The sequence below is a fragment of the Vicia villosa genome, linkage group LG6 (assembly GCF_029867415.1).
Source record: "Vicia villosa cultivar HV-30 ecotype Madison, WI linkage group LG6, Vvil1.0, whole genome shotgun sequence".
NCBI classification, from domain to species: Eukaryota; Viridiplantae; Streptophyta; class Magnoliopsida; order Fabales; family Fabaceae; genus Vicia; species Vicia villosa.
In genome coordinates, this window is record NC_081185.1 from 24,904,068 (window position 1) to 24,976,156 (window position 72,089).

At 33.6% G+C, this 72,089-nt stretch overlaps 2 protein-coding genes and 1 non-coding gene across 3 annotated transcripts; 2 read left to right on the plus strand and 1 right to left on the minus strand.

Moving 5' to 3' along the window:
• Nucleotides 1-23,556: 23,556 nt before the first annotated feature.
• Nucleotides 23,557-32,472, plus strand: LOC131609028 (sulfate transporter 4.1, chloroplastic-like). The gene is made up of 17 exons (XM_058880659.1): nt 23,557-24,011; nt 24,159-24,207; nt 25,249-25,450; nt 25,820-25,988; nt 27,218-27,283; nt 27,374-27,481; nt 28,464-28,571; nt 28,671-28,736; nt 29,169-29,229; nt 29,395-29,522; nt 30,125-30,166; nt 30,814-30,930; nt 31,005-31,056; nt 31,176-31,314; nt 31,390-31,478; nt 31,719-31,795; nt 31,902-32,472. The coding sequence occupies exons 1-17, from the start codon at nt 23,700-23,702 to the stop codon at nt 32,238-32,240; spliced, it is 2,124 nt and encodes a 707-aa protein (XP_058736642.1). The 5' UTR covers nt 23,557-23,699; the 3' UTR covers nt 32,241-32,472.
• Nucleotides 32,473-34,473: 2,001 nt separating this feature from the next.
• Nucleotides 34,474-34,875, minus strand: LOC131613390 (secreted RxLR effector protein 161-like). Its single transcript, XM_058885065.1, has one exon. The coding sequence runs from the start codon at nt 34,873-34,875 to the stop codon at nt 34,474-34,476; it is 402 nt and encodes a 133-aa protein (XP_058741048.1).
• An 18,461-nt stretch (nt 34,876-53,336) lies between these two features.
• On the plus strand, nt 53,337-53,488 carry LOC131615266 (U12 minor spliceosomal RNA). The gene has a single exon (XR_009287693.1). It is a non-coding gene; the product is annotated as a U12 minor spliceosomal RNA (small nuclear RNA).
• The last annotated feature ends 18,601 nt before the right edge of the window (nt 53,489-72,089 follow it).

Below are 72,089 nucleotides of genomic sequence, written 5' to 3' on the forward strand. Positions count from 1 at the left end.
AAACGTTCCGCGAGCTTCGGGTAAGGGCGACGATGAACAGTAGATTGACGGTATGGTTTGAGTCGCAGCAAAACCCAATCTCCTACCTGAAAGGTAACTTCTCTGCGAGTCAGATTCGCTTGCTTCTCCATGATCATTCTGCTTTTTGTTAAATGTACTTTTAACTCCTGGATTATATCATGTTGTTGTTGTAGTGTCATCTCTAATGAACTATCCGTGACCGAATCCGGCAAATAATCCAGTAGGTGTGGTGGGTCGCGACCATATAAAGCTCTGAAGGGTGTCATTTGAATGGCAGAGTGAAAAGCAGTGTTATACCAGTATTCGGCCAGATGCAGAAACTTGTGCCATGAACGAGGGTGATCTCCTGCCAAACACCGTAAGTATGTTTCCACTGAGCGATTTACAACTTCTGTTTGTCCATCAGTCTGTGGGTGATACGCTGTGCTGTATTTCAGGGTCGTACCATGAGCTTTAAAAAATTCCTTCCAAAACTTGCTTAGAAACAGAGGATCCCTATCGGAGACTATGGATTTTGGACAACCATGGAGGCGGAATATTTCAACCGTGAACCGCTGTGCTAAATCCTTTGCTGTGAAGTGTTGAGGCAAGGCGATAAAGTGGACGAACTTGGTTAAACGGTCACAGAGAACCCAGATAACAGTGTGGCCGTATGAGTTAGGTAAATGAGTAATAAAATCCATTGTTATATCTTCCCATACTCTGTTTGGTATTGGTAATGGGTGCAACAGACCCTTTTTTTTCTGTGTATCGTATTTGTTATGTTGGCATACTGAACACTTCTTTACCATGTTTTTCACATCAAGGTATATCCCTGGCCAACAAAAAGCAGTTCGCAAGCGTGCTAAAGTCGCCTTAACTCCTGAGTGACCCGCAATAGGTGTCTGGTGATGTTCAAGAAGAATATTCTGGCGCAGTGAAGGTAAATCTGGTATAAAGATTCGGTCTTTGTAGTATAACAGTTCATTGGTGACTCTATAATCTTTGCTTGTGGCTTGCCCGTTTGCTAGTTGAAGTAAGTTCTGACCACCCATATCATTTTTGTAGAACTGCTTTAGTGTGCAAAAAAGATCAGGCAGGGGTGAAGAGATAGCAAACAGTGTGGCTGGTTCAGGTTCAAACTGGCGGCTGAGGGCGTCTGCAACCATATTTGACTTTCCAGGTTTGTAGAATATTTCAAAATCAAAACCCTGTAACTTAGATGTCCATTTCTGCTGTTCTGGAGTTTGAATCCTTTGTAGTAATAGGTCCTTTAAGCTCTTCTGGTCTGTGTATATGTGAAATCTTTGTCCGATCAAATACTGACGCCACTTCTTGACAGATTCTGTGATGGCATACATTTCGCGGACATAGACAGATGCTGCTTGCATTCGGGGACACATCTTCCTGCTGAAGAATGCTATCGGATGACCCTCTTGAGACAATACTGCTCCAATGGCGACTCCCGAAGCATCGGTGTCAATTGAAAAATGTTTTGTAAAGTTAGGTAAAGCTAAGACCGGCATGTCGGTCATCTTTTTCTTTAACTCTGTAAAGGCTGTAGCAGCCTCTGAACTCCATGTTAATTTATTGGAACGCAAAAGATCGGTGAGGGGAGCGGCGAGAGTGGCGTAGTTCTTCACAAAACGGCGGTAGAATCCGGTGAGCCCTAAAAATCCGCGGAGTGTCGAGAGAGAACGTGGTGTTGGCCAGTCAACGATGGCCTTCACTTTATCTGAATCTGGTGCCACACCATTAGCAGAAATCACATGACCAAGGTAATCAATTTCACTTGCTGCAAACACACACTTAGATAGTTTCACAAAAAATGACTGAGCTTGCAATAATTCAAACACCACCTGCAAATGAGTTAGATGATCCTGAAAATTGGAACTATAAATCAAAATATCATCAAAGAAAACAAGTACAAATCGCCGTAAATAGGGTCGTAACAAATCGTTCATTGCTGATTGAAATGTAGCGGGCCCATTAGTGAGGCCAAACGGCATTATGAGGAATTCGTAATGTCCGTCAAATGTTCGAAAAGCTGTTTTATACGTATCCTTATATGCAAGTCTGATCTGGTGGTATCCAGAACATAGGTCTATCTTGGTGAAAATTGTAGCTGAGCCTAATTCGTCGAGTAGTTCATCAATAGTGGGTATGGGAAATCTGTCTTTTATGGTAACTGCATTAAGGGCGCGATAATCGACGCAGAATCGCCATGTACCATCTTTTTTCTTAACAAGTAAAACGGGTGAGGAGAAAGGGCTAGTACTAGGAATAATTGTGCCTTCCGCCAGCATTTGTTGAATCATTGAGGTCATGGCATCTTTCTTTGAATGAGGGTAACGATATGGTTTAACGTTTATTGGTGGGGTGTTGGGTAATAGGTTAATATGGTGATCATGTGGTCTTTGTGGGGGCAGGCCTTTGGGTGGTTGGAATATGGATTGAAAAGTGGTTAAAAGCTGGGTAAGTTGGGGTGGCAAAGTGTGAGGTTCGTTCTGTTGGGATGTGGGTGTTGGATTTGGTTTGTCAATAGGCTGCATCAACAGTAAGTGAAAAGAGGAGACAGCATCTGTGTGAAGTAATTGTTTTAATTGGTGGAGGGAGGATGTAGTAGGTAGGGGTTTTGGGTCGCCGGTCAAAGTCATGGGCTTGTCTTTGTATTGAAAAGTTAGTTGAGGAACAGAAAAATCAGCTTGAATTGTTCCCAAAGTCCTCAACCAGGCCATGCCTAAAACCAAATCCGCCCCTTCAATTGGGAGTAGATAGAAAGGTAAAATGAACTGTTTATTTTGGATCACTATCTGCACCTTATCACAAAGTCCTTCACATTGTAAATGGGATCCATTTCCCACCATCACGGAGAATTGACTAGTAGGTTTAGTGATGAGATTAAGATGATGCGCAATGCGCGGCTGCATAATGTTGTGTGTACTGCCTGTGTCCACAAGGATCATCACTTCCATACCATTGATCAGCCCTTTGAATTTTAGTGTTTGGGGCGAAAACTGGCCCGTTAGTGCCTGTGTAGATAGTTGAAAATAGGTATCATTTAATTCTGAGTCATTTGTATCTTCCACTACTTCCTCATTTGCTGTTTGTTCGGTCAGAATGTCATCTTCCGAAAGAAGAATGAGGAAACGACCTGCTGCACACTTGTGTCCTGTAGTGAACTTTTCATCACAATTAAAACACAGTCCTTGTGCTCTCCTTTCCTGTAATTGGGCTTGGGTTAAACGACGAATTGGGAATTTTTGTTGGGCTGGGTTTGGGGCTTTCTGATTTGTTGCTGTTTGATTTGAATCGTGGGTTTTAAAACTGGTTGTTGGAGAGGGTGAGTGTTGGGCTTTTTGGTAGTTGTATGGAAAAGGTTTGGAAAATTTGGGTTTGGCTTCTTTAAGTTTAGATTCAATAAGCTTAGCAAGGCCAATAGCTTGGGATATATGGGTAGGGCGATGAACAGCCAATTCATGTTGAATTTCCACTTGCAAACCAGAAATGAAACAATTTAAAATTGCTTCCGCGGGTAATCCGATAACTTGGTTACCCAACTGCTCAAACTTAGTTTGATAATCCATAACTGAACCGGTTTGTTTTAATTTAAATAACGCAGCCTGATGATTCTCATAAGTGGAAGGACCAAATCGTAACTCTAAAGCTTTTGTAAATGAATACCAATCAGTTAACAAATGGTTACTATGCATCCACTTAAACCAGCCCAATGCATCACCCTTCATGTAAAAAGACACAAGAGATAAACGATTTTCAGGTGGAAGATTGTAAAAACCAAAAAATTGGTCAGCCTGAAATAACCATTCGAGTGGGTTGGACCCATCAAAAAGAGGCAATTCAAGTTTGGGGGTCCGTAATGGGGGTAAAGGGGGTATGTGGGGGTGTTGTAAGTAAGGGTCAGGATGGGGAATGTGTGAATGGAAATTCTGGGTTGGGATAAAAACAGATTGGGGGGTAAATTGGGGGTTTGGCGGAAAAGGGGGAGGTGGGGGGGAGGCGCTGAGGTGGATGGGTATAGGTATAGTGGTCTGGGTTGACAGATGTGAGTGAGGGGGTGTATGGGGTATGGGGGTGTGTGTAGGTGTAAGATTCTGGTTAGCAGCAGCTGAACCAAAAGAAATAGATGAAGGATTTGCATGTATACCTGAAGAACTAGCACCTGGGTTGGTAGCTGCTGCTGCTGTAACAGCAGATTGTAGGTCCTTATGCAGGGAAATTTTCTGTAGAGCAGCCATGAGTGATTCAAACCTTGAATCTTCCAAACTTTTATCGTTGTCTAGCCTTGTATGCAGCTGACCCACTTGTTTTGCTATATCATCATGGACTTGTGCAAACCTTGCATCCAATTGTTCTTGAGTTTCAGCCATGGCATTTGAGAGATGGAGTGAAGAAATTTGGACAGCCTCTTCCAAGATCTCTTTGGAAGAAGGGTTGTTGGGTTTTGGGGGAGCCATAGGTGGAAGGTGAGAAGCTCAATGAAAGCACCAATGATAGACTAATGTTAGGAACCCTAGATCTAGAAATGCATAAAAAGATAATAAGATAAAACAACTTTTCTTCTTAATCAATAAGGAGGCTGCATACAAAATATATATAGTAGGGTTTTCTATCCTACTTGGGCCATGGGCCAGCAAACATTAAAATAACTAGTTTTTAATAACTAATACAAACAGCAGCTAAATGAACCTCCTAATATTCAATAAAATCCTTCAGCATACTGGATCTCCTTTTAATTCTATTGGGCCTTTGTTTCTGCATAACATATTGTTTAAAGGAAATTAAACTTTGGTCCCTTGTAGCATTAGTGGACTCCTAAACCAAATGGAAAATGTTGAAGAATGTACAAACTGGCCTTTATATATTGATATATTGGCATACAAGTTTAAAGACACGAATAAAGGCACAATAGTTGGGGCGCTGGATGGATTACTCCATATTAAAATAGTGCGTGATTTGTTTCTCAAGCATAGAAAAAGAAAGATAAATCCCATCTGCTTGATATTTTTATCGTGCATGTAAAAAGAAGTGTTCATTTATTCACTACAAATATGGCCAAAAGAGGAAGGTGTAACAGCCCGAGCCTTCGGCATTCCCGGCACTGTCACCTCACGATCTTCTGTACCCCCTCACTAGTAGAGTTTTTTCCTTTCGTGGGAATCGAACCATGTACCCTGGGGTTCAAGTACATGTTCAATCCATTCCCACTACCAGTTGAGCTACCCCCCTCACTAGTAGAGTTTTTGCCTTTCGTGAGAATCGAACCCTGTACCCTGGGGTTCAAGTACATGTTAAATTCATTCCCACTAGCCCCTCTCACTAGTAGATTTTTTTGCCTTTCGTGGGAATCGAACCTTGTACCTTGGAGTTCAAGTACATGTTCAATCCATTCCCACTATCAATTTACATAAAAAGGTAAATTCCCACTACCGGTTGAGCTACCCCCCTCACTAGTAGAGTTTTTGCCTTTTGTGGGAATCGAACCTTGTACCCTAGGGTTCAAGTACATGTTCAATCCATTCTCACTACCAATTGAGCTACCCCCTCACTAGTAGAGTTTTTTTCTTTCGTGGGAATCGAACCCTGTGCCATGGGGTTCAAGTACATGTTCAATCCATTCCCACTACCAGTTGAGCTACCCCCTCACTAGTAGAGTTTTGCCTTTCGTGGGAATCGAACCCTGTTCCCTGGGGTTCAAGTACATGTTCAATCCATTCCCACTACCAATTTACGTAAAAAGGTAAATTCCCACTACCAGTTGAGCTACTCCCCCTCACTAGTAGAGTTTTTGCCTTTTTGTGGGAATCGAACCTTATACCCTGGGTTTCAAGTACATGTTCAATCCATTCCCACCACCAATTTACATAAAAATGCGTCTTTTTATGTAACATTTTTATGTAACAGCCCGAGCCTTCGACGTTCCCGGCACTGTCACCTCACGATCTTCTCTACCCCCCTCACTAGTAGAGTTTTTGCCTTTCGTGAGAATCGAACCATGTACCCTGGGGTTCAAGTACATGTTCAATCCATTCCCACTACCAGTTGAGCTAGTAAGAGAGAAAGAAGAAGCAAAAATAAAGAGTGAAGTGGCCTACCCTTATAAATACACATTTGAACTCAATTAGTAATACAAAAAGGATGGAGATCCAACAGTTGATAATTAAGGGATCCGTGAGGTGGTGAATGACCAACGATCGAGTACTACATCATCAAGATTGCATCGTCCAAAGCTCAAATCTATAATGACACATGGTTACCAAAGAATTTAAACACCATCTATATTATAATAGTCATTAAAAAGAATGAGGCTGCGTGAAATAAAAATGTATCTAAATATGTGTGTTTTCGGAGTACTTTTAAGGAATTTATTAGCTTTTTTGTTGGAAAAAACAATGATCATTCCATATTTGAAGCTACACCTCTTAGGGTCTGTTAGGTTCGAGGTAGAGCGAGGGAAGGGAAGGGGAGGTAATATTTATAATGAAATGTGTTTGGTTCAATTTTTAGGAGGGGAGCAAAAACCCTCCAAATGACACTTTTTACATTCCTCAGAATCGGGGAGATTCGGAGGGGAGGGGAGGGAATCCGAGTTTTATTTTAATATATTTACTAAAATATCCTCAGTTTTATTTTATTATTTTAAAATTATTATTTTCTTTTATGTTAGTGCTTTTCTTTTTGCGATTTTTTCTCTATTGCTTCGATCAAGTTATTATAATTATTCTTCTCCTTCAAATTATTTTTTATTTTTTATTTAATAAAAATTATATTTATTGTAATATTTTGTTTTTTACTATAATTTGTTTTATGTATTCAAAAGTTGTTATCAACGCATAATTTATTTTGTGTCGAGAGTTATAATACGAATCAAGATTACTCATTTTTTTAATGTTATGTGGTAAGTTATGGCTTTTTAATCACTCAATTATACAAATATTATTTCCAAAATAATATTTATGAAATTTTCATCTTTAAATATCATCTCACTTATATAAAATTACAAGGATAAAATTGTAAATTATTATTAAAATTCCTCCCCTCCCCTCGTGAACCAAACATATTTTTAAACGAAATCCCTCTCTTCCCCTCCCCTCCCCTCGTTTGAACCAAACAAATATATAATTACAAAAAATCCCTCCTCTCCCTCTCCTTCTCTTCCCTCTATTAAAATCCCTCCTCTCACCTCCTCCTCATTTGAACCAAACAGACCTTTAGAAATAAGAAGTTGTGGAAAATTTTAGGAATTATCAATTTCTAGAAAAAGCTTAATTATATACAATTTGATTTAGAAGACGATGGTTTAAGAATTTATAAGAAATGGTTTGGGTCTTGATCAATAGATGGATTTTGACTAAATTAAAGAAGCCCTAAGAACCCACTTATTCGTGCCACCAAACCCATTAAGATATACATTAATTCTGTATGTGAGTCAATTGATTGTATGCTAGCCCAAGATGTTGATGAAGATTTGAAATGGCAATGTATTATCTTAGCTTAATTTGAATGATGTTAAAACTAGAGACACCGATGCGTAGAAAATTTATTTTATTTTTATTTTATGTTTGTACCGAAATCAAATAATATTTGTTACCTATAGAATTTTTTTATATTGTGTAGAATTGATATTGTTAGATACTTACTCAATAAGTTTGTGTTACAACTTACAAGGTCGGATAATGAAATTAGTCATTAGACTCCATTATTTTTCATTGAAGTATCTTTCTCTTTACAGTGGCAATGGTCATTTTGGAAAACTTATTAGCACAACATCCTTGTGTAGAAATTCAATATCTATTATTTGAACTAAACCTTGTTGTCACAATTAAATAATTGGTTTTTATGTTCGACAAATATAGAATCTAGAAGAAAATTATGTTGAACAGATGACTCCAAACATAAAAGGGGATGAATTGTATAAGTTGAGAAACAATGACCTATTATAAAATATTAATTTATAAAAATGTTTATATTTATTTTATAATTTAAACAAGGAATAAATAGTGGAATAATAGAAATACAAAAAAAAATTGGAGAGATGGAGAGATGAAAATGCAGCTGAAAGAAATAAGAACTGAAATGTAGAGAGATAAGAGAAGAGAGAAATGCACCATTGATATATACACATTCCGTATAACCTCTTAGCCTACTCATATCCCTAAGAATTTCTTCTTGATATTTTCCATTATATGAGATGTGAGATTTTCACAAATTATGCTCGCAAACCTTCTTACAATTAATCATAAGATTTTACACAGGTTAATCTCTAAACCAAACGAGAGATTTTACACCAAGATAATCTCATAATCAAATAGGGCTTTTACATCAATCTAATCTCATGAACCAAACAAAATTTTTATAGCTAAACTTAATAACCGAACAAGGGATTTTAATGGACCGAGTTCACGAATCAAACAAAGATTCTACCTGACTAATCTCAAGAACTAAACATATATTTTAACTAGTTTAATTTAAAAACCAAACACTGGTATCTTTTTAAGATATTTTAAATTGTGTGTGTGCGTGTGAAAGTTTCCTTGGTAGTTTAAGAGTTTCTCTTATATCTTTACAATACACTTATCCTTTAGACACGGTCAAAGTGAGCTTTTTCACTTCCTCTCTTTCATAATCTTTGAAGTTTCAAGATATCTTGCTTAATTCATCATTGTTTCAACACTTTATCGAGTACTTAACTTCTTCTATTTGATGAGGCTTGATATAACTTTTTTGATAGGCATCATCATTTCTTGATCAGAGATCATCCCTGACTTCACTAAATATCATTTGGCCTTAGTTATTGTCCTTATGGAGAATAATTTTGATGTCTTGATCTCACACATGCATCTTATAGAACATCTTGATTAAAGCCTCTTATTGACAAATGAAGACTTCACATCATAAAGTTGTCATCACCAAAACCATGGTGAACAGCTGAGGGTTACAAATAGATGTACCTACAAGCACATAGATCCATATTCTAGAGTTTCTGTTATCATAACTAATCCATAAAGGAGAGTTTGAAACTTTGAGTGATACCTAGATCCTAAGTTTTTAAATAATCAAATTGAATACGATACTATAATTTTATAACTTAAGATAATGATAGGTGTGGTCAAATATTATGATAATTTACAAGCCATGGGTGATTCTAAATTAGTAGCCCGATTGATTATTGAGAATGTCAATGTTTGAACCAAAATCTCCGATGAAATGAATAAAAATATATGTCAATGTTTGAACCCAAATCTTCAATGAAATGGATAATAAACGATTATAAATTTTTATGGATGCTATAGTTTTACATTCACCTTGTGGGGAGAATGAGGAAGCTAGTGTCTTAGTTCAAAAAATCTGTGGGTATATGAAAATACGACATGAGCTCCATTGAAGTATTCTATGAAAGAATATGTGAAAGTGATTGATGTTTATATTATAGTATGTGTGTTGGGCCTAACTCATTCTTGCAAAATTGGCTTGTAAGATGAAACTGTCACTTTTATGTAACCCTTTCTAAGCTCTATCTCTTACTAATATGAGACTTTGGGATTTTACCATTACACCTTCTCACACTCAATACTATTGCATTTGGTGTGTGGATATTAACAATGAGCGGCCCATAGTTCGATTGATAGGCTTTGATACAATATTAGAGTATGTGAGTTAGGTTTAACTGTATGTAAGTTGATCTAACTCATCCTTACAAACTAACTAGTAAAGTGAGCGGTGTCACTCCATATAAATTATTTTTCAAGCTATATCTCTTACAAATGTGGGACTTTGGAATTTTATCTATAGTTTAATAAATTTTATCTATAGATGCATTAGCTATTTAAAAAAATTTTAAAAATATTTGTATACTTTCTCTTATCTTTTTATAAAAGAGAAAATTTATTTTTTTAAGATTTAATGAGTCAATAATTTGGTCTGTATATTAGTTCAGATACATTGATTATTCAATGAATATAACAAATAGATTTTCTCTTATAAATAAGACTAAAAAAGTAACACCATAAATATCACTTTTTATATTTAATTTAATGACAAAAATTGTATCACTTAAAAGCATATAAATTATAGAGAATTTCTTTACCCACCTCTCAACCTTCTAGATCACCTCTAGTGAAAAACCATATATACCCCTGACTTCAGAAATGCATTTCCGAAAAGCAAGAAAATGGTGTTTTGGGAGATGCATCTCCGAAAGCGCATTTTTTTTCAAAATTTGTCTTATTTCGGAAATGCATTTCCGAAAACACCATTTCGGAAGTGCATTTCCGAAATACTGCGAGTTTTGCAGATTTAGCAAAACAGCCCCCTTCCCTAATTCATTTACCCTAATCAACTTCAAACTCAACCCCAAAAGAGATTTTTTGCAAACCACTTCCAAGGCTACATCAAAGGCTACAATCACCTTGCTATACTACATTCAAAAGCCTCCAATCACCTTCAATCGGTAAGTTTTTCGATTTTTAGATCTATAATTCAAATCTCTATTAGGGTGTTTAGAAATTGCAAAAATTATATTGGGGTAGGTTGGTACTGCTATTTAGGTTGTTTAGTATGATTAAATGTAGTTTTGAAGTTTGTTTTTGGGGTCTGCCATGGAAGTTGCAGAAAACTTCTTCGCATGGGTGTTTCGGAAGTTCATTTCCGAAAACACCTCCATTCCCAGTTTCGGAAATGAACTTCCGAAGTGGTCCAGAATTTCATTTTTTTGTTTTTTCAATTGTTTCGCATTCTTATTGAATTCAATTGTTTTCAGGAACGTGGCAGACAACCCAGCACGCATCACACAAGGTAGAGAGACTCAGACTGCGTCGGCTAGACGCGAGCGAGCGGCGCAGCTGCCGTCGACGCAGGGACGGGGGCAGGGCCGGGGACGTGTGCGAGTTCCCGTGCAGATGGACGAGGGTACCTCTGCATCTGGATCGAGGAGTCGTCTGGATTGGGTATCTTCTTCCCGCCAGCGAGAGGAGGAGGTGGAGGAGGAGGCAATGACATACCACGAGGCGGAGGAGGTACCGAATGTTGACCCTCCACACGGAGAGGAGGAGGAGCAGGAGGAGGGTTACCCGGGAGGGCCCAGTGACACTACCTTGCTGATTACCTACCACGAGCACGTCGCTCGGCGTATCTGGGAGGGAGAGGTATTTTTTATAATTTGCACGACTATATTATTTAACCGTTTATAATTTAACCGTTTATAATTTAACCGTTTATAACTTAGCCGTTTATTCAATATTTTCTTAACGGTCTAATTAACATACTTTTTTATTTGTTTTTGTTGTAAAAGGAGAGAGAGACTTTTAAAATGGTGAACCACTCCCTGAAGGTTTTCAGTCTGTTTAAACCGAATGCTGAGTGGTTTAACAATGCGGTGAGAGCTTCAGGGATTAGTGGGTTGTGCATGACGGGGTATACCACCATCAGCCACCGCATGCAGGGTGCCTTTGTGGAGAGGTGGCACAAGGAGACGTCTTCTTTCCACTTACCGGTTGGGGAGATGACGATCACCTTGCATGATGTGCAGTGTCTTCTCCACTTGCCGATCAGGGGGATGCTGTTGGACCACTCCCGGATCCAGAGGATCGAAGCCAGTGAGTGGATGACGCTCTTTTTGGGTATGGAGCCCGAAGTTGCTGACTTTGAGTGCATGACAACAAATGGGCCTCATATCCGGTTCACCACACTGAGCGCGTATTTCGAGCACCACCTGGTGGCGGCGGCCGAATCTGAGGAGGCGGATAATGCCCTATTTGCGGAGTATCATCGTGCCTGCGCTATCCGGTGCTGGTACATGTTTGTGGTAGGCACTGCACTCTTTGTGGACAAGATTGCAAGGTACGTCGACGTGACCTACCTCCGCTATTTCATGAACTTGACTACCGTTCACCAGTGGAACTGAGGGTCAGCTGTTCTGGCATACCTATACCAGAAACTGAATGAGGCCTCCAACTGGAGTACCAGGCAATTGATCGGATCCTGCACACTACTTACGGTACGTTTCATTTTAATTGTTTCACATTTATTTATGGTTCGTATTTATTTTTAGCTGATTATCGTGTTTGTGTTTCAGAGCTGGATCATCTCCTACTTCCCCCGCATCCACGGCTTCCGCGTTGATTCTGCGTACGAGGACGCCATGCCTAGGGCCGCCCGATACGTTCTCAAGAGGGGGAACAATGCAGTGGGACCATACCGTGGGTACCTCGACCGCACGATGCACGATGACGTCTGTTGGAGGCCATTCAGCGACTACACTGATGTTGTCCCCTTTGACGGCATATCGTTATATTCTGGATGGTTGGCATGCGGGACCAACACCATGGTGCGGTATCTCCCTGAGCGGTGCATGCGGCAGTTTGGATATGTGCAGATGATACCCAGGTCACCTTTTGAGGCTGCTCCCGACACAGTGACCCGAGTGCAGCTCACTGACATATTTGAGGATTGGGAGCGTCATGTGGTCCCGGAGGAGTATCGTCGCATTTGGGTCACCCAGGACTGGCACAGTGTGGAGGGCTATGTAACATGGTTCTATCGGGTGTCACATCCTCGATGAGACCCGACGCTTCCGGCGCTCCTAGGCCAGCACACAAGGAGATCCTGGAGAACCAGCAGGCCGAGGATGACCACGTCATTGATCTCCTGCCGATCTGCCAGCGGATAGAGATGCTTGGGCGGGACGCGTTGGATCGAGGTATCGTTGATCAGGACGGTCCAGAGGCAGTCGCCGTTATGGAGAGGATCGTCACTGATGCGGGCCGTACGGCGGCATACAGGCGGCAGAGGAGGTCCCAGGGAGAGAAGGTTAGGCATACCCAGTAGGGGTCCGGGTTTATTTTTTTTGTATCGGATTATATATTTTGCACATTATGACTCGGTCTGTATATATTATTTGAATTTTATTTATTATATTTGTATTTTACGTTGATATGTCGTTTGTTTTGTTCGGTTTTTCTGTTTTGTATATATTATTCGTTTTGTATATCTTTCGTACGGGACAATTAGAAAAACCATAAAAAAATAAATACTTCTGCATAATTCGGAAATGAACTTCCGAATTACACTGAAATCTGAAAAAAAGGTGTTTTCGGAAATGCATCTCCGAAAACACCCCCATGAGGTGTTTTCGGAAGTGCACTTCCGAAGTTTGAGAAAAATTTTTAAAAAAAGAATACTTCGGAAATGCATTTCTGAAGCAGGGGTAAAGTGGGGTTTTCGCTGGGGGTGATCCCCATAGGGAGGTGGGTAAAGAAAAAACCAAATTATATATCTCATATTCAAACTTGCATACCCACCTAATTATCTTCTATTGATCTGGCACAATAAAAAACTATCTATTTTCTTTACTATCAACAAAAGATAATTTGAGGTATATTTAGATTATGTATAGATCTAATACATCTATTATCCAATAAATTTACTAATTATTTTTTGCTTATATTAAAAAAATAGAGAAAGTACTTACTAACGAGGTGCCAAACATAAATAATTATTAATTTAAATTGCATCAAACATCAAAATTATATTTTAATTGTAATCTAATTCAATTGATTAGTTACAAAATGATTATAGTGGACATTTTTGTATGGTAAATCGAGTAAAAAATAAGAGAGAGAGAGAGAGAGAGAGAGAGAGAGAGAGAGAGAGAGAGAGAGAGAGAGAGAGAGAGAGAGAAGAGAAGGAAGATGAAGAGAAAACAAGAAGCCGATGAAGGAAATGGAAGAATCACCATCATCACCATAATCTTCATCTTAATTTATCATCATCTTCTTGATTAAGGTGGGTTATTAGCTAGTTTTATCTTTGGGGAAAATTACATGAAAATTGGTGTTCAGGGTTTATGTAAAGTATTGTTATGCCTTATGTTGTTGTAAAACTATAATGTTATGATTGTGTTGATGTTGAAAGTTATGTTGTGTTGTTGTTTCTTGATGTTATGGCATGTGATCATATGAATTTGTGTTGTCATAGTTGGGAATTCACGAGGTTAAGAAATAATGAAGACGTAGTTATGGATATGTCCTTATAACATGTTAAATTCATGGTTTGAAGTACTTGACCATGTTAGTATATGGTTTGGAATGGTTTAGGATGAGTAAATATTGATAACTATGTGTTTAGAAGTGGAATTTTTGAAGAAAATACAAGGTACAATCGATTGTATAGCAGAAACACCCAGGAACAATCGATTGTCATCATTAATCTATGAAGAAATATAGAAATTTCCAGGTGACAATTGATTGTTACCCGACTACAATTTATTGTCATGTGGCTCCGGGTAAAAAATTTGGGGCAGAATGTTCAAAACAATCGATTATTTTCTAATCTATTGCTTCCATTTGTATTCACCATAAAATGAGTTTCGTAGCTCCATTTGAGGCGTGGTTAGATGCGTTGGAAATATAGTTTGATGCTTGTATACCAAATATAACTTGTTTGATGATTATAAGCTATCATGGATGCTCTATAACTTATAACATGATATGTATTCGTTGAATTAACAATAATTGATCGAATTCCATGATAATGAATACGATTAAACCTAGGATCATAGTTAGATAAGATTATTGGTAAAGATAAACTTTGGTTATGATAATAAATAAGGTTTTAGGTACCCCAGTGTGTACGCATGAGCGAGTTATGAGGGTGCCCGAATGACATGGATGGTGAATGATAATCTAAATGTGATCCTAATTGGATTTGTATGGAAAAATATTATGATATTATGATTGACGAGAATAATCATGTGGTGATTGATGAGTAAAATTACGCAGAGATTGATGAGTACGATCATGTAGTGATTGTTGAGAATAATCATGTTTTCAAGAATAACCCTTATTCATGGTTGTCTTGAGTTCAAGACTTATGAAGATTAGTAACCGACAAAGACGAATCATTGAGACGAATTATTGTAACTCCGTAAAGTGTATTCCACACACTTGAGGTCTGGACTCCATTGATAATATCTAGTGGATAATGAAATCTATATAGTGGATGTATGGTATCCATTGACCATATCTGGTGGAAAGGGATTTGGTGCATTCCATATTGTGGATATCTGGTATCCATTGACCATGTCTGATAGGGAGTGTAACCAATGCAGTGGAGGTCGGGTGTCCATTAACCATATCTGATAGATAGTGTGATCTATGTAGTGGAGGTATGAATTCGATTGACAATATTTGATGGATGGTGAAATCTATACAGTGAATGTCTAGTATCTATTGACCATATCTAGTAAATAGCATAGTTTGTGCAATAAAGGTATGGTACCCATCAACCATAACTGATAGAAGAATTAGTAGATCCTTGTGACCGATTTTGGGCTAATCACCTTTGAGTTTCATATCAAGTGTAGTCGTGAGTATGAAATACATGCATGTTGAGAAGCTAACAGAGCTTCGTTATTTTCTTTGTTTATCTAACACGTGAAGGAGGTACTAGTAGTGACCTATTAAGTTATATGGATACAAGTTCATATATTTCCATACGAAGCAGAAATCCCATTGATACCTAAGTTGCCATTCTACGGTGCGAATGACTTGAGTTAAGGTATTGTATAGTAACCCTTTAGAGCCGAGTGGACCCACTCATAATATAGAAGGACCCACTGAGATTATTATCTCACCCCATTATATTGTTAAATTTCAAGTAATTCAAAACAGGTCAAGGGAAAAAAACAAAGTTGCTTGAAGATGTCTGTAGATTTTACGATGTTACAAGTAGTTTATGTTGTTTATATGTATATCTAAGTATTTTGATTAGGCACTTTTATATGTCATGTACCATATAATGTACTTAAAATATCTTGGACATGTATATAAATGATGATGTTAGGCACTTATGTTGTATTAGTATCAATTAACAGTGTGTATGATATTATTCTAGATTTATATTACATGGGGTGTTACATGAAAACACAACATGAGGTCTATTGAAGTATTTTATAAAAGAATATGTGCAACTGGCTGATGTTTATACTAGAGTATGTGGGTTAAGCCTAACTCATTCATACAAAACTGAATTGTAAGCATGGGCGAATCCATATTGAGGCATAGTGTGGTTGTAGCCACACCAAAAAAAGTATGCAGAGAATAGTAAATGATTGAAGTTGCTGACTGTAGAGAGTACAGTCACCATCTTGAATAAGAGGAAGCTCTCCAAAAGGTTGCAGTCTGAGGAAATTAGGTTGTTTGTGCTATCACTTGACTTGAAAATACCGGTATAACCATCTTCAAAATAAACTTCATTTTCAACGAGACACATTAACACCCTTTTCGGAGAACCATGGTTAGACTGTAGACTTTTACCACCATTTTTTCTAGCTAAGAAGTTTCAAGAGTTTAACTTGTTTGTGAATTTGTGTGTGTCAAAGTTAGTTGTTTGTGAGTTTGTAGAAGTTATAATGGAGGGAGGTAAGTGGGGGAAAAGGAAAGTTCCAAGAATGACATTGTCAGTCCCTGGGATTCTTTCAAGTGGCAAATAAATTTTGGCGGTAGAAAATACTAGTATTTACCGACTCTTTCATTAATAAGAAATAAGAAAAGAAAATAATTTTTCATTTAAATAATTTCATTTTCTCCCTAAAATAAATACTTTATTATCTCCACTAAATTTTAGATAAATTCTTAGCTACTCAATAGTTTATTAGAGTATATATGCATATTTATGGAGTTCCTAAAAGTACATAAAAAGTAATATGTAAAAAACTTCGAGTGTTACACAACTATTATAATTTTTAAACTTGAATATATATATATATATATATATATATATATATATATATATATATATATATATATATATATATATATATATATATATGTATATATATATATATATATATATATATATATATATATATATATATATATATATATATATATATATATATATATATATATATATATGTATATGAGTCGAAATTTGTAGGAAAATATAAGTGCAACCTATTTGATAAGATTTATAAGTTTTTAAAGTTGACTTTAGTCTTGCTGAACGCAATTACAAGTCTGGGACACATTTTTCCAGTTACGAAGTTTGTGAAAAGTCACATATGTAACAAAATAAGTGATAAGTGATTAAAAGAACAAATTTAACTTTTATGAAAATATATCTTTTTGAAACGTTAAGAACGATGTTATTTTAACTCATATTTAAGAAATAGACGATTTTCACTTTAGATGTATTTCATGAAATAATATTATATATTATTTTTATTATAATTTAGTTTATAATTTCTTTTATGTTTAGCCCCACCAATATATAATGTCTGGATCCGTCCGTGATTGTAAGATGAGTGGTGTCACTTTATATAAACCCTTTACGATTTATCTTTTACCAATATGAGATTTTGATATTTTACTATTACACCTCCTCATACCTAATACTACTAGATTTCATGTGTGGATATTAACAGTGGGCAATCCATGCATGGGCGTCTTTAAGGGTGTGCAAGACGGATTACCGCACAAGTCCTCAAATTTATAACAATTAACCTTTGGTTAAATAGGGCCTCATAAAATGTTTATAATGGTTAAACTGTGGTTAGAAAGGGCCTCTATTTGTTTCTCCATGTTTAAACTACGACTAATCTACAAAGGGCCCCTGAAAAAATTGAGACAACTCTGAATCCATGGTAAGGTCGATTAACTCTGATACCATATTAAAGTATGTGGGCTGGGTATAACTGTATGTGGATTAGATCTAACCCATCTTAACAAAATAGATTTGTAAAGTGAGTGGTGTCCCTCCATATAAACCTTTGTCGAAGCTTTATATCTTAGCAACGTGAGACTTTGGAATTTTATAAATAGTTTAATAAATTGTAAAAGTCTATTGTACTTCTTTCGATTTCAAATATAAATCAATACTATTTTTTTTTATATTGTTTAAATAATTAATGTATTTAATCTCAAATATGAACAAGATACATCAACTATTTAATAAACGAAAAAGTTAACATGTGCTCTAAGGGCGCAGATTAATAAATTATTTATAAAAATATTTTCTTGAAACACGTACATTTAATGTGTCAAAATTTTAAATATAACTTTATTTCATTAAATTAAATAAATAAATTTACCGGTCTTATAAAATAAGAAAAAATTTACTTTTTACATTCATTGTATAATCAATATGTGAACTAATATATAAATTAAATTTATTAATCAAATTAAAAAAATCTCTTTTAAAAAAGACTAGAGAGAGTAAATTTTTATGTTTTTGAATTGACATCACAAATATTTATCTCGGATATCCATCCAACTATATATTGAATTGACATAACAAAATATTTTATTTATATTTTTTTTATTTATATTTTATTATGAACATTTTCTTATATAACTCACACCTGTGATGAAAGAGGTGGAGACAATTTGAATATTAATGATCATCAATGTGGATGTTTATCGGTAGTGTGATATAAAAACATCTTAAAAACACGATAGTGTCATACTTTAATTGCTTATAATTGCTTATATATACGTACATCTTCTTTTTTTTTTGAAAAGGCAAAATTAATAATTTAACACTATCGTATACTAACTTTCCACCCCATAATGAACTAAGTTAGTGCGAGGGTGAGATAACCACGTATTAAGCCATATTCCACAGACATATTCAATTTATAAATTTTTTATTTTTTATTTAATAAAAGATAAACAAAATACTTACACAAATGATTATAAATTTAAATTGCATCATCAACCATCAAAATTATATTATCTTTTCTCTGGTATTATTTATAGTAAATATTGTTTTTTAAAATTTATTTAATAAATAATACTACTATATTTAAATTATTTATATATCTGATCCTTTTTTATTTTAATAAATTTAAAAAATATTATTTTTACTAGCATTCAGACGGGCACTCTCGTGCCCGTCTGTCTGCTTTTTTTAATGCGCACAGCGGGAAAAAATAATTATGCATATATTTTTATGAGAATTTTATTATACACGACATTATTAAAAATAGAGTTATAACACACAATCCTATGTAACATTCAATTTAAATTTTTCTCTCTCTCTAATGTGTCCAGTTTGCTTTATTTTAATTTTTTACGGACTTTTGTGGGCATGGATTTTTTTACATAATTTTATACTATTTTTAGGCATAAATTTTAATTTTTTGTGGGGCAGACAAGATTTTAGACTTGCACTCTCAAATATACCCGTTCCATTCCGTCATGTTTTTTCGCGGACTTTTACGAACCGATCTAAATAACGGACATTCTCGTTTGCCACCTCTACATTTTTGTATTTAAGATTAAAAAAAAATTCGAAATCATATAATTTCTCCAAAACTATTAAATATGTACGTCAGCTAGCACAACTCAAAACATTTTTTTATCCCACCTATGACCCAAAAAAAAAACATTTTAAATCCGCAGCCGGTGTGATTGGATTCTCTCACACACCATCTTGTCTTGTGTTTTTATATTGTATCTATCCAAAATGGCATCCAGGTTCACGCAGTCCCCAGATTCAACACCTTTCCATTTCCATGATAAAAACATATATTGCCGTTTTTATTAGTAAGACAACAAGACATGATGACACCCTAATCAAGTCTTTGAATATTTAATTAATACAATATAAAAATGAATCCATTAAAATAATTCATCATTCCTAGTCAAAATATTACAAATTTTCAAGATGTTGTAAAGTTTAACAAGGAACTGTATTTTTCTAATCATGCTAAATGTATTGCATTATTCTTAGGAAAGGAAGTTATCAGCTAGCTTGTTTTTATTTTGTTGTAAGGATTGTTTTTATTATGTTATTGCAAATTTTTTGTTTTTAGGAAACTTCATAATAACGTGTTCTCAACAACTAAAATTTGCCTAAAAAAACAATTACTACTCTGTTGGTCAGTTCTCTAATAAAAATTGCTGGTGTTAAAAATAAAATAAAATTGTTATATATATATATATATATATATATATATATATATATATATATATATATATATATATATATATATATATAATATTAATTTTTTAGTACTTACTCTAAGAATAGGTTGTTTTTATTTAGTCAAAATATAGATGATTAATTAAGTAAAAATATTAATTTAACTATTAAATTAGATTCAAATTAAAAGCTATGATTTAAAGTAAGTTAAAAATATTTACTCTTGAAATAAGTTGAACCTCACTCTTAATTTTTTATTAATATATATTTTTACATTACATATATAAGACCTCATGATGTATTTTATGTATATAAAAAAGTTGAGATCGTGGATATTTTATGTGAGCTTTTATGAGCCGTTTGCAAGGCCTATGGAAAAGTCCAATCGCAGGCACTAAAGAGAAAGATGCATAAAAGAAAACAGTGGATCTTTGTTCATGTGGAGGACATACGATCACACCTCTACCACATCTCTCACCAGCATCTTGTGCCTTAAGGTTTGAGTTAGTTACATTTCAACTAACATTCTAACAAAATGCCTGAATGTTCTATTAAACATAGGTTTGGAGGCAATAATATTTGTGCAGATTGGATTATTAACATTATTTGCTACGACAAAAGGATACAAGGCTTCAATTACTCTTTAAAGAAGCCATAGAGTTGCTCATAAACTTAGGCATGAGGTATCTTTATGCATATTAGGGTTGAAATTCCTAGTTCACTCCTAGTCCACACAAACAATTTAAGATAACATATCAATTTAGATTACACGAAGGAGAAGACCTTACTCGCCTTACATCTCCGAGACAAGATAATGAAAACTCGTAAAAACATTTTTCCAAGGAAATGATGCCCATTCGAAGAGATTCTTCCACATCGATGATATCTTGTTCTTCAAGGCAACAACGATCAACGAAGTACTCTGATAGGGCAAGCGTTTTAGCCTATGATGTTACCTTTTTAAGGACGTCTTTTAGCCCATCTCACTCATTAACTAGTTGTTTCACTATCTCCTACCGTTTGGACAGAGATTCCTTGGCCATAACGAGTTTGGCCTTTAGTCCGCCCACGACTATGGTGTGGTTCTCGCAAAGGATTTGCTCAATCAGCAGGTCACTAAACATATGACTTTCCACCATGTCAGACAACTTCTTAGGCGCCATCTGACGGATGGCCTGATAGCCTCCAGGAAAATCTTCATAGAAAGGAAAGCAAGTGACAATAAACTTTATTGTATCCAAAGTTGGACCAGTTCACATCGAGGAATGTTAGGGTGGGTCAAATCGAATTGGCGAGTTATTTAGAGTTTCGCCCTATCTATCCTCTTCCAGGACCACACTAGGATTGTCCTTTAGGGACAAGGAAGAACTCATGCCTTGCTTCAAGGTCTTGGAGAGGCAAGTCTCGACGAGGGCGTTGTCTTTGACATACCCATTGTTTCCTTTTGGGATAAAATCGCCTTTGTGATTCCTTGGACTGTTATTTCATTGCTCTTGACACCCAACCTTCTTCTTAGCCAAGCGAGATTTCCTTTAGCTACTGGGATGGACGATATTTTTCTACAAAAAGGAATAAAGAAAGTTATAAGTAACAAGGCGAGTAAACAATCATAACAAACTGAGGATTGCTATAGTTTAAGAATTACACTAATATTTATCTATCTCACAACTTTTTCATGATCTAATTCAATTATGGTACGAGAGCTCACAAACTTACATTCATCTAGAAATTGAACAACCTCCTTCTCTCTAGGGGAAAGGTAGTCTAAGATAAAACCAATAATCAACAGTTACAAAAGATTCCCCATGTCTCTAACACGTGTAAGGAACCCGTACCGATTTGAATTCTCAAAACGATCCCATCATTAATTGCATTTAATGTTGCACATGCATTTACCTAAAATACTTGAGGACTCAACTTAATTGACGTTTGAAAACTCACCTCAAGTGACCCTTGAGGGACTTGCCCTACACTTTGCTTGAGGGACTCGCCCCATGATCTACTTGAGGGACTTGCCCCAAAGACGACATTAATTGTCATACGGAGGTAGCAGAAACTTGAAAATTGAAGGCAATCAAACTAAATCACTTCATTATTTAAAGCCCATGTACTTGATGGACTATGTACCAGTATAATTGTTTTAGGCCCTATAATGAGATAAGTTTATCAAGCCTAAAAGAAAATATCCTAGAGAAAGCAATATGAAACCTCGTTGAGGGTGGGTGAATACCTGTGCTGTCTAAAATCTGGTTTTTAGTCGCCAAATGGTCGCAACACACCTTATAAACACATGAGGAGTGACACATCCTTAGACACGAACGATATATAAAAAATTATTCAAAGAGAAAAACCATATTCTCTTGGATAATAAGGGAAATAATGATTTTTCACGTCACACACTCTTAAGAGAAAAGTACGATGACCACTTCTTATATCCTAAGACTCATACCCAAAAGATTTATGCAAATACCTCAACCATAGAGTCGAAGAAGAGAAATTTCTATAAATATCACATTTAAATGAAAAAGAAAATCGTTAGAATCCAAATAAAATAGAGTAATTCTAAGTGAAAATGAACCATAAATAACCACATTTTAGTGAAAGATGAAAAAACCACATACATTCTTTTTTAGGAAGGAGGTCGTTAGATCTATCACTTTCTTTTTAACTTAATCATACATTATTTAAATCAATTTAAATATTATTAGATTATTCATTTTTCATATTTAAAATAGTTAATTTATAAATATCAACAATTTATAAAATATATTAAAAAATATTGTAACTAGAAGTTAAACCATTTAACTAACCGATTAATCTTTTAAGGGATTACATAGGTGAATAAAAAATAATTTAAAACTATTTAATTAATTTTAATAATTTAAATGCTAAACTAATATAAAAAGAAAATTTATACAATATAATTGTTAGTGCAAATAAGTTTTATATGCTTATTTTTTTAGTAGAGGTTTATAAAGTTAATTTATAGACCTTACTATAATAATGTTGATCTTATTTTCTCTTATAATATTATTTTATGTTATTCATAAAAATCATTTAAACATATTTATTACGTTAAAATAATAAAAAAATATAAAAAATTGACGTTTTTCAATAACAAAAAAAATTAATATATTAAATAGCAAAAATAAGGAGTAACATACACGATACAACTAAAATATAAGATGTGTTTAGGAAACAAACAAATAAAATCGTCTAAAAAGAAAAGTCGAAAAAAACAAAAAAAAAACTAAGTTAACACTAACTCAAAAACGAAAAACATCACACTAATCGATCGTTAACAAATCTTTATAGCGTGTCTCAAGCCTTTATCTTAATTATATTTACTTTGTTTTCAAAAAAAAATTAACCCGATCTAAACATATGCCACAACACATCTATAAATTTTTTTAATGTATTTAATACAAATTGCATACTAAATACATTACAATTTTAAAATTTATATTTTTAAGAGTTAATAGCTGTGAATATATTTTTATATTTGTATATTTTTAAATTTTATATTTATTGAGTTTTAAGAGTTCCTGGTTTCCCACGTTTCTTCTTTCTTTTTAAAGAAATTTATTCTTTTTTAAACCACAGAATATAAAATTTATTTTCACGGGTCCACATTCTGTTATATCTTTCAACCTCGTTCCTCCTCAAATCTCCACCATCGCATTCACTTCACATTTTCTCACCCACCACGCGCCATCACTCGCCCACGCGCTGATCAAACCAATGCGCCTGCGGTGCGCATGGAGATAACATCCTTCGCATCGCACAGTTACTCCGACCTCCCCTCCGCCGCCATGCCGTCCAACGCCTCCGGTTCATCTCGTCCTATCAGAGTCATCCCTATGCAACACCCGAACGCTGCGTCTTCCTCTTCGCTTCCTCCGAATGTCGCGTTTTCACAGTGGACTTCAAAGCTCCGGCGAATGACGTGGCTCGAATGGTTAGAGTTTTTTCTCCCGTGTTCCCGATGGATTCGCATCTACAAATGGCGCGAGTATTTTCAGGTGGATCTTATGGCTGGTATCACCGTCGGAGTTATGCTCGTTCCTCAGGTAACGGTTTTGCTCCGTTTAGTTGCTTTGAAAATGAAAACAGTAGAAAATGTTTCCATTTCCATTTCCGTTTCTCTTTCTTTTTTTTTCTTTGAATAGTTTATTCAGTTTAATCTTATACTAATCAAGTTATTTTTGTTCATTCAGTCGATGTCATATGCAAAATTGGCCGGACTTCAACCAATATATGGACTCTGTAAGATTGCTTAACTACTAAGCTGTTGATGAAGTTTTCCGATTAAGCACAAACTCCTTCCACTCACCATTATAAGCAAATTTTCAGGTTCATCCAATCATTGATGCACCTGGTCTATATATAGACCAGATACATCGATTATTCAATGAATTAAAAAATAATTTTAATCACTGACATACCTGGTCTATATATAGACTAGAAACATGGATTATTCATTGAATTTAAAAATATCTATATTTTTGCTTATAATGATGACCAAAGGAGTATAATCAAAATTCATTTAGAAGTAGATATGATTAAAGTTAAATGTTTTTTATGATGCTGTTAAACATGATTACAGTGCAATATAAATCTTTACACGGACTATGTATATGAATTAAGTACGCGAGTTTAGTTTTGATATACTTTCAATAAATTACAATCAAATATTTGTTACTCTAGAAGTAAATACGATTATAGGCAAAGGTTGGTCTTCCGATTATGATTGATCGATGATTTGGATATTATTGACACCAACGGTGTATATGAATTAAATTCATAATATAATAGTTTTAATTTTCCTAATTTTCTAGTAATTTTTGTGATACAAGCAGATTTACTAACTGTTGTCCTGAAAATTTTGAAGAGTGAAGTTTGTTGTGTAAAGTTTCTTCAGGGGTTAGTGATTCAGTTTGTTTTAAACAATTGAGTAAGTAGGAAAAGTTTGCTTGAAGGGGTTTGTGTGTTAGATTTAACGAAAGTCTTTGATGGTTTTTTTTCATTTTTAGATTTGCATCTTACAAAGTAGTATTTGCCAAACCAGCTAAATTAGCATGTCTTGGAGTTTTATGTTTATGAATATCATCTGTCACTGAACTAATCAACAGTGTAGCTTATGCCATGTTGATGTCTATGAAATTCTAGCTTTTTGCTCTCATTAGTTGTCTGTTTTTATTGTTTTTTTAACACTTCATGTTGTTGAATTCTGTGTCATTAATCTTTATGTATCATGAAATTTGAAGTAATATTTGGTAATTAATTTTTTTCCTCTTTGCAAGGAAGACTCTGGGTTTGTGCCTATATTTATGTACGCCATATTTGGGTCTTCTCGCCAGCTTGCAGTTGGTCCGGTAGCATTGGTTTCTCTTTTGGTCTCTAATGTTCTTGGTAGCGTAGCTGATACGTCCAGTGAATTATACACAGAGTTGGCAATTTTATTGGCACTTATGGTTGGGGTACTGGAGTGCGTAATGGGACTATTGAGGTATTTTTTTCTCTCTTTCATATAGGGCTGCAGAAACAGAGTTTTCTTTGGGCTTTATCTCCTAGGACATCTTCTATAATAACTAAATATTAAATTGTACTTTTAAGTGATCATGCATCTAAACATGTACAAATGATCAAATGATTATTTTGATATGCCATTGCCAATAACATTGCTGCAGTATAGCCATTATAATTATAATGGCTTAAATTACAAACATACTACTTTATTTTAATGCCAAGAGGAGGGGTTGAACTTTTTTTATCAGTTACATGGTTTTGACAACTTACTAGTCAGCATCAAGCCTGAGTTTTCTCATGAAAGTGCTTTTATGCATAACCTATAAGTACCTGTCTTTGGTTTTTACAGGCTTGGGTGGCTGATCCGTTTCATTAGCCATTCTGTAATATCTGGTTTTACAAGTGCTTCAGCTATTGTGATTGGTTTATCTCAAGTAAAATACTTTTTGGGGTATGATATAGACAGAAGTAGCAAGATTATACCGTTGGTTAAAAGTATAATAGCTGGAGCTGATAAGGTATGCAATAAATTTTGAAAATGAATTCCATTAAAGTTTCTTCTACTAGGTAGGTTTGATGAAATCAGGATAAAGTTTGATGAAATACAAAGCTTGGTTTTGTAGGGTGGACTATTGGTGGAAATGGATTTTTTGTGTTTTTAATATTTATTTCATTAATTTAATTGATGGACAATTTTTCCATACGATAACACAGGGTATTAGATACAGAACAGAACACGACTCTTATTAGAATAGGGCACAAGGTTAAAAGAAAGTGATGCCTGTAAGTTCTACTAAAAAGAGTGAAACCAAAGAGAAAAGAACAGGATATCCTGTTCATGCATCTAACCCCTTGTTAGGGATAACTTATAAACTGCACCCATGTAGTGAATGCTACCTGCCAAATTGGGATTTTGGGTTTGATGGCTTCTTGGTTCAATTTATGTAAGGAATGACAAGAGCTTTTTAGGAACAGATGTTTAATTTTTCAGAGTGAATTAAGTCTCAGAAGTTCAGAAAAGCAAATGAAAGAGAATACTTTTGGGAAGAAAACTAACTTCACATGTATGATTCCTTCAGCATCATACTCAGAAGTCAGAATTGAACAAGAAATTTGAATAAATGCATAAGTAACATTTAAATAGACCTCATTTAACTCATCCTAAGAGGATTATTAGGATTTAGTTTTGCTTCCCGTTAAACCCATGCAGGAAACATGAAAACCAAAATAGTGGCTAGTAATACCAAAGTAATAGTATAAACTAAACTAAATTGATATGTAGGGACCAATGATTTTCAAGGATTTTTAAATAGGTTCCTAGTTTGCTTTATTAACTTAGGTCTTTTTAGAAAGTGAGGGAATTCGCTACTGATAACCTTGAATTTGCATATTATATACATAGTAGTTAAATGAACTGGTATTTATGGCTAAAATTGTAGCTTTGAGCAGTTCTTCAGATGCCAGTTATCCTTTTCTAGTAGACATTTAGGAAATCATTATTTTTAATGTACTTTATCACACTGCTTGATCATAAGTTAAAGTTCAAATTATTTCAATTTAACAAGTTAAAGTTCCCTCTAAAGTTTGTAATACATTATTTTGAAGTTCTGCCTGCAATGATCTTTTACTTAATGCTTTTAAATCATCATTCATGTTCAGTTGTCTATCTTTTCTTTTTTCTGAAGTTGTTCTGGTGCCATACCCATCAAACCCCTTAGTTTAACAGAAGAGTTTTTTCCTTTTGTAGTTTTCATGGCCCCCTTTTGTAATGGGATCAGTTATGCTGGCAATACTTCTTGTCATGAAACATCTGGTATGAATCTATCAATCTATCTCTGATGTTTGGTTAAATACTTATATTACTTATGAATATCCTGCTCATTGTATGATGTTATATATCCAGGGAAAATCGAGGAAATACTTGCGATTCTTGAGGGCTTCAGGTCCTCTTACAGCAGTGGTTCTGGGAACGCTTTTTGTAAAAATATTTCACCCACCATCAATTTCTTTGGTAAGAATCAAATGGATCTTGGTGAAGCTACAAAACTAGATTTAAAAGTTAGACAATAAAATTAGAATCTTATGTTCTTATACCCCTCTATAATTGCTGCGCATAAAATTGCTAAAATATATATTCTAAAATTTCTGATAATTTTCTTCTCGGAAAAACAGTAATAACTTACGTGGTTGATCCTACTGACTTAATTAACTACTCTTGGTTATGACTTTAACCCAAATACACATTGTTCATGTTGGTTTGCATTTTGTTTAAAGAATTGGATATTGGATAATGTATTATATTCAGATTCAAAAACAGAAATATACTAGTTCCTATTTTTCCGAGTTGGTTCCAATTAAAACCTAATTGAACTAATACTTTCAAAAAATATGAATGCTTCTAGTTTTCTTTTGGCATGTATTCAGTTGACAGTGACATTGAAAATGACTTTGAAGCCATAATGATAGTGCATATACTATAGAAATCATGAAACTATCTCCCAGATGTGATTATAGTTTTGTGCACTGAACCAGTAAAATTCGTATCAAATTTTGTTTCGTACATTTTCTTTTTAATTGATTTTTTAGAGCTTCTTATCTTTATGTTTTCTTGAAGAAGCCAGCTTTATTGAAGATTATTCTAAATGTTCATTTAACCTGTCAAAATATTATAAAAACTACTGTTTTAATTCATTGACTAACCCTAAATTTGTTGTGGCCCATTCATTTTCTCTGCTCACCTCCCTAAATTGACTGTCCTAACTAAGAAATCCAGGCTTTGTTGTCTGGTGTGGTCATTCAGTTTTTGATATTTTTAAGTACTACTAGATGTGAAAATTGCTTTAATCTTCTCTGAGTTACTCCGTATTTTGTTGGCATGGATGTTCTTTTGTGAATGACTACTATGACTAATTTGGGACAGTGATTCACCAACATTTTAATGAAGCTGATATCAATTAAATTAACTTGATAAAGGTAATTGTTTTTTAAATTAGGTGGGAGAGATACCGCAGGGCCTCCCCAAATTTTCTGTTCCGAGAGCTTTCGAGTATGCACAGTCCTTAATTCCAACTGCTTTTCTTATAACTGGTGTGGCTATACTGGTAAGATTTCTGTTTTCTCATCATGAATTTTCCTTTAGTTTAATTGAAGTTATAAATTGGTAACTTTGTTCTCAAGTTCACTAAATTTTCAATTTACAGGAATCTGTAGGAATTGCAAAGGCATTAGCTGCAAAGAATGGGTATGAGCTGGATTCAAATCAAGAGGTATATTTCTTTCCAAAATATATTTACATGTACAACTCCCTGATTGTCTCTGTTTTACATAAGTATATCCGTTCAAGTTATGCATCCTCAAAATTTAAGCAATACTGCTCCAACCTACAAGTGGATATGTAAGGGATACCTACCTAGCAGTATTGTCAAACTTCTTCCCCGAAATGGCAGATAAAGTGCCAAGCCTCCATAGGCCGAATCGGCATATAGATGTAGTAGATTTTTGTCTGGCCGCTATAATTCGCCATCTGCCACTGATATATCTGTTCCCTTGGTTTATTCAAGAATCTAATTGGTAGCTAGTTTGCTTTTCTAAAAAATGGCTTTTGTATTGCTGTAGTTAGTTATAGGAAATAAGACAGGTTTCTGTTTTGTTGATAAAAATAATTCTCTGTAACTATTCTTCTGAATGATTTTGAACAGTTGTTCGGTCTTGGTGTTTCCAATGTTCTTGGTTCATTCTTTTCAGCATACCCCACCACAGGTCAGACTTCTATTTGACTTTGAAACTTACAGTAGGTAGTCAATATTTTGTAGTTGGCCACTTGGCTTTTGGTACCATAGCATCATCATATTTCCATATTATGTTTTACCTGAGATGAATATAAATTTTGAATTGATTTTTTCCCCTTTTAAATGAGTTATGCAGGATCCTTTTCAAGATCAGCTGTTAATCATGAAAGTGGTGCTAAATCAGGAGTATCAGGAATAGTTTCGGGGATCTTAATTACATGTGCACTTTTGTTTCTAACGCCACTATTTGAGAGCATACCTCAGGTTTGCTTCAAGTTTTTATAGGTCATTTATGTCATGTTTGAAAGTGTTTTTTTTCCGATGTGATCCGAGTCAGACTATTTTTTTTTTTTTAAATTGGAGATTAATTCGATCATTCACTGTTTAATATAATCATTGATTTAAGGACCAAATTGATTTAAGGACCAAATTGTTAGAGAAAGGGCAACCTGGTTGGTTGTATGGAGCTCCTGTCATAATGGCTCAAACAAGGGAAGGGCCAGAGTTATTTTGGATCTTTTGTAGAGAGCCTTACCTTGTATTTTCCAAAGCCTAGTTCCATGGCTCAAACCCGCGACCTCCGGTCACATGGAAGCAAATCTAAACTTTGTGCCAAGGCATCCTTTAATTTAAGAACCTAATTGATGCCCAAAATCTTTTAGAGAATCATCTTAATATGACCCTACACATCTATTGAGTAGTTTGTTTTTTTACCCAATGACATTCAATAGGACATACATTAAGGCTAGCAAAATTATTGAGCTGTTTTCCAATTTCTTTTCATTAAATTCTAAATTTGTATTACTTTATTTCTACTTTGTTACACCGACATAATACTAATTTTGAATTTTATGTTTGCAATCCAGTCTGCTCTTGCTGCCATCGTGATCTCTGCTGTGATTGGTCTGGTAAGCATTGCTCTTTGTGCCGAGTGATTAATTTCATGTCAAACATTGATGAGTGTGTGTAATATATATATATGTGGTGGCAAGTGGAAAATTCACAGCTACAAAGACCGCCCTTTTGCACCTATGGGGTTGGCTACATTAATCAATAATCAAATGACGTCCTTACGTCATATCATAAATATCGATAATGATACAACATAAATATGAATCTTAATTTTTTGACTCCGTCGTTATTCAGACTGTTGCGAGATTTTATTCAACATTAGTAACATACAATGGTACAATAATCTAGTTTGTTTTCATTGTGAAATCAGTTACCAAACAAAATTCTAATCGATACTGATAACATACATTAATCTAGTTTAGTTTCTATGCGAAACTTCACAAATATGTTTATTTAGTTTATAGTATTATTCCATTTTATAAAGCATGTGTTTCGTTAATAAATATCTAGCTTGTGTAGAATATTTTGTTGCCTATCTCATTTGTTTTTATAATTTGCTTATTCACAATCAAAATGACGTATTTTAGAAAACTTGAGTTAGCTTCCATATCTTGTATGTCTAAACTCACTGATCACGTTTGCTCTTGATCAGTTTTACAACATCTAAGCATTTATTTTAACTGTTAAACATAATTTTTTTCAGGTAGATTATGATGAAGCCATTTTTTTGTGGCGTGTAGATAAAAAAGATTTTCTTCTTTGGACCATTACTAGCACTATGACATTGTTCCTTGGTATTGAGATTGGCGTACTTGTTGGGGTGAGTATACGGGGAACTTTGTTTTGTTAATAAGTAATTGTGACATGATTCTCATAAGGGTTTTGAAATTGTAGGTTGGAGTGTCACTTGCTTTTGTCATTCATGAGTCGGCAAATCCTCACATTGGTAAGTTTAGTTGGTAAATTGAGGATATAATGTGTTTGTTCAAGTGCATGAAGATAGATAGATACACATGGTGTAAAATATGTTGGTTTCTTAATACGATTGTTTGTGGTGTGCTGCAGCTGTTTTGGGTCGTTTGCCAGGGACAACGGTTTATAGAAATGTTAAACAGTATCCTGAAGCATATACATACAATGGAATTGTAATTGTTCGTATTGATGCTCCTATCTATTTTGCAAATATCAGTTACATAAAGGACAGGTAACAATAAATGAGTTGTAATTGACATATATCTGATCAAGATTATTGCTTAATTGATTTAGTGTTCTATATCAGGTTGCGGGAATATGAAGTTGTTGTTGACAGCGCTACAAGACGTGGACCCGAGGTAGAAAGAATCAGTTTTGTGATTCTAGAGATGGCGCGTAAGTGCTGCTTAACCTGTGCACAAAGAATCATAAACTGCATTTTCATATTTAAGCTAACATATTTCTGAGCATTGTGGGATTTTATATCTTGATTTTTTTTATTTCTTTTATTCTCTCTTTAGTTTTATGGTTGTTCATGCTTTCTTTTATACTATATCTTCTCATAAACTCAATTATTAAAGATGATGATGAAAATTGAGCCTCTTTTGTTCTATGATGTGGTTATGGTGGATGCAGCTGTGACCTACGTAGACTCTAGTGCTGTTCAGGCTTTGAAAGACTTGTATCAAGAGTACAAATTACGGGACATTCAGGTATAGCGAGATTTTTGACTTTTAACGATTGTTTAACTAGAGAAATCATCAGACAAGTCCTTTATTGTTCTTCCCACCAACACACTTTATCTTTTACACTTTGCAGATTGCAATATCCAATCCAAACCCAGATATTCTGCTTACTTTGTCTAAGTCCGGTCTGGTGGAGTTGATAGGCAAAGAATGGTACTTCGTGAGAGTACACGATGCTGTTCAAGTTTGCTTGCAGCATGTTCAAAACTTGAAACCAGGATATGAAAGTTCACAATCATCACGCTCTTCTTCATCAGAAGACAAACCAAGCATGTTCTCACAATTGTTTAAACAGAGAGATAGTCGTACAACTACCGACTTAGAGTCTGGTAATGGAAGACCTCCACTTGCCCCGATCAGAGATTCCCAATCGGAGCCATTGTTGCCAAAAGAACTGCCAAAAGAACGTTGAAGTTCACTTTGTATTGTAAAGATATGTTTTTTTCTAGTTTGGAAAAACCAACTCTATATTATAAAGAGAAAAAAGAACTATTGTAAAAATATGTAGTTAGTCATTCTTTCAAGGTGAAATGAAAGGTAATCAAGCGAGTGTTAAACAATTATGATCTGTAATATTTGATTGGCAAGTTGTTGTAAATTGTAAAATATACTGAATGAAATTCTATGAAAGAATTTTTAGTGTATATACTCTGCTCTGGTATCTTAAAATCTTTATGTTTTTGGCACTTAGAGGGTTAAATGATGCACCCTAATTTCCATAATACTCACCTCCAGCACACCCTGGCTTCATGCCATTGATTTGTGGTTCATAAGAGTAGTAATTTGTCTAATATATCAAATTGCATTTGAAATGGTCTGCTAACAAGTTACATCAAAACTTTGTTAGAAGATATTAGATTCGTTAATCACTTTAGCTATGTATATGGTTTAGTACAGCAGTATTAGACTTCTTTAGTTCGATAGTCATGCTTAGGTTTAATGTTAAGTTGTAATACATATTTCAGTTAGTTTGTTAATTACTGTTAGTTTGTTACTAGATGTTAGTTAGATAGTTGAGTTGATTACTCAGTAAGGTACAAGCTATAAAGGTTGTAATGTTACATTCATTTATTAAATGAGAGAACACATTACACCAGCCTATACTTGTGGCATTTTTTTTTACTGTTATTTATCGTCATTTTGCATTACGTTCTCTGCATAACTGCATCTGTTGCGCTAGCAATTGATATCAAGAGCCAAGTCTGAAATCTGAGAAACCTCTTGATGGAAGTAATTGGGAATGATTATGTACATTGATGAAGGCACTATTTGGAGTTTAAGAAATGTTTGAAGTGGTACAAAATAGGCACGAAGAACTGAGCAATTATCCAACCGAGGTACAAAGAACATCTTTGAAAGAATCTAAAAAATAACAAGATCTAAGGAGGCTTGGGATATATTAGTGAAATCCCGATGGTTTTGACAAGGTTAAGAAAGTGAAGCTTTAGTCCTTAAGAAGGAAGTGTGAACTGCTGCATATGGTAGAAGATACGAAGATAGCTGGTTATTTATCAAGGTAATTACTCTAGTAGATCAAACAAAGGCATTGTGGTAAAGCCATAACTAATCAACATATCATTGAGAAAGTAATGAGAATTTTGAGTCGTCAATTTGATTTTATTGGGGTGGCAATTGAGGAATCAAAGGATGCGAGTGCTATACAGATAGAATAGAATATCTACAAAGCTCTTTAGAAACTCATGAATTTGGTGGGATTGAAAAAGGAGCTGAAAAATCAGTAGAAAAAGAACTTGATTCCTAAACCAACAAGAAATATAGCCTTGATAAGAAGAAACAGAAGAAAGACATAAATGTTCAATAATAGAGGAAACTTGTCTAACTACAAAGGAAAGACTAAGATTGATGACAAAGCTGAATACTCCAAAAGAGATGGAGGTTTTTCCAACAATCAAGGAAAGAAAAAGAAGTATGACAAGAAGAAGATTCAATACTTTGATTGGGAGAAGTCTGGACGCTAAGCTGATGAATGCTGGAATTGTCTGTATTAAGATATCAATCATCACACATTGGATTACCTTCACAGGTTGCATCCATTAGTGTTGGTGGTATTCTAGTGGTGGTATGTTATAAGTTATAGTGTTGCAGGATTCTGCAGAGGAAAACTGGTTTTAGTCACTTTCTGCACTATACTTCTACTGGTGGAAGAACATTGAAAAACTGCTGATTTTATTGAATTCACCACCCACTGCTATGTATTTCTTAGCATTACAAAGCCTCTATATAGGCTTGAATCAAAACTGACTTAGAAGACAATAAGATGATAATTAAGATGAGGACTCTTTGGTTCTCTCAATCTTAATGATACAACTCTAACACAACTCTAAATAAAAACAATCATTATAATGTGATGGTTACACTTCTTTCATAATGCTTACTAATAGTGGTGGTTACAACACATTAATTTTAACACTCCCCCTTAATGTGTTGCTCTTTAACTCTCATTGCTTCTCTAAGTTGCTGAAATCTTCCCCTTGGTAGTGCTTTAGTAAAAATGTCTGCAAGCTGCTCTTGTGAATTGTAGAACACTAACTGCACATCGCCATCTTCGATCACACTTTGAATGAAGTGTTGTTTTATATTAATATGTCTTGTTCGACTGTGGAAAACAAGATTCTTCGCCATGACTATTGCTGATTTATTGTCACAGTGAAGCAACAGACTTTCTTCTTGCTTTCTCCGATATCTTCAAGTATTCTTCTCAACCACAACGATTGTTGTGTAGCCAAACCAGCTGCCAAATATTCTGCTTCAGCTGAAGATTGCGCTACAGTGTCTTGTTTCTTTGAACACCAAGAAATTACTCCTGATCCCAGGCTGAACACATAACCAGAAGTGCTTTTCATGTCATCAACACTTCCAGCCCAATCACTGTCACAGTAGCCTTTAGCTTCAATTTTAGAATTCTTTTCAAACCTGATTCCATGTTCCATGGTTCCCATGAAATACCTTAGAACTCGTTTTGCTGCTCCAAGATGTAAATGTCTTGGTTTACTCATGAACCTTGAGAGTAAACTAGCAGCGAACATTAAGTCGGGTCATGTAGCTGTTAGATAAAGCAAGCTTCCAACCAAACTTCTATACATGCTTGCATCTACTAATCTTCCACCATCTTCCTTCTTTAATTTTTCATTCACCACTAAAGGAATATCAACAGGTTTGCAGCCATTCATGCCAAACTTTTTCAAAATATTTTCAGCATATCTCCTTTGACAAATAAAATCTCCATATTCATCTTGGTAAACTTCAATACCAAGAAAATGATGCAGCAAGCCAAGATCACTCATCTCATATTTTTTCATCATTTCTATTTTAAAATTCTCAACCATTTTCTTGTTGTTACCCGTATACACCAAATCATCAACATAAAGGGCAACAAAAAGAATATCATCTTTACCTTGATGCTTCACATACAAGGTATGCTCACTCTGACTTCTTTGAAATCCTTGTTGAATGAAGTAGCTGTCAATTTCACTATACCACGCTCTAGGGGCTTGTTTCAACCCATAGAGAGCTTTCTTCAACTTGTAAACTTTTTCTTCTTGGCTTTTAGTCACAAAGTCTTGAGGTTGCTGCACATATACCTCTTATTTTAATTCTCCATTCAGGAAAGCCGAATTCACATCAAGTTGGTACAGGTTCCACCCTTTCTAAGCTGCTAATGCAATAACTGTTCGTACAGTATCCAATCTTGCAACTGGGGCAAAAGTTTCACTATAGTCAATTCCAGGCTGTTGTGCATAGCCTTTTACTACCAATCTAGCCTTGGCTCTTTGAATTGACCCATCTAGATTATGCTTCAATTTGTACACCCACTTTACTCCAATAACTTCTTTGTCATTTGGCTTTTCAACTAGCTGCCATGTTTTGTTTTTCTCAATGGCATTTATCTCTTCTTGCATCGCATTCCTCTAAACATCTTCTTTGATTGCTTCATCAAAATTTTCTGGTTCCACAACACAATAGTTACATCTTGCATAAATATCACTCAAATACCTCAATTTTATTGGAGTTGAGCTGGGAGATGATGAACTTGAACTTGGTGAACTTGGAGAGGATGAGGAACTTGGTGTACATGGGGCTGGTTGCTCATTCTCAGCTGCTGAATTTTGTTGTTGTAATATGATTGCAGGGACTGTTTTCTCCTTCATTTGGTCTTCCCAATTCCAAGAAGCGTTCTCATCAAATACAACATCCCGACTAATGATCACCTTGTTTGTCTTCAAGTTGTAAAGTCTATAGCCCTTTGACATGGAACTATAGCCAATAAAGACACATCTTTCACTTGTTTCTTCCAGCTTTGTCCTCTTTTGTTTAGGAATTTGAGCATAGCAAACACATCCAAAATTTTTAAGATGGTTCACCGACGGTGTTCTTCCACTCCAAGCTTCAAATGGAGTCTTTTTCCATACGGCCTTTGTTGGACACCTGTTCATCAAATACACAGCAGTGTTAACAGCCTCGGCCCAAAAGGTTTTAGGCAAGCCTTTCTCAAGTAGCATAGATTTCTCCATTTCCATCACAGTTTGGTTCTTTCTTTCAGATACACCATTTTGTTGAGGTGTATATCCAACAGTAAGCTGTCTTTCAACACCTTCATCTTCACAAAATTTGTGAAATTCATTTGAGGTGTACTCCTTTCCTCGATCACTTCTCAGCATCTTTATAAATCTGCCACTTTGTTTTTCAACTAATGCTTTAAATTTCTTAAAGATTACAAACATTTTAGATTTTTGTCTCATGAAATATACCCAAGTTATGCGGGTAAAGTCGTCAATAAACAAGATAAAGTACCTATTTTTTCCATGAGACAAAGTATTCATAGGGCCACACACATCTGTGTGTACAAGTTCCAACACTTGTTTGGCTCTCCATGCACCTTCCTTTGGAATTGGTTGCCGGTGGTGTTTGCCAAGGACACATCCTTCACACACACCAGATTTTTCTTCGATTCTTGGCAGCCCATACACCATCTTCTTTTGATAGAGTGACTTGAGACTTTCGTAATTCAAATGTCCAAGTCTCCTGTGCAGTAAACACGAGTCATTCTCTTCTCTGGCCATCATGCTTACATTTTTCTCATAGTTGAAAGATAGTGGAAAGCTCCTGTTACTAGTCATCTTCACAACGGCAACACTTCTTCTTTCTGAGTCAAAAATTATGCACTCTCTATTCTCAAAGTTTAGAGAATAGCCGTGCTCCAGAAGTTGTCCAATGCTAAGCAAATTTTCGTCTAATTCCGGCACATAAATCGTGTCATGTATGACTTTGCTTTCTTGCTTCGTGGTGACTCCAATGCTTCCTTTCCCTTTCACTTCGACATGTTCTCCATTGCCCAATTTAAATTTTGAGCCAAATGAAGAATCAATGTTTATAAATGCTTCCTTCTGTCCGGTCATATGGTTGCTACAGCCGCTTTCCAAATACCAAACAATTTTACCTTCTTCATGCAATGCTTTTTTACAAGCAAAAAACAAATTTCCTTCATCAGATTCTCCTTCTGCGTACGAAGCATGTTGCTGATTTGCAAGACGACAATCCTTTTGAAGGTGCCCGAATCTCTTGCAATTGTGACATTGCGGTTTGCCTTTGTTCCAACAGTCCTTCTCGTCATGAGTGCCGCTGTTACAAATTTTGCACCATTTGTTTGATGCTTCATTCCATCTTCCGCCATTTGCGCCTCTTCCAAATCTGCCACGTGAGTTTCGACCTCTTCCCTGCCTCTTCCAAATCTTCTACCTCTAGAAGATTCACCTCTAGTTTGTATTTGGGGCTTATTTTATCCATTGTTAGGCTGAATGTTGAGTTTAGATTGAAAGACACTCTCAATTGATTTTTCAGAATGTCGTAACATCCTTTGCTCGTAGGATCTCAAAGACCCCATAAACCCTTGAACAGTCAAGGTTGATAGATCCTTGGTTTCTTCTATCACACCCACCATTGGGTCAAATCTTGCTGTCAAACTGATCAGAATTTTGTCAACAATTCTGCGATCTTCTATCGTATCACCACGCGACTTCATCTGATTCACCAACTCGGAGAGTCTGTTGAAGTACTCATTCAGGCTCTCGTTCTCCTTCATCCTTTCATTTTCATAATCTCTCTTAAGAGATTGAAGCTTCACCGTTCGCACCTTTGATTCTCCTTCGAACTCTTGTTGTAGGATACTCCAGGCTTCTTTCGATGTTTTATCTCTCATAATCCTTGGGAAGATGGATAGAGATACTCCTCTTTGAATCATTCCGAGAACTCCAACATTTGTGATCTTCTTCTTCTTCTTCAACTCTTCAAGCTGTTGGCTTGATTCTTCAGCTTTTTCTTTTGATTTTTCAGCCTCCGTTGGTGCCGGTTCTTCATATCCGTTTTTGACATACTCTAGAACATCCAAAGATGTGAATAAAGTCTCCATTTTAACAGCCCAAAAATCATAGTTCTCTCCTTCAAATAGAGGAACTTTGACATTGCTTTAAGTTGCAGAAGGGTTGTTTGTAAAAGCCATAACTTTTGTTGTTTTTGCTGCAGCTGCAAGGATCTGCAGCTCTGATACCATTCTGTTGGTGGTATTCTAGTGGTGGTATGTTATAAGTTATAGTATTGCAGGATTCTGCAGAGGAAAACTGGTTTTAGTCACTTTCTGCACTATACTTCTACTGGTGGATGAATGTTGAAAAAACTGCTCATTTTATTGAATTCACCACTCACTGCTATATATTTCTTAGCATTACAAAGCCTCTATATAGGCTTGAATCAAAACTGACTTAGAAGACAATAAGATGATAATTAAGATGAGGACTCTTTGGTTCTCTCAATCTTAATGATACAACTCTAACATAACTCTAAATAAAAACAATCATTATAATGTGATGGTTATACTTCTTTCATAATGCTTACTAATAGTGGTGGTTACAACACATTAATTTTAACAATTAGTAAAGACTGCATCAGAATCATCAGGGGAAAGATGTATGTCATTACATTTGGAGAATTTAACTTGCCACCCCCAAAATTATAACTGGCACCCCTAAAGCTATGCTTTTACCATTATACCGTTGTTTAAAGTTACTAATTTTCAAAAATTACATATGTTTCTACCGGAAATTTCGAAAAAAATACCGGTTTTTTAAAAATTTTCGTGAGTTTTTACCGAAAATTTCAAAAAAATATCAGAAATTTTGGAAAAATTATCGGATTTTTCGAAATTTCCATTATTTTTTGTAAAAAAAACTGTGATACCATAAATTTAAAATTTCCGGTATGTTCCGGAAATTTCAAATTAATTAAAATTTCCGGTATGATGTATCAAAAATTTCCTTATATCTGAAATTTTCGGTATTTTTTGCAAAAAAAAAAACTGTGATACCATAAATTTTAGGCTAAATTACCTCCTGGATCCTCTATGTTATTTAATTGTAACAAGTTAGTCCTTTATGTTTTAATTGTAACAAGTTAGTCCTTTTTCGCTACTTGTTGGTCCTTTATGTTAACTAACGTTTGCACCGTTGACTTTTTTCTCAAAATCCTTTGCAAAAAAGCTGAAGTAACATTAATGATACTGATATGTCACGTAACATAGATCATAGAGCATCATTGGATCATATAATAAAATTTTTAGAATTTTGTAGTGCATAAAAGTATTTTTAAACTTTGATAAAAAAAAAGTATTTTTAAACTAATTAAAATCCATGCAAAAGAAAAAAATTAAAGAAAAATAGTAAAATAAATTCTCATAAAATTACACGAAGTATAAAATTAGAAGAAATATTTTTAGAATTGTTTTCATCATTTTTGGCCAAAAGTGAATTTAATATGAATTTTAGAAGTTAAAATAAAATTAATAGAACAAAATAAAGTAAAAATAGGTCAACGGTGCATGCGTTAATTAACATAAAGGACTCACATGTAACGGAAAAAATATAAAGGATTGACTTGTTACAATTAAATAACTTAAAGGACCCTGGAGGTAATTTAACCTAAATTTTAAATTTCTAGTATGTATCGGAAATTTGAAATTTTCGATATACTAAAAATTCTTTGTATCTCAACATTTTTTAACAAGAGTAAAATTGAATTAAAAAAATATGAGGGGTGCCATGTAAAAAAATGGTTGGCAAGTTAAATTCTCTTACATTTGCTAATGAGAATACCATAATGTTTTGATTTTGAATGGATAAAGAACTCTAGAAGTATTTCATTAAATCACCATATTTTGTATGTATATATATTGTCAAACATTAGTTATATGAAAGTGTTTTAAATGCTAATTACTTTAATAGCTTTTTTTGGAAAAAGATTATTTTAATTTATTATAAATGATATTATAAAATGTTTATGTGATTTTGTTGTTGAATTATGAGAGTTCTTTACAAAATATTTTTTTTGATTATATTCACTATAATTATTATATAAAAAATTGAGCAAATTATAAACTCTATTATTTTTTTATATGTGAAAAATCAATAATCTTATTCTGTCTTTAATTTGTTTGTTCGACATGATATAAAAAATGTTTAATAACAATAATCTAAAATTATTTTAGAGAATTATATTAAATATATATATATATATATATATATATATATATATATATATATATATATATATATATATATATTAATATTTCTATTCTTTAATATTTATAATTAAAAAAAATTGCAAGAAAAATAAATATAATGTTCTCTAAGTTTATGAAAATAATATGTATCAAAGTTAATAAGTAATTGTTAAGTTAATATAATTTTTATGTATTTGTTAGGATTTGAACCGTGACCTTTAACACTATGTGATTTTGTTTTTTAAAAAATGAAAATGAAATTTGGAAGGTGTCACATAGGAAGGTGGGTGATATGACACAAAATAAGTAGAAGAGTTAACATTAGAAGGCGCGCTTTTTGATTTAATATATCACAATAATAAATTGTCAACATAATGTGATTAGTTGTCATATTTCTGATTATTTTGCTGTATTATTGAGTCTTTTCAGAGTTACTAATTTTGTTCTACAATGAGTGACCTAATTGACTATTTCACATATATTAAAAAAAGTGTAGAAATGAAAAAGAAAGAATGATATTTTTGCTAAAATATCCACTATGAAGTGGAGTGATGAAAATAGTAATAATTAAATGGTACAATTGGAAAAATGAAATTAATTTGCATTATAAATTGAAATGATCATTCATTTTTGGACACTTTATTATTTCAAATGGGTCACTCATTATAGCACGAAAATAGTAACATTCATGGCGAATGATTTATAGTTCATTGACTTTTATAACTAATGAGGGCACTAAGTTGATAAGAGTGAAGGCTCATTAATAGATTTGACGAAAGCATAAACAATGAAAAGTAACTAAATTGTCATGCAAAAGGTTAACAAGTCTCTCATAAAGAATTGAAACGTGTCAAATTACCTCATGGGTATTTAGATACAAGCTAACTAAAATAATCTTGAAAGCGCCATGAATCTATTATATGTTGGGCCTTCACTAAAGGATTCTTGCCACCGTACGAGATATTTATATGATAGACCTTCACTAATGGATATTTATCGTTCTACGAGACAATTATGTTGGACCTTCATTCAATGATCTTTGCCTCTGTACGAGACAATTATATGCTTGACCTCCGTTGAAGGATCCTTACCGTCTTACGAGGTAGTTATATGTTGGACATTCATTGACGGAGCATTGTCGCCTTACAAGGCAATTATATGTTAGAGCTTCACTAAAGGATCACGACTTTTCTACGAGGCAATTATATATTGGACCTTCACTGAGGGATCATAGTCGTCCTACGAGACAACTATATGTAAAACCTTCACAAAAAAACCTTGCCGACCTACGATTAATTATATGTTGAACCTTCATTAAAAGATCCTCGCCAAAGCAAAATTGATTAGTCCCAAGCAACGCGTGAGTGAGGTACTCGCCCCAAGCAACAGTTGAGGGACTCGGCCCAAGAAATACTTGAGGGATTCACCCCAATCAACCCTTAAGGTACTCACTCTAAACAACATTTGATGAACTCGCCCTAAGCAACACTTGAGAGACTTGCCCAAACGAAAAATTTATTTAGTCAAAGCGACAAGAAAGAAAGATGTCTTCAAATTAAGAAGGAGAAAATACAAAATGAGGCCTACACAGGGCTGTAACGCAACTATTAAAAATTTAAACTTAAAACATCAAAAGGCCTAAGTTCAGGGAGGGGTTGGTCCATCTTCTTCTTGAACTCGCTCGAAGTCTCTTTCGAAGGACTCAACTAACTAAGTCTTGTCCATAAAGAAATTACTTCTTGTCGGGTTTAAATCACTTCACTCATCCTAAATCTAGTGTATGAGGGACTGTGGACTCGAAAATTTTTATTATGCCTAAAAGAGAGTAGCTTAGGGCGAAAACGACCAAAACTAATAGTAGTGACACTTGATGGAGACACACTTAATCGCTCTTCCCGATTCAACATCTATGATTAGGGGTGATCAAAACCAAACCAACCTAATAGAAAACCGCAAACCAAACCAAACCAAACTGAAACCGCAAAAAACCGCATTTGGTTCGGATTAGTTTGGGTCAGTTTTTACAAAACCGCACGGTTCGGTTCGGTTTGCGGTTTGTATTTTGTAAACCGAACCAAACCGAATCAAACCGCACTATGTTACAACCTAAATTTTACTAACTCACATTCAACCCAAACTTAAACTTATTATACATTAGCATTATGATTACAAACAATTTTCTCATCCTTACACATATAATTTCAGTCCCGATCTTCTAAAATCTCTAATAACATTATCGCACCTTCTTTGCCACATACATCTTCCCTCTTCTTCTATAATCTCTACTCTCTTATATTCTTTCTTTTTCACCTTCTCATTTTTATGTAAATGTTCCGTATTTCAGTTTCGTTTTTATCGCATATCTTCTTCTCTAATCTCTCAACACTTTTTTTCTTTTTCACTTTCACTAATTTTTCGTCTCTTCTATTTTTTTGTTTCGTTATAATAATTTTTATATTGTTTTATGCTATTATTTTATGTTTAATATTCCACTTTTGTCTAATTTAATTTTTACATAGTTGTCAAAATATGACGAGTTTTGTTGTTATTTGATCGTGTATGAATGTATAAATACAAAATTATGTTATCATCTATATGTGTATGTATGGTTCAATAAAATATTTGTAAAAAACCGAACCAACCGAACCGAACCAAACCGCATTAGTTTGGTTTGGTTTGGTTCGGATTTTTTTTAAAAGCCAACCGAACCAAACCAAACCGCACTATTTTTTTTCTTGCGGTTCGGATGATTTTTTTCGTCAAAACCGCCCGAACCGCACCGCGAGCACCCCTATCTATGATCCATCTCTTATTCGTGTGTGGTTTGTGAGAGGTCCAATGAATAACAGTTGAGAGAGGCTATGGTCAAAGAGTAAATTTTCCCCCAATAATGGAGGAATAAATGGCCCCACTACTCTTATTATCCGAACCATGATACCTCCTATAAATTTATGCCCAAGGTTTAGATAGATATGAGTCACTAATTCCACATAATCAAATATAGAGTTTCTTGCACCACTAAACAAATATATTCTCTCCTTCTCTATTGTGCTTTAAGCTTATACATTCTAATGTCAACAACTTTAAAAATAACATTCTTCCCCGAAATATTAATAATTAGAATTTTTATTAAAGATTATATTAGTAGAGGTGGTATATCATTGATATACTCCATATTTTATTTTTCTCAATTATCACTTTGTGTTACGCCAGAATACTAATATTTAAAAAAGTACAATATAATAATTTAGGGTTGTTTCGAATAATCAAAATTTTTATTTTAATTTAAAATCTTAAAATTTTAATAAAAAAGAAATTAAAAACACGCCTATTTCTGAATTTCTAAGGTTCGACTATTCAAGTAATGAATAGTTTTTTTGAATTTTGACGGGATGATTCATAAAAATAAAAAACATATATAGTCGGTATATTATTTATGTTTATTAGAACTTAATCCTACTCAACCTTACAAAACCGATTTGTATAATGAGGAGTATTACTCTATATAAACTCTTTTAATGTGATTTAAAATCTTTTCGATAAATTCATGAAGCATTTAAATATAATTAAAAAAAATATTATATTAAAATAAAAAATAGATGAGGAATAAAATAAAAAAATAAAATTTAAATATAAAAAATATAATTTCCTAAAATAAAAAATAAAATTTATTTTGTATAATTTTTTATGAAATTAAAGGTAGTGCACTTATTTTTACACTGTTATTCAATAAAAATTTATTAATTTACCATATTATCAATGTAATTTTAAAATACAAGTGTGATTTAGTAATATTTACATCGTTGATTGATTAACAGTGTAAAATAATTTAATAGGATACATGTCGTTGATTGATTAACCGTATAAAATTATTTTATAATATTAGTGTATATTTTTTTCTTCTATTTTTTACATTCTTGACTTAAAATATGAATAAAATGAAATGAATAATAAATTACAAAATTAACATATATTAACTTAAACAACGGAGACCATAAAAACGATCCAAGAAAGTGGAGGATTGATTATCTACACAACAAATCCTAAAAGTTGCATCCTACCTCATAATATGAGCTAAGGAAAAGTTGTAGAAAAATAAAAGAGATCAAAAGGCTCCCAATTTGTTAATAAAGTGGTGTGCATGTACAAAAATCCATACGTACCTAAATTAACATTAACTTTTGTCTCCTTAAAATAAATCCAAAAAGCTCAAGGTGACGACATAATCAATATTCTTTTGTCGTATTATATTAATTTTATTCAAATATTATTTTATACAATTTAGACATATATTATATTTAAAAACATAATAAAATATTTATAAGAGATAATATAGTACTTAAAAATATATTATATTTAAAATAATATAATTTTTAATTTTATTTATAATAAATATTATGAAATTTTTATTTTAATATTTTTAAATAAAAAAGTCTGTTTAGGACCGAATAGATCGAAACTCATCTAGGGTCGGACTCGAGTAGTAATTCTTGAGCCCATATTACACAGAGCCTTTTTGATTCAACCCTAAAAAGCACAGGGCCAGCCCGTTTAGGGTCGGGTAGTCCATTTTGACATTTCTTGTTCATGGTATGGTTTCAATGAGAAAACCGATCAAAATCAAACTAAATCATAGTAAAAATTAATCCAAATTGAACTGAATCGTTTGAATTTATTTAGAACCGAACCAAACCAAACTAAATCGGTTTAATTTGATTTCAGTTTCGGTTAGGTTCTAGAACTGTTTATGCTATATAATTTGGTTCATTAATCAAACACAACAATTCGATTATTTTAACTTTAATTTAGTTCGACGGTTCGATTCAGTTGATGGTTTTTTTAACAACCATACTCATCAATTACTACTAAAAGTTGGAAAATCATTTGCATGCATGTCTAACATTTCTTTTTTTTTAATTAAAATTCAACCTTTTGTAGCTTGAAAGAAGTTGGAAAATTACTTGGCCAATATTTTGGGCTATTGTTTGCAATAATCGCATTTGTATCAATCAACACAAGCAAGGAGAAGTATCTACTTATAATGGCTTTGGCTTTCATGGTTACTCTTTACTATATGGTTTTGGTGCTTGTCAAAGTGTTGCAGCTTCACGTTCCATTCATGATATTGGTTAACCTTTTACTTGGAGCTCTTGTTTCACTTTTGGCTTTGATGATTATTTCTCCTATGATTGCTTGGATTTATTTGGGATTGTGGATCTTTTTCATCTTTGGTTTGGTGTGCTATAAAAATGGAAAAGAGATCTATCTAATGATTCCAAGAAGGATAAAAAGTTGTATAGAAAGTCAATTTGGCAAAGACAATATTCATAATTTGGAGTTACATGGAGTTGAGTCACTTCCTATCTAAAATAAACAGTTGATGTGGCGAGTTATGGGAATTTCATATAAATTTAGTAAAATCAAGTAAATTTTAATTAATCAATAAAAATATGTTACTAATTTACTTCTTAATTGTAGTTGTGTGGCTTGTTTTATAATCTGTCTTTTGAGATGTTGTTGTAAGATGTAAATGTTCATTTGAAATTTGTAATATTGTAGTAGCTATTGTGAAATAATTAATTGTGTGGTTTTTTTAGATACAGATTCATTGACTTTCAAGCCGGAAAGTCACCTGCCTTTAAAGTAATTTAATTCGTTTGATCAATCGTGTGAATCAAATTTTGCCACATGTTTTGCTTTTATATTTTAAAGAACTTAAAGATTCAAACACTAATAAAAAGACAAAAGGTTCAGTGATCCACACACTTCTTCATCCCGCACTCTCACACCTCTTTCTACCTTACATGGTTGTTGCACCAAGCTCCGTCCACCGTTGTAACACCACCATCGACCAATATCTACTTAAGTTAATTTCTTACTATTCTGCAGCTAAGTTTTCTTGATTGTTCAGTGCTTTAGCTTTTACAAACTGCTTATGGCCTTTGAATCTTGCCAACGAAATAATGCAGGTCAATGAAGCTAGATTGTCGGTGGTGCGCAAGGAAAATGAGCGGTGAGAGTAATGGCTGGAAAAAGAATAAGAGGATTTTAGGTTGTTTTACTTGATACGTGTTTAGTTTTATTTTAAGTAAATAAAATAAAGACATAACACATGGCATAATTTGGTTCACACGACTGATCAAACAAATTAAATTGCTCCAAAGGCAGGTGACTTTCCAGCTAGGGACCCTACATCCTTATCAAACACTGTCTCGTCTTGTCGAGCGGGATATTAGTCACGTCCTATTAAAAATAAAAAGGAGTCGTGTTAACACTTAAAATAGCTGATTGAGAATCAGGACAGAAAGTTTCTATCATATCGTAAAGCTTACCCAAGTACTCCTCCACTCCATTTCCATCTTTGCAGTCCTGGGTAATTAAAGTACGAGAGCTTAAGGACTGGAAGCAACTTAGGATATGGACCATGTCTTTCTCTATGGGGGAAAGGATGCTTGTATCTAACCCATTGATAATTTGGGGATTAGGTGTCAATGAAAAAGGAAAGTGAGGGACTCACGTCGCCCTAGTGACCAATTGAGAGTCGTCGTCTCGCCACCCGCACAAACTTATCTTTTCCATCATTGTAGGAACTCTCCTAACAGATCAGGATACGTCTACATGAAAGATCACACATAGTTATCCATCTAGAGTGAGGAAGAACCTTTATGTTGTAAAAAGGAAAGAAACACCAAAATGGTGGGAGGACCCTTCAGGTTACTGGAGATTATCTAAAAAGGACTTAACATGCCCCATATTTTGGGGGTAATTTGGGAAAGGGTGGTGTTGATGATTGTCAAAAAATCAGCCTGAAAGTGAGTTAAGGGGATTAAAACCCCTAACTCACGAATAACAGGAAGATAAAAATAAAAATAGGGAACAAAGGCCTCACTGACGATGTTCATGTTGGCTCTCTCTGTTCCTCTTCATGCCCTATACTGAAAAAACCAATACCCCCACGAAACCTGCTTATCATGTTAGGGCTAGCATACAAAGACAATATGTCATAAACGTGAACTTGTTCGGTGTTCCTTTTGGCCATTAAATCTAGGCGAGAAGAATATGGAAAAAGGGATAGAAATGACATTGTTTATGCCTTAAGAAAATGAGTGAATGTCACCTAATTTCCACACTTTTTTCACCCTTCAGAGCTTTTTTCTAGAATATTGTGTCTTTACTGGTAAAATATGAAGGAAAAATCTGTAAAAAGAAAAAAAAGGCCTTCTCAAACAATGAGCCAATTCTTTTTGTAGAAGTCCAAACACGCAAGTAATGCGTCCACTCAAGGGAGTAACTACCAAGACGAATGCAAAAGTTCCTTCACCTAGAGGACATGTATAATGAAAATGAATTAATTTGGATTTTCTAGGAAAATCATCATTATCTACATTAAATGCTACGCATGCTTCCTTCACCAATCCCCCAAGCTTTCTTAATTGAACGACATTTTGATTTCTTTAGTTAATCAAGGTGAACTCAACGTTTTCCACTAATGTTTGTTTATCCAGAAACATATGGCATGAAACGGTGTCTCACCTCTCACTAATGATTCACTCCCACATCCTCTTACCTTTTAATTAAAATCCCGCATTTTCTCAAATAAGAGATAGGAGGATTAAATGCAACAATTGAATTTGATAGATGGTCTTGATGAACATTTATTGTCTATACTTACACGTGGCTTTATCAAGACCATATATCTAACCAATGGTTAGCATTTAATCCTCCTATCTCTTATTTTAAAACTCTCTTATTTGATACTCACTCTGTCTCAAAATAAATGTCACATTTGTAAAAATAATTTGTCCCAAAATAAGTGTCGCTTTTAGTTTTTAATGCAATTTTAACTTTTATCTTCCAATTATACCCTCTAATTAATATTAATAATTTACATTTCTCTCACATTGCATTAATGATAATTAAAATACACCAATAACCAATTAAGATAATTTGGTAAAATTGTCATTCTCTCCCTTTCATTTATCACATTTTCTTAATCTGTGAGAAAGTGTCAGCCAATATATATAACCCATCACCCCTTCCTTCCCTTAATAAAACTTAATTTTAATTTTAATTTTTTTAAAAAAATCTGATATTGCAAGGATGACAATTGAATTTATTTTCACTAGGTACCTGCAAAAATTATCTACAACGGGTAGGATAAAAACTCGTAAAATAGATAGAGGTATGGACACAAGAAATTAACCACTAAAATAAACGGGTATAAGTGCGGGTACAAGTACCTTAGTACATACCCCGCTCCATACCTGGACAGTGTTTATTTATATATATTTTAGTTTTATTATTATATATACATGTATATTTATCTATTTTATTAAATTAATCGTTATTAAACTTGTATTCATTTTAACATAATTATTTGTTAATTTCTTAACTAAAAAATAACATCCTTTAATTTATTTTTAAAATACTGATAAAAATTAAAAATAATATGATAAATTATAGTTGATCAATTCTTTTATTAGAAATGTACGTAAATGAGTATGAATATGAGTAATTAGATTTCTATATAGTACGGATACAAATATTGGTGTCCCCGCATCTATAAGTTCTTATATATATATATATATATATATATATATATATATATATATATATATATATATATATATATATATATATATATATATATATCAATCTTTCATTTTTCTTTTCTTTTAATGTTTTAAAAATTAAATCAATTATCAAATTCATGACGATGAATTACTGATTTATTGATTAAATTATTGGGTTATCAGTCGAACTTCATGACTAAACTGAATAATTTAATTGAAAAAATTAAATAACTCAATTGGAAAAATTAATCTCTATAGTAAAATTATATTGTTATTAAACTGGTCAAATTAGATGATTCGATCTCTAAAAAAATCCCGACACCTACCAAAATTTCAAATTTCAAAATATAATTTTACAAAATTCTTCTTTAAATTCAAATTTCAAACATAACCATCACACACAACAAAATAATATAAAGTACAAATTAAAATAAATTTTGAACAAACTCTACTTATATTTTAACAAAATTATCAAAACGGCGCCGTTTTGTCCGAGGTAAGAAAAACAAACATTTCATCAGTTGGTTTTCCAAAATCGCTACTTCGTTAATTTTATAGATTTTCGTCAGTTTTGTCAGACTTGCACATATTTAATAGCTTATCTGATCCAACATTCAAATCAGGCTGATGACCCTTCCGATTCACAATTCAACTGCCCGCCTAATACGGTTTTTGAAAGACTGACACAATCTCTCAAGTTTCTCTACTTTTATATTTGTTAATCATTCATATTAGACACACGATTTTCATTATAAATGTATTTATAATGTATTGCTCTAAACAATATTATTTTTTATTTTAAATATATTTTAATTAATGAAAATGTCCCAAATTAAAACAAAAAATTGATTGGTTTTTGATTTAGCAAAATTTTCTGATTTTTAGCAAAATAGCAAAAAAAAAAAAATACCATACACCTTATGACGATAATGTCATGTGTTGTTCCGCATAAACTTGTTTACTTCTTCACTTTCATGTTCAATTTCACTTTCTATGATAACTCAAAATAGAGGATTTTAACAAAGTAGTGCTTGGAATTGGATTCTCTAACTTTCAACTCTCTACCTTTCTTTAACTTTCTCTCTATCTCTCTCATAATTTACTTTCTCTCACATCTTTTTCCCTCTAGAATTAATATCATATCTCATTTGTCTTATTCATTTTTTTTTGCCTAAAATTACTCTGCCTTTTCCTCCATAAAGGTAGAGAATCCTTGTCCGTAGTGCTCATCTTACCGTATTCAAAAGGGATACAGATTCCCTGACTTTAACCCGGGAAAGTCAGAGCCTTTAAGCCAATTTCATCCTTCAGATCAATATAGTGGACTAAATCATGCCACATTTCTTTTCATTTTTTGACAAAAAAATGTTGAAACATTTAAATCTGAAAAAAAGAAAGGGAATGTTTCGCATCTTCTTCCACCTTCCGTCATCGCCGACACTGATCTCCGTCTTCTTCTACATTTCATTACCGTCGATGCCGATCTCAACCTTCTTCTACCTTCCATCACCGTCGATGCCGATCTCCACTCTATGACACTGATTGCTTTTATTTTTATTTATTTCCGAGTTTTCTTCATTGTATTGACTGTGATGTAAAGAGTTTCATTTTTTCATGTAAAACCAAGATCCATCTAAATTAGATAATTTGATGTCACACTGTATTTTCTAGATCCGCTGATATGCCAAAACTTTTGGCCCCTTTGTTCTTTGATACGCCATAGATCTCACCTCGAATGTTCTTTGAAAGAAAATAAATCAATAGTAAAAAAAAAGAAGAAAGTTGTTGAGTGATGCAGGTGGATAACACACATAAAGGTTCAAGGCGGCGTGCAGATAGAAAGAGTGTGGAGAATCACCGAGGGACAATTCATGAACTTTCCATTAAACTAATATTTTTACGGTGATGATTTTTGCTTGAACCATTTCAGATCCATCATAATCATTAAGCTTTATTTTTCAAAATGAAATTAAAAAGCATGACATGTGTTTTAATATAATACACATGATTGATCCAACCGATAAAATTGAGCCAAAGTTAATGACTTTCCCGAGTTAGGATCCTCTCCATTTCCGAAAAGAAATGGAGGTGTCCACTACTATAGTTTTGATGTATAAATGTAGAATTAATGTCATTATTTTTTGAAATGTGTGCAAATATATCTTTTATTTACATCAAAACCATAGTAATGGAGAATTCCATTTCTTTTGAGAAATGAAGAGGATCTCTACTCGACTTTCCCGCGTCAAAGTCAGAGGATCCGTTTCCTCGAATATGATGTCTTTGTTGGGGTATTTGGCCCTGATGTTGATGTTGAATTTTGAGTTGAGACTAGTTGATTGGATTTTGATTTAGAAGTTGATTGGAGTTTGTGCCACTGTCAAGTGCATTTATGATTGATTTACAATAGTTTTTAGTTCAATTTTCAAAGTGAGGAACCTAAAATTTGTCTTAATTTAGGTATTTTTAAAGAATTTTGATATTTGGGGATTGTTTTTATCAAAGGCCATTTTCGTTGATGAAGCTTGTTGTTTAGTGAATGCAGATTTTTCTGGTTTTTATGTGTTGAAAAGCTTAGATTTCATGTATTGCTATAGAATTAATTTTTGCTCTTAATATGTTGCATTTTAGGTGTTTGATAATTGTCCTAAGTGGTGTTATAAAATATGAAGATTGAGTTTTATGAATTTTTTTTTTTTGAGTTTGTATGAATACTAGAGATGTAGATATGAAGATGATGAGGTCTTTGACCGATAACCAAATAGAAAAAGCAGTTTGTTCCTCACTGTCATCAGAAATTTAACTGAAAATATACTATTTGGGCAATGCACTACTATATTCAACAAATCGTGATGTTTGAAGACCCCAATTGTAGTGTTCTTTTCACCCTCAACAACTTGAGAAATGGAATTAGCAACAACATTTTCATTTTCATGTAATTGCTCTTCAATAATTCATCAAAAATTGGCATATTTTTCAGAAGTTTGAGACAATTCATGGTTAAACTTCTCATAAATTGCTTGATTTTGAGATGCTCTTACAAGAGTTTGATAAGGTCGGTGTTGGTAGCTGTTGTGGGAGAAGAAGTACGGCGATGATTGTGAATTTTCAGATTCTGGTTTCAAGCTTTGAAAACGCTTCAAGCAAACTTGATCAACATCATGTACTCTCACAAAGTACATTTCTTTGTCTATCAACTCCACAAGACCAGATTTAGACAAAATAAGCAGAATATCTAGCTTTGAATTCAATACTGCAATATGCAAAGTGAAGAAATATCATAAATCAAACAGTAGTTGAATGCCCAAAATCTCACTCTAACTAAGAGTAATTACATTATTAATCAACTAGTAAACTATGTTAAGCATCATTAAGTTTAAACATGCTCTATAATGTAGAATCATAAATATATGTAAATCTATGTAACTATTCTAAACATAACCAAATAAACTTAACAATGTGAATGACAAAAGCAAGTGATGCTCCTTCCGACCTACAATTTCAAAACCGTTATGAGAGTCATGTGAGTACAACTTATTGCAGGACAAAAATTCACCTTGCACTCACCACACAACAAGTATTCCAATCTCAATACTAAGGAACAAGTAGGCATAAACACTGACACATAGATACGAGTAATCATTTAAACAAATAAATAAATTAAACGTATTCACATGTGTTGGTGTTGTATTAGACAGTGACACGTTTTAGACATCAGACATTGACACATGTCAGACATCAGACACTGACACATGTCAGACATCAGACACATGTCAAATATCAGACACAAAAAAAACAAAAAAGAGGTGTCGATTCTCGATATGCTAGTAATAGTCTAAGATAAAAAAAAAACCTTCGACACAAAAAAATGGTCTCGTCATAATCTACTTGAAAAAAATTATGTATAGATTTGGCAAAACTGATAAGCAGCAAACATGATCAGTTGAGCTTAGACAAACAAGATATAGAAACTACCTGAAATTTTCTAAGCAATGCTTACAAGACCCAACATAGCAGAGATCATAATAGCAGCAAGAGGAGACTGGATTATTGCAATGTCACCATAAAATTCAAAATTAGCATCAACTCAGTTCTTGAACATGTAATTACGATCCCCGAAACCATGTTAGATACTCTCGGTTTCACAACACTTTGATCATTAACCACTGATCTTGAAAAGGAATTTGCATAACTAATTCAAAAGAAGAAGAAAAATCAATTCAACATATATTTTCACCTAAAAAAACATAGCATTGAAAGCTGAAGATTCTTTGGTTATTGGAGTATAGAGTCCCACATCGTTTGTATTTGGTTTTAGTGAACAAAGTGATATATATAAATATGAGGGTTATAGCAGCATTGAAACTTGCCTTAAACTAATGAGTAAGGAAAACAAAGCAATCAGTGGGAACTGATTGCCGCATCCATCATTATGATGCAATAATTTTTGGAAGGGTAATAGGCTGGTCTTGTGTTGACGCTGCTTACTTTGCAGAACTCACAAGTGCGGGCCTCCCTAACCCAACCTCCAATTCTAGTCCAAACTTTTTTCTTACCCGTCTTATTTAATTGAATCGAAATATTGATTTATGAAAAAAGGTTATGTTCATATAAATTGACTCCATTATAAGGTGTTAAGTTGAGATAAATTATATGTTCACAAACGGACCCTTTGTTTTGGCTATTTTTAAAAATGATTTTTATAGAGTTACAAAATTTTGTTAAAAAATTTTTTACAAAGAAATTTTTTATAAAAGCTTCAAATGAAAATTTTGTTTGAATAGTTATTTTTAGGTATTTCATCTATTTATGGAAAAAAAATTTCGATATCAAAATTTTAAAAAATCACTTAATTTTGAAGCTATTTCAAATAGATTTTCATAAAAATCATTTTTGAAATACAACTTTTTTGAAAAAATTATGATTTTGACTAAATTTTGGTCTTCAATTATGTATTTTTATGTTATAGGATGTCAAATTAAGTGTTTCATTTTATAAAAAACAAATATAAAAAAACTTGTAATATTTTGAAAAACGGTTTTAGAAAATCTATTTTAAAAAATACAAAGAAAAAATCCATTTTTTTAAAGCTGAAACAAACTGGCCAAAAATGTCCTAATTCTCTAGATATCAAAGTGGCCGTTTTCAAAGGAAGGGCGGTAATCCTTATAGCATTTTCTCACATACGGGGCTTGGAGAGAAAAATATAGGGTTGAATTGTGGTATTGTGCATATTTCTTATAGCATTTTCTCACATACGGAACTTGGTGAGAAATATATAGGGTTGAATCGTGTATATTGAGGTTTATTTCTTTTTGCAATCTTGATTCAGAATCTAATAGAATTTGAGTCAATAAGAACTAAGTTATACCAGAGTCTGACTTCATAGTTCAGTGCACAACAGAATAATTAAATGCAGAAGTAAATAAAGTGACACAATATATCCTGATTCCTCCCATACTGAGATTAATCCAGTACCCTTGCAGCACAAGAGATTTTCACTATAATCATTTAAATTATAATTTGCTCGATCAAACTAAAAGAGACTTCTTTACTCAAGCACGCATGCAAGAGATTTTTTTGTTTAAACCTATAATTCAAGAGTTTCTGCTCAAGCCTTCAAGCAAAAGACTTCTTGTTCAATCATACAAATCAAGACTTCCTGCTCAAGTCCTGAGACAAGAAACTTCATACTCAATCCTCCAGATCGAGACTTTCTGCTTAAGTCCTCATACAAGAGACTTTCTTGCCTAAACATTAGTTCAAGACTTCTTGCTCAATCATAACTAGAAAGAGACTTGCACTAAAGCATTACTGCTAGAGACTCCAGATTCTCTTAATAGTATAATTTGTTATTAACCTTTTGTTTATATATGTGCTTCTTAGTTAAGCAGGTACACTAAGGTCTTACACTTTGAGCAAGATATATTTTTGAATAGCTCTTTGTCATATCCCAATTTTTGATCCTAAGATCCCACTTCATTTTGCATTGAATCTGAAAGAGTTTGATCATCATCATCATCATCATTCATATCATATAAAGATCATCCATACATCATCACTGAAAATTCTAGTAATCAGGTAATCGATTTCAGGAAAAGTATAAAAGAGTATGCAACGTTTCTTCCTTCAGATGCTCTGAACCAGATGTTCTGGATGGCCACATCAGAAGATGATCTTGAAAGTGTTATAACATGACTATGAGAAGCAAGCTCTGAAAATTATCACGCTCAAAAGAACTTCCAAAGTCTAAAGCGCTGAAGTTCTGATATGCACCAAACGCTGGAAACTATGATGATCAAAGCAATACATAAAGTCTGAGTCCAGAAGAAAGAAAATGATGAAAAGTCTAACTAGACAAGTCTGTCTGTCTGACAAAAGGAACGTTAGAAGTATGGCTACAAAAAGCAAAGTCAGAAGTACCAGTTATTGCAAGGCTCGAGGTAGTTGACAAAAGTGTGAAACATTAAATGCAACATTGTACTGTACACGCAAAGCATTAAATGCATAACTATTCAACGATCATATTCTCATGCCTACAAAAGGAAGATGCCAGCAAGGAAAAATGTTAGAAAGCCTACGTTCATTTTTCATATACTCATCATTTGACTCAGAATCTTTCTCACGCTAAAAGCTCAAGAACAAAGAACGAATATTCATCTTCAAGCTCACATACTTTTGTATACTTAGTGAGATTTAGAACTTAAGCTTAAGAGAAAAATCACTTGGTGATTACAGCTTAATTAGAAGCAACATTAATCTCTTGTATTTGATTATATCTTTGTAAGCCAAAATTCCTTGAGTGATCAAGTTGTGATTTGTAGACTCAAGAAGACTTAGAGGTTGATCTAAGTGGAGAACCATTGTAATCGTTTTTGATTAGTGGATTAAATTCTCAGTGGAGGTAAATCACCTGTGAGGGTGGACTGGAGGTAGTTTGAGTTCAAACAAACCAGGATAAAAATAATTGTGTTCATTATTTTTATCTGCCAAAAAGAAACAATCCTTATTCAACCCCCTTTCTAAGTGTTTTTCACTCCTTCAATTGGCATCAGAGCACCTTGGTTCTAGGTGCAAACACTTAACAGTGTTAGACAAAAGATTCAGGAGAAAAACACGCAAATGGCAACTCTAGTACCACCTCCTACTGAACAAAACAACAATGGTAACAACAGTTTGAATGGATACAATAGACCACCAGTGTTTGATGGTGAAAATTTTGAATATTGGAAAGATAGGCTAGAGAGCTACTTTCTATGTCAAGATGGTGACTTATGGGACTTGGTGTTGGATGGTTACAAACATCCAGAAACTGGTGGAGTCAAAATCAGTAGACAAGCTATGAGTGATGCTCAAAAGAAAGATTTCAAAAATCATCATAAAGCAAGAACCATATTGTTAAATGCTATATCTCATGCTAAGTACGAGAAGATAACTAACAGGGAAACAACCCATGATATTTTTGAATCTTTGAAAATGACTCATGAAGGGAATGCTCAAGTCAAGGAGACAAAAGCTCTGGCTCTCATCCAGAAGTATGAAGCCTTCAAGATGGAAGATGATGAAAACACTGAAGTAATGTTTTCTAGATTCCAGACTCTGACAGCTGGACTGAGGGTTCTAGACAAAAGTTATACTAAAGCAGATCATGTCAAGAAGATAATCAGAAGTTTACCCCGAAGATGGGGACCAATGTTTACAACATTCAAGATAGCCAATAATCTGAATGAAGTATCCATTGAAGAGCTCATAAGCGCCCTAAGAAGTCATGAAATTGAACTTGACGCAAATGAACCTCAGAAGAAAGGTAAATCTATTGCTTTAAAGTCTAATAATAAAAACTGTACTAACGCTTTTCAGGCAAGAGAAGAAAGAACTGACGACTCAGAATCTAAAGAAGAAGATGAGTTATCTCTTATTTCTAGAAGAGTTAGTCAACTCTGGAAAAACAAGTAAAGAAGATTTAAAAGCTTCAAGAAACCTGAAAAAGGGAGAATCTTTTGGACCCAAAAGATCTGGAAAGAAAAGCATAGTCTGTTATGAATGCAAAGAACCAGGACACTTCAAGAATGAATGTCCTAAGCTTCAGAGAGAAAAGCCCAAGAAAAGATTTGAGAAGAAGAAAGGTATGATGGCCACTTGGGATGACTCAGACTCCTCTGATCAAGAATTTGACTCTGAAGATGAGCAAGCAAATATAGCATTCATGGCAATTGTAGATGGTGAAGAAGAATCTGCCTCAGACTCAGACTCTGAAGAGGTATTTTCTGAACTATCTAGAGAAGAACTTGTTTCTAGTCTCTCAGAACTTCTGGAAATCAAAAGTAACCTTAGTATCAAATACAAAAGTCTCAAAAAGACCTTTGCATCTAAAACTAAGAAACTTGAGATAGAAAACTCTGGACTCAAGGAAAAAGTTTTAAAACTAACAAAAGATGTTGAAAGTCTAAAAACATCTTCTAGTCCAGATGCTTCTATTCCAAGAACAAACAACATTCATAAAGAATATGACTTGAGTTTCATAAAGTTCCTATCTAGAAGTATAGGTAGAAGCCAGATGGCATCTATGATATATGGAGTTAGTGGAAACAAGAGAATTGGTATAGGATATGAGGGAGATATCCCATATAAACTGGAACCTATTGACAAGATGGTTATTGAATAAAACCTTTGTATAAACAATTCCAGTATGGTCATTCACATGATATTAAATACACATCACATCCTAAGAATTTCCATGTCACACACACTAGGAAATATCATGCTGTACATTCTGGTACTCCCCATGCTAAATCTCAGTTCAATCAGAACATGAGAAAAACTAAACTCAAAGGACCCAAAAGAATGTGGGTACCTAAGGATAAAATTATCCATGTTGCAGATCTCCTTAACAGCACAAAAGACAAACATGTCATGGTACCTGGACTCTGGATGCTCACGACACATGACGGGAAAAAGGTCTATGTTCCAAAGTCTGGAAGTTAAATCTGGAGGAGACGTAAAGTTTGGAGGGAACCAGAAGGGCAAGATCATAGGCTCTGGAACTATTGCTATTGGTAATTCTCCCTCTATAACTAATGTTCTGCTAGTAGATGGATTAGCTCATAACTTATTGTCCATAAGTCAATTAAGTGACAATGGTTATGACATAATCTTTAATCAAAAGTCTTGTAGAGCTGTTAGTCAAAAGGATGGCTCAATCCTATTTACAGGCAAAAGAAAGAACAACATTTATAAGGATGGCTCAATCCATTCTGTGTACTTTGATTTCTGCAAACATATTCAATCTGAAAAGGAATGTAAAATCATAAAAGTCAGAAGTGATCATGGTGGTGAATTTGAGAAAAAGTTCTTTGAAGTTTATTTCAAAGAAAATGGTATTGTCCATGATTTCTCTTTTCCTAGATGTTCATTTCTTCCTTCAAGAAAAGTATAAAAAAGTATGCAACATTTATTCCTTCAGATGATCTGAACCAAATGTTCTGGATGGCCACATCAGAAGATGATCTTGAAAGTATTAGAACATGACTATGAGAAGCAAGCCCTGAAGCTCTGAAAGGTATCACGCTCAAAAGAACTTCCAAAGTCTAAAGCGCTGAAGTTCTGATATGCACCAAACGCTGGAAACTCTGATGATCAAAGCAATACATAAAGACTAAGTCCAGAAGAAAGCAAATGATGAATAGACTAACTAGACTAGTCTGTCTGTCTGAAAAAAGGAACGTTAGAAGTATGGCTACAAAAAGCAAAGTCAGAAGTAGCAGTTATTGCAAGGCTCGAGGTAGTTGACAAAGGTGTGAAACATTAAATGCAACATTGTACTGTACATGCAAAGCATTAAATGCAAGACTGTTCAACGGTCATATTCTAATGCCTATAAAAGGAAGATGTCAGCAAGGAAAAATGTTAGAAAGCCTACGTTCATTTTTCATATACTCATCATCTGACTCTGAATCTTTCTCACGCTAAACGCTCAAGAACAAAGAAGCAACCTTCATCTTCAAGCTCACATACTTTTGTATACTTAGTGAGATTTAGAACTTAATCTTAAGAGAAAAATCACTTGGTGATTACAGCTTAATTAGAAGCAACATTAATCTCTTGTATTTGATTATATCTTTGTAAACCAAAATTCCTTGAGTGATCAAGTTGTGATCTGTAGACTCAAGAAGACTTAGAGGTTGATCTAAGTGGAGAAGCATTGTAATCATTTTTTATTACTAGATTAAATCCTTAGTGGAGGTAAATCACATGTGAGGGTGGACTGGAGGTAGTTTGAGTTCAAATGAACCAGGATAAAAATAATTGTGTTCATTATTTTTATCTGCCAAAAAGAAACAACCTTTATTCAATCCCCCCTTTCTAAGTGTTTTTCACTCCTTCATATAGAAGCAATTGTAATCATCAAATTGAATTTGTAAGCCCTTGATCAACATCTCCAAAACTCACTTTTTCAAAGTTGCAACATGAGGTGATCAAAAGGATTGCGGCATTATCAAAGCAAAATAAGAATTACAACATGTTCCTAGGACATTACTGAAGATGTAGGGATCATCAAGCCATCTCCAGAAATGCTCTAACACCAAGAACCATTTCTCATTTCAGAGGTAATTTTTCATTTCTTGAATTCATAGTTAGAAGCATCATTTTTAGCATTTCTCAATACCATTCTATTTTTTATGATGTGAGGAATAAAACCCTAAGCAATCTGGTATTGGTTGTTCATGTATGTCATGTAATTTTGTTTTGAAATTCTAGGGTTCTTGAATGTCTCTGGGAAATTAAAGAGCTACACATAATATAATTTTATGTTATTTACATTTCTGAATCCGTGATGGAATTATGAGCAACTTTGATGTTTATACTTTTGCATTTGGTTGAGTTTTGAGAAACCTCCATCGTCGAGGTCGTGAGACTGGAGATGAAGTTGTTTTGCGCTAAAATTTGCATTCAGAAGCATGTTTAAAATATAATATGTTGAATGCATTTTAAACATTGGATGTATCACCACCCTAGTGGTTAAGAGCGCGCGCTTGTCACCTTTGGGTATGGGGTTCGAATCGAATCCCCCTCGCCCCAGACCTTTTTGCACTATTTATATTTTATACACTTAGCACTGGTTTTAAAATATATTGAACTGGATGCACTTTGTTATCATTAGCGCGTGTTGGCTCAGTGGTATAGTTTTAGGTTGGCAACCTTAGTGACCTGAGTTCAAACCTCCCTGGCCTCATTAAATTTTATCACTTTTTTTTAATCATTTTATTCATCATTTTAATTCTCTTTTAATTTCTTTTATAAATCTTTTTTATTTTATTTTTTATCAACCTTGATTACTTATTTATTTCTCTTCAACATATAAAATCATAAAATATTTATTTTTTATTTAGTATATATATAATATATTTAAAAACCATTAAAAATGTTTTCTTTCTTAATAATTTTGTTTGACTTTATACCTTGATTAAATCAATCTTTCTTGATGTCTTGTTAATATTAACACCATCTTATTCAAATCAAACTTTGTTTTTTATTTTTTTTATACCATGAATTATTCTTTTAAATGGTTAAGAGTTCATTAAATATGAACTTAACTTTGAAAACTCTAATTTTTCTAAACCCTAATCATGAATGATCTTGACCTAAATTTGAAGCCATACCTTGATGTTCATACTTGTTTATACCATTTTAACCTTGCTATATTCTTTGTGATTTAACCATGTATGTTTAAGTATGATTACCATGAACAAATGTTTGTTTGATCTCACCATGTTCACATACTTGGTACATATTGATATGATATCCTCAATTAATGATTATTCATGATTGTTCATTTGATACTCATATCTTGTTTAGCTCACATATACATAATTATTTCTATCATATGTACATATATTCTTTGTATAAATTTATTTGTCTTGATTGGTTTGATATTCATGTTGATGATTGATCACATGTCCACATGCCCACATTTTCATATCCTTTGACCATACCTTACTTGACTTTATGACTCATCCATGTATTTGCTTGAGTACTTGTCTACCATGATAACATGTTTAAGTTTGACTTGCCTTGTTGATTATTATCATTATTATATATTTGACACATTCATCATGAGGTTATCATGTCTACATACACTTGCTCACACGTTCATACACATCCATGTCCATACATACTTGATATGATTATGATCTTGATGCTTGGCTTTGTTGAGGTATATGTTGCACCCTAATTTTTGACCACTGAGATCCCACCATAGCCTAAATACTAGGATCATCATTGTCATCATTATCATCATGCATTTATCTTTATTAACCCAAAAAATACAAAAAATTTGTTTGTTGCTTGTGTCCCAAGACAAGAGACTGATCAAGAAGATGCTAAGCAAATTAGGGTTTTGAGGCCCACAAATGAATTCAGCATTCTTCCATGATTCAAAGGGTTCTCCAATCAATACCAAGGTCCAAAGATGGGTCAATGCAAGATCAATCACCTTCAAGTTCATCAGAAGCTCCAAGTAGGGTTTTTGACCTAATTTCTATGGAGGGTTGACTTTTAATCCGGAGATAGTTCCAAGACTCAAAATATGATTCAATGGCATCCAAATCAACATTATAGTCCATTCATATCATTCATTTGAAGAAGAGAGCTTGATTCATTGGGAAATCACAAAACTGCAGTTCATTTGGAAAAAGTCAACTGTGCAAATCAACCTTTGACTTTTGAGAAAAATAGTCAACCATGGAATTTTAAAGATCCAAATCATCATCATATGGATATTGAAGAAATTTGGTCAAAGAAAATTCAAAGGATTCATCAAGAATAAAAAAGTCAACAAAAGTCAAATTAGGGATTTTTAAGTGTATTTTGACCTAATTCATGGATCTCCAAATTTTGCTTACACACTAAAAAATCTCCCAACATGAAAGTTGTAGATCTTGGCAAAATAAACAACTTATCAAATTGGAACTTTTTGCAAAAAAATGATTATTTTGAGAGATATAGAATTAAGAAGATAATTTTCAAAGACTTAGAAATTTTTTCAAGTGTTTTACTTGGATTTTTTCTTAACTTTATGGCCATTTTTCTCAATGATCCAAAGAGTTTGAGGAAACTTTCAACTACTCATTTGAAGTATGTAGCAAGGGCTTTCTAAAGAGCTAAGTAGCATGAAAATCCATGGCTCCATTCATGAGATATGATTTTGTCAATATGGCACCATGAACACTTGAAAATGAAGAAGAACATGAAGAAAATGAAGAAGTTATGAACCAAAACCATTTCAAATGCAAAGATTCCTTTCTTGCAGCCCATATAACTTGTTCAAATCACCATAATAAGAAGATTACACTTGCGTTTGAGCTATAATCCAAGTGTTTAAGACATTATCCAAGTGATCATTCCATTAATGGCATAAAAATAACACTTCCATTTTGATAAAGAGGCTTTATGCACAAAGTCCACTCTCCTTGAGCCTCTCCCATGTCTCCTCTGCACCAAAAGCAAATTAAACATCACAAGAAATCTCCCCAAACTCAGAATAAAGTCATAGAAGCATGCTTGAGCTTGTACCGTACCATTGGAAACACAATTTTCTCTTTTCTTCACAAACAACCAAGATGGTACACAAGTCACATGTGAACTTAAAACTCTGAACTTTTGCCATCCACAAACCCTAATTTCCCCTATAAATAGAGGACCTTGCCTCTTGGATCATTTACACCAGAATTCTCCAAGTGACCTATCAACTTGAAATTCTCTCTTTTCTTACCTTTGCATTTTAAGAGTCATTTTGAGTTCCACAAGTTCTGGGTGTCAAACAAGAGTTTAAACAACTTCTAAATACCATTTGGAAGTTGTCCATACCTTATTTAACCTACTAAAAGGCCTCTAATCAAAAATCACTTTTCAACCTCCATTAAAGGTCTTTTTAAGGTCTTAACTTGCCATTTTTCAAACCAAACACTTCCAAGTCAAGTTAACCCCCGAAACAACTTCTAATAATCATATAGAAGCTGTACCATACCTCTAAACACTTGCCAAGAGCCCATAACCAAAAGTCACCTTTCAAATTTTCCATTAAAGAACCTTTGAACTCAAACTTGCAAAAATCAATTTCACTCGTGTGTTTTGAGGCTTTATGGTTTAGATAGCTTCTAAACATCATATAGAAGCTATCCAAACACCTGCATTTGATCTGTAACACCATTTTCATAGTGTACTCACCATAACTTTTTTAGGTTCAAGGTGAAATCGTGTTCTTAGTTGCATGCATTTCCAAGAACTTTTGAGCATTCCAAAAGCTTCCCTGAGGTTCATAGAAGGTGTCCAGATCCTTGATACACTCCCGGGTCCTCTAAATTGTGCTACACGAATTCATTTTCAGAGGTAACTTTCTTGAATTAGTGCATACTTGTTTAAGCATCAAATTGATTGAAACTTGTTCCTATTCTGTTTAGAATCATGTAGGGATTAATAGCCCTAACGTTTTAGGGCTTGATTGTTTAATTCCAGAGTTTAATTTTAAATTTGATTTTTAGGGTTCATACTCATTTTTGGAAAATTCGTGAGTTTGAGTAAATTTAAATTTATGTTAATGACATGGTTGAATTCGTGCTTCCTTGCTGATCATGTTAGTGTTTTGTTTTGTCAAAAATGTTTAAGTTTTGCAAAAGTTTGAATTTTTGTTCTTGGCGCCATTGATGTTGTTTCAGTGAAGAAGATGAAGTTCATAAATTTTCATTTAGGTCTAAGTTTAAAATAAAATCAATTGGAGTTGATTCAGTAACGACTACATCGTTACAGCTCACTTGGTTACTCCCTTGCCCCTTAAAGCGCTACCTGGCCCCTTAGGTCTGGGGTTCGAACCCCCCTCGCCCCAGACCTTTTGTTCCTTTTTTATTTTTAAAATTTCTAACTTGATTTAGTATGTAATGAAATGGGATGGGCCTACTGATTAGAGAGCGCGCTTGGCCCAGTGGTTAAGTTTTTTGTTGCAATGGTGAAGGTCCTTAGTTCAAGCCTTGTGAGGACCATTTCTTATTTTTTTTATCACTTGTTTCTTTAGTTTCTTCATAAACTTTGAAAAATCACCAAAAATAGGTAAATTAACCTTTTTAATCCCTTCTTTTTTTGTCTGTTTATTTAATTAGTGTATTTTAATACCATGTTAAAAAATCTCAAAAATATTTTATTTATCATTATTTAAAAATTAATCAAAAACATGTTCTTTTATGTTTAAAAAATCAACTAAAAATTGTTTTATTTTGATTGTTCCTTTTATAGAATTTTATGAATGTTTGTTAATATTTATTTAGGGATAGGCTAGAGTGTCTTTCACTTATCTATGTACCCTTAGACCATTTCTCTTAAAGAAATTGGTATTTAAAAATTAAAATTAATTAGGTATGTTTCAAAACCCTAACTTCTAAAACCCAAATTTGAAAATCCCTTAGGTTTAAAACCCTAACAAAAAAAATTTGCAACATGTTGATTTTTGTTTATCCATGTTTACCTTTGTACACAATTGTTGATTTTATAATCCATGCTTTGTACATAAATGTCAAACCTTATCTTTGTACATAATTGTTGATTTTACATCCATGTGATTTGGTACTTGTTATTATTTTGTTTATCTAACCCAATGTTTAATCATTACATTAATCATTCATCATTCATACATGATTTGAATCCAAGGGCTTATATTTAAATATCCATTATCTTTGTTGATTATCATACTCACATGTTTGTTTGCACCCACACACTTGAGGTATTCATTGTTAATTTCTTAAGTTTGTTATTTTGTCCAAATGGATGGGAATGTATGGACTAAATTGTCAAGGTACTTAAATTCTTTTCCAATCTCTTTTATGTTTGTGTTAAGTATTTTAAATCTTTTCACTTGTTTATGGTTTAGTATTGTTAAAGCTTAACCAAACCCCCTTTGTTTTGAAACCTTGGTATTGAGAATAGAATTATTCCCGGTGAAACTATTCTTGATCCATTGATCTTGTTTTTTAAACCTCGGTGTTAAGAGATGAATTATTCTTGGTGAAACTTCTCTTAACCCATTGACCTTGTATTTTAAAGCTTGGTCCTTTTTTATTTGTTTTAAAATTTGTTAAGTACTTTAAAGCTTAACCTTTTAAAACTTATTAGGTATTTTTAAACCTAATTCCCTTTTCAAAATTGTTAAGTATTTTAAAACTTAACCTTTTAAACTTATTAGGTATTTTAAAGCCTAATATTCTTTTAAACTTGTTAAGTATTTTAAAGCTTAACCCTCTTTTAAAAAAAACTTGTGAGTATTTTAAAGCTCACACCCAAAAAGATTTTGGCCACTTTGGCCCCCCCTTTTCCTTTTTTAAAGAGGAACTAAAGAAGCTCTGACTTCCCTATTGTTAAAGGGGTATGTAGGCCTAAGATGCGATGTCTTATCGAGCTCACTTTGAAAAACTTCTCTTCCCATCCCCACCCTCTATTTCAAACAAGTTTTTCACATAGGATTTTCACAAAAAAGGTTATTCATAAACAAAAGATAATAACACAAAAACAAAGAGGTTCCCATGGAGTACTATGGATATGAGGGGTGCTTAAAATCTTCCCCTTGTATAACAAACCCTCCGTAGCATGAACTCTGATAAGTTTATTAGTTTTGATTTTAAAAATTTTTGTGGGTTTTATTCGCTCTTTCACCCATTCCTTTTTGGAAACAATAAAGCGTGGTGGCGACTCTGTTTAAAATGAGCTAAGTTTTCCCATGACTCTAGTCTCACCAATTTCACCGCTACAGTATGTCTTCTCTTTTACTCATGAATTTTATATACTTAATTCTACTTGTGAATATATTTACATCTTTGTTTGATTAACACTTATTTATCTTTGAGTCATATTGATGACTCTTTAAGGGTTTCCCCTTAGATATTACCATATCCATGTGATGGATTGAATTTGTTTATACTTGATAAACTTTGATTGTGTTCATGATACATATACCATATCTCACACATAATACTTGATATGATTACCATTGATGCTTGCTTGATTCCTCATTGATATTTCTTATGTCACCAATCCAAAGGAATGAGATAGTACTGACTAAAATTGTCGAGGTACTCACCTATTTTCTTTCATTTACTTTTGCTTTGTACTTCTAAAATTAACACCTAAACCCTTGCTTTGCATTTCTAAAGCTCAGCCCCCTTTTAAATCCTGCTTTGCATTTCTAAAGCTTAGCCATTTTTAACCATGCTTTGTAATTCTAAAACCTAGCATTTCAAATTCTTGCTTTGCATTGCTAAAGCTTAGCCCCCTTTTAAAAACTTTCTCTGCATTTCTAAATCTTAGAAATTCAAAAACATGCTTTGTATTTCTAAATTTAGCACGTAAAAACATTTTGCCACTTTGGCCTTTTTCCTTTTAATCGGAACTACAAATGCTCTGACTTTCCTATTGCACAAAAGGGGTATGTAGGCACAAGATGCGATGTCTTGTCGAGCAAAATAAAATTATTTTCTCACCATACCATTCTTTTCACAAACAAGTATAACAAACAATAAAATTTGACATACATATTTCAAAGAGGTTCCTCTTGAGTACTATAGATACATAGGGTGCTAACACCTTCCCTTTGTATAACCAACCCCGAACCTAAGATCTCTGTTTATTTTATTAGTTTTGTTTTAAAAACTTATATGGGTTTTACTTCGTTCTTTTCCCATTTCCTTTGGATACAATAGAGCTCGGTGACGACTTTCACTAAAATACGATTTGAGTCAAATCAATGGCTCAGTCTCAATTTTTCACTGCTACACTCCTAAGTGTATAAGAATGAAATCTTCACTCTTTCTCTTTTTCTTCTACACAAATGATCTTCATTTGTAGTTCCTTGTTCTGTTGGTTATATTCACATATTCTTTCTTTTGACTCTCTTAGTCATATGCGAATATGTCTCACTCTGCTCTCTTTCTTTAACACACAATAAACCTTATAGTTAGAATTCTTCTTCTTTTTAGTGTTTTTCTTATCTGTGTTTTCTCTGTACCATTCTGTGTAACATTCTAGTGTAACATTCTTCTTCTTCTGTGTTTTATGTGTAACACACAATTTTTCTCTCAACTCTCATTGTGTGTTCCAGTGTCACATTCTAGTGTACTTAGTCTTAAACACACATATCTTCTTCTTCAATTTTCTTTTTTATTTATAGAATCTGGAAATAGATCCGTTTGAAGATTGAAACTACTCATAGTACAAGTACCCGTTGAAGATTGAAACTACCCACAATACAAGTAGTTATTGAAGGTTGAAACTACTCATAGTATAAGTAGAAATTGAAGGTATTTAGCTAGAACACGTAAAGTGAAGTTTAAGTACATCTAGCATAAAGACGTTGAGATAACCAGAGTAGAGTTTGCAGGACAACTTAAGAGACGGGATCCTAACAATTTTACTTTCTTGATTAGAGATAAAGTAGTCGTACGTTGTCACGAGATCTTCTTTAGATAACTTCTGACTATAGACTTTTTGTAGACGTTTGTTGAAGCTTGAGTAGAGTCATTGTTATATAATATACTTAACTTTCTAAATCAGAGGCTTTTTATAGAATTAGTTAAAGCTTGATCAGATGTTAGAGTATGTCTTTAGAAAACCTGGTTATAATGAAACTATAGAGTCTTGAATACACAAATTTTGAGCTTGCCTTTATCAGATTCTTGATCATAACTAATATGGATGAACACTTTTAGAGTTGTTGACTTGACACAGACAATAATCCTTTGAAGCAGAGACTTTAGAACTGTTGATGAAGCTTGTTCAGAAGTTGCAGAGTCATGACAACGTCTGCTTGCTTCAAATGACTCAAGTCTTCAGACATTTTTGGCTTTTAGAATTCCAAGTAAGCTTCAGCACAACATCTGAGAGACTTGAGTTTGACTTCTTCAGAGCATGAAAGCTTAGTTCAGATCCTTCATATTATTAACAACTTTGCATCTCTCTTAATGATTCTTCAAGGTGATTATCTTGATTTATATCAAGGTTATGTCTTTTGATCCTGCACACTAAAACAACTATTAGTAAAACCCTATTGTTCTTTAAATACTTTATTATCATCAAAACCTTTTAAGGGTCTGAACAAATCTTGTTCCAACAATCTCCCCCATTTTGATGATGACAAACACATGTATTTAAGAACAATGGTTGATGATTTAATTAACATAATCTAACATTAGAGTTTGAGGTTTGTAATCCCCCTAAGTTAGACAGTCCATTAAGGTGAGGTTTGTAAGCTCCCCTTAAGTCTGATAGTTCGTTAATATAAGGTTTGTAAGCTCTCCTTAATTCATTATCTATGTTAATTTAATCTTTATAACTTAATTAATGCAGTCTAACATCAGAGTTTGAGGTTTGTAAGCTCCCCCCGAGTTAAAAAATTTATTAAGGTAAGGTTTGTAAGTTCTCCTTAAGTCCTTTCTTAGTTAATTAAGTTTATCATTAAACTCAAGATAAATAAATTCATTAAGAATTTAAGTAACTAAAAATCTTATGAGAATTCAGGTTCAGATGCATTCCAAATGCATCAATCTCTCCTTAAATATTTCACACACTCTTCTTAAATATATCATGTGATTTTCTCCCCTTTGTCATCAACAAAAAGATAAAACAAAGAAAAGAAAATATCAACTGAAGGTATTACAAAAAACGTACTTCCCTTCTTAAAAGAATTTTTTTAAAAGGAATCTTTAAAACACATAAATTCATTTTAAACTAAAATGAAAATGACTAACTTTAAAGGATTTTTTATCATCATAAAATTTTAATAACTTGAATAGAACTTAGGGGGAGCTTACAAACCTTAACCTATGAACTATCAGACTCAAAGAGAGCTTATAAATCTCATGCTCTGGAGTTGTCAAGATATTAAAACAAGTTTAAAAACTTGGATAGAACTTAGGGGATGCTTACAAACCTCAACCTATGGACTGTTAAACTCAGGGGGAGCTTACAAACCTTAGACTCTGATGTTGTCAAGTTGTTTAAACTAACCACCCATTGTTCTCAAAATACTTATGTTTGTTATTATCAAAAAGGGGGAGATTGATGGAAAAAAACATGTTCATACTCCTTGGGTTTTGATGATAACAAAGTACTTAAAGAATAATAGGGTTTACTAACATTTGCTTAAGTGTGCAGGATCATTAAGTTGGTATTTAACTAGATTCTAACAAAGTTAAGTTGATTATAAATAAGAAGCAATTCATATTCTATTAAAGCATAATATGATTTTCAAATAGAACCTCAGTGCCAAAATTGACTCAGTCTTTGATATTCAAAATGGAGAATTAAGTGCCTTGCTGGAAACATAGTACAAACACTCACTTGTTCGTAGTCTGTGCAAAAGCAGCTCTATCTTATCAAACTGCTAGAGTTATGGAGAAAGTCAACTAGAGATTTTAGCATAAGGCTCAAGGCAACTTGGCATGATTTCTCCAGCCTACTCCATCTTGCCTATGAACGCCTTACTTGAGAAAGACACAATGGATAAAGAAATTATTCAGAAGATGAAGACCCTCATCGTACCAACTCCAACGTCTCTCTCTTGGAAATTTCTTCTTCAACAAATACACGTGTGCAAGCGAGCTTTCAATGTCTCTTTTGTTCCCTTTATAAAAGGATCTGAAGATTAAAAATAAGTAACAAGATCATACAACAAGAAGACATAACAAGAACAATAATTGTTTTGTGCTCTTAGCTTTAATACATAGTTATTGTGGCTGCACATAGTCTTGAAAGTTTCTAACACTTGTATATCTTAGAAATCTCAAGAACCAAGGTCTTTGTGTGTGTTGTATTGTTTGTAACTCTAATTGTATATTACATACATCTTGTTGTAGTCCTAAACATGTTATTTAGAATTTGTAAAATTCTCAGGCTTAGTGTTTGAGCAATGAAGTCTTGCACAGTTGGTTTAGGCAAGGAAGTCTCTTTCTAGTGTGATTGAGCAACGAAGTCCTAAACAATTGCTTAGACAAGGAAGTCTCTTTCTAGTGTGGTTGAGAAAGGAAGTCCTAAATAGTGGTTTAGGAAAAAAAGTATCTTTCTGGAGAAATTGAGCAGGAAGTCTTAGACTGGTGTGTCTAAATAAATTGTAATCAAGTTTTGATAATAGTGAAAAGCTCTTGTGTGACAATAATGAAGATGATGTTATAAAAGAATTGAAATTTTCATGGGGGAATATAATATAATTAAATTCATATATAGATATTATAAAAGAATTTAATATCCTAATGTATTGAAAAATTCATATACAGTAGGATATTATAAAAGAATTAAATTCATATCTAGATGATAAAGGTTCTTCAATACTATAGCCAATATATGAATGTGAATAAAATTAAAAAGCGTGAGAGAAGTTTTCACGGGGAAAACTTTAAAATGTGCTTTTAAAAATTGGATAAAAAAGGTAAAATCAGGTCAAAGTGTAAAATCCAAAGATTTACCAATTTCAAAGTGATTTAAATAATTTAAAATCTTCATAAAATACGATTTTACAAAAATGATTTTCACCTGCTATTTAACATGAAATGATGACCTAGAAACTTGAAATCTATAGAGCTTAGTTTTTAAATCACGATTTTAACAAGTTTATTGACTGTGACCGATTTACCATGAAGGTTATGAAATTTGATCTTGAGGTGGATGGCGAGGCCACAACGTCCTGGGTGGCTGCAAAGTTATTGACAAGAATGCAGTTATAAACACTTTTGCAAGGGATCAAAAGGAACTAAGAGCTCATAGTTCGGACGTTCCTCCCCTCACTTATAGAAATCATCAACTCGATATACCCCCATGAGCAGGTTGTCGTATAGTTGAACACCTCTAAGTATGACTCTTTGTACAACCTAAATTTCCCCTCTCAAGGGCCATATTCTCAAATAGCTTTGAGTATAGTATGTCACATGAGCTACCACCGCTGATAAGGACTCGGGAGACGTCAAAATATCCTATTGTAGCAGTTATGGCTAAAGAGAAGATTTTATTTGCGGTTCCCTCGATTTTCTTGCAATCCCAAAACCCGAGAATTTGCTTGTTTAGGTCTTGGTCGATGTACCTCCATCCTTCTTATGGACTGTAACACCCTTCTAAACCCCGCGGCAATTAAATAAAGATTTCAGAGTAACATGAAAACAACGGTGCCACAATTCATAATTAAAAACCAATATCAAATGTCATTGCCATGCGTTCACTGAGGAATTCATCATAATACATAACAATTCATGCCAACACAGCGGAATTTAAATCATACAGATGAGTTTGACATCTTTTAAAACTTTATTCTTTCAAACTCAAAACAAACAATTAGAGTAATAAAATATAAACTCAAAACATCACGTTCCCCAGTGTTACACTATATCAGAGCATGACACCTGATGCTAACTAAAATGCACTGACTCATGAGCTAATCCTCACCAAGTCGGAAAGCCGCTACCTCAATCTGAAAATAACAACATGTAAGGGTGAGTCTCATCGCAATTAACAAATATTATTGCATCATAAATAATAACATATCATAGTTATATCATTCACCCAATTGTATCATATTCAGACAATTTCAACAAACACATAACTAACACATCATCAATTCATAACACTGAAACACATTCAATCATGTTATGAAAATCATGCATATGTAATGACTGACACTATGCATGTGGTACCAAACATCATCAATGGGAATAACCCACCAACCGATCCAACATCGTTAAGATACGGCCCTTCCGGCATAGATTCCACACAATGGTAATCATGCCCTTCACTGATCCAATACATCATCATGGATACAACCCCAACAAATGATTATGAATGAATGCAAACATATATGAACATACTTATACCATCGTCAAGTCAATGAGTAACATCATCCAATACCCAATCATCATCAAGCATGTTTACATATGTTAACATCATTCAAATATTATCTAATCATCATCGTCAAACAACCAATAAATCATCACATGCTTATTGCTTCAACATAGCATGTATTATCACATTTTATCACATATATGCACAATACATCATTCACCAAGCAATAAATCATGATTCATTAATAATCAAAAGTTACACC

Bases quoted from the DNA above. Each gene is read 5' to 3' on its own strand.
- LOC131609028 (XM_058880659.1), top strand. From the start codon at position 23,700: ATGGAGATAACATCCTTCGCATCGCACAGTTACTCCGACCTCCCCTCC. The intron at 31,315-31,389 runs GTAACAATAAAT...GTTCTATATCAG, and splicing joins ATCAGTTACATAAAGGACAG to GTTGCGGGAATATGAAGTTG. The intron at 31,796-31,901 runs GTATAGCGAGAT...TACACTTTGCAG, and splicing joins ACAAATTACGGGACATTCAG to ATTGCAATATCCAATCCAAA.
- LOC131613390 (XM_058885065.1), bottom strand. From the start codon at position 34,875: ATGTTCGCTGCTAGTTTACTCTCAAGGTTCATGAGTAAACCAAGACAT.